At 43.1% G+C, this 72089-nt stretch overlaps 1 protein-coding gene across 1 annotated transcript; it reads right to left on the bottom strand.

The window, feature by feature from the left end:
* Positions 1-33040: 33040 nt before the first annotated feature.
* Positions 33041-68626, bottom strand: LOC134577278 (immunoglobulin superfamily member 1-like). The gene is made up of 6 exons (XM_063435971.1): positions 68549-68626; positions 48390-48422; positions 48007-48294; positions 38603-38890; positions 34140-34412; positions 33041-33591 (listed from the first exon to the last, which is right to left on the bottom strand). Exons 1-6 carry the CDS (start codon positions 68583-68585, stop codon positions 33377-33379), a joined length of 1134 nt encoding a protein of 377 aa, XP_063292041.1. The 5' UTR covers positions 68586-68626; the 3' UTR covers positions 33041-33376.
* Between the last annotated feature and the right edge of the window lie 3463 nt (positions 68627-72089).

Below are 72089 nucleotides of genomic sequence, written 5' to 3'. Positions count from 1 at the left end.
ATTATCCGCCTTATTTATTTTTACCTGGCACCAGAGTTTTTATTGTTCCAATATCTTGAGGAATACTTTCCCTGACAAGATTGTGATTGACTTCCTATACAAGGTTTTATTTGCTGTATTTTTTTTGCTGTATTTTTGCTGTATTTATCAGGCATAGACTCTTTTGGACTTACTTTTTGGACTCTTGATTATTATTCATTATCCATATTTTGAACTCTTTTTGTTTTTTTTATCTTGTAGGTATTTTTTCTTATATTAGTGTCTTGTATAGATTAAGGAAATGGCACGTTAGTGCAAGTGTTCCCAGTGGGTGGGAACTAGAGTGTGTCTGCAGACCCAGGAGGGCATAACCCTTGTATGTGTACAAAATAGAGAAAACGTGAACCCAAGCTGTGGGGCAGCTTCAGGAGCACAGGAGTTGGGTGCTGCAGGGATGATTCTAACCAATATGGCAGACTTAAAAATTCTTTTATCCACTTGAGAAAGTCCTAAGGGGAAAAATGCATTGTGGTATTTTGGTACTTGAGAAAGCCCTAAGGGGAGAAATGCGTTGTGGTATTTTAATTGCTGTATTTTGGCCACTTTCAACTTGTGAGTCAGCCATTTTACTCTTATTTATTTTTGGAAAACAGAAAATCTACAATACAATAATAACAGAGAAAAACATGCAATAATGTTGCAACAATTATAAAATGGAGAATAAATGCAATAATCACACTCACAAACCAAAATTGATTGTGGGCGTATCATAAACCTCAGGACTTGTGGAGCATCATGGCCAATATAGAGGAAAAGAAAAATAATAATAGTGCAGAGTATCTTAGTCAAAATAGACACTTTAATAAAAAGACACACTTACAAGATTGAAGTGAAAAACAGGCACATCATATAAAATAGGTTCAATCACAGGATCCCAGCAAACAGGAACACCAACAGTATCCAAAATGATAAATAAATGAAAATAAATAAAAACAAAAACAAGTGATAAAATAAAAAACTCTGCACTAAGTTAAATAGCCCTACGCGTTTCGTTCAATAGCTTGAACTTCCTCAGGGGGAAGTAAAACTCCTTGTAGGCATAACCGTCCATCAAGTCCCAATCTTCTTTTAAACTCCTCTAATTGTGGCGCGCAATGTATCCGAGCCTATCAGCAGCATGCTTCCGGGTTCGTCGCTCCCAATACTTCCGGGTCCATCCGTGTGATGTCACCGGAAATGCGGTTCTAGCCTCGCTTTCAGGCTAAAACCGAACATGGTGATGTGTAAGCTTGCATTCCATTCAGCAACTTGCTTTCCACCGCTCATCATAAGAGCGAAAAGAGGCCATAATACATAGAAACATAAAATAACATATCCAGTATCAGTACAATATCCCAAATATTGGGTAATCACCACAGTATTAATCACAAACCTTCATGTATATATTATAATAAACCTTTAAATCAAAATAACAGAAAATATCCTAAAAGTGAAATGAAATAAAATAAATCAACACTATTAAATAAAAAAACAGCAGCAAAAGATATATAACATAATAAAATATTTTAAAGAAAACAAACTAAATCAAAATCCACATTAAGTCCCCTTGGTTGCATAGTTTGTAAAGTATGTATCCAATAACCCTCTCTTTTCCTCAGCAATAACCCAAGGTCACCACCTCTCTCATCCAGAGCTACCTATTCGATAATTATACATTGGAGTGTCTGGAGGGTGTCTGGAGGGAGTGTCTGCAGTAACACAGAGTGTCCACAGAGTGTCTGGGGGGAGTATCTGCAGTAACACAGGGTGTCTGGAGGGAGTATCTGCAGTAATACAGAGTTTCTGGGGGGAGTATCTGCTTGTAACATTTATATGCACAAAAAAAAAAAATGGTTGCAGCTTCAGAATTAATCTAAAATGGATGCTGTCCAGTAGGTGGGAGGGTCTGCTAGGGAGGGTGTGCTGCTGATTGGCTGTAATGTGTCTGCTGACTGTGAGGTACAGGGTCAAAGTTTACTCAATGATGATGAATAGGGGGGCGGACCGAACACCGCATGTGTTCGCCCGCGGTGGCGGACGCGAACATGCTATGTTCGCCGGGAACTATTCGCTTTTAATTTTAAACTTCTTTTTAGTTTGTGTGCTGCTGAAGCTTGAAACAACTTTATATTGATGGTTAAAGCTAATACAGTTCCCATATGTTTGGAAACCTTCTTTATTTTTAACTTTTTTATTTTCTAATCAAAAGGTACTGGGTGCAAGAATTTGCTTGAAATTCACTCCCTTCCTAAAGATAATTTTCGGAACTTGGGGAATCTGTGTATTTAAATAGTCGTCTTCAATAAGTAACCCCCAATGCTTTCTAATAATGCTCTGTATGTCAAAAGCTCTAGAGCTATATTGTGTATTGAAAGAGAAGTCGAACATAGGATTTCTAATATCCATCTTTTTTGTTTGTTTATTAGAAGGTCATTTCTATTTATGTTTCCAACTCTTTCAATCTCAGCATCCAAAAGTTTCGGACAATACCCCTTTTCCAGAAAACGATTCTTCAAGACGTCCGCTTGTGAATAGAACAAGTCTAAATCACTACAGTCTCTACGCATCCTAATGAACTGGCTCTTAGGAACCCCCTTGAGCCAGTTCGGATGGTGTCCACTTGCAGTATCAATAAAACTGTTGGAGTCGGTAGCCTTGAAAAAGGTTTTAGTCTTAATGACTCCATTTTCAATGAAAATGGATAAGTCAAGAAAATCTATATTTGAGATGCCTACCTTGGGTGTAAAAATTAAGGATAAGGAATTATTGTTGACATACATAAAGAACCTTTCAAGTTCATCCAAAGGGCCACGCCAAATAACCAGGACATCGTCGATGTAACGCCTCCAGAGCACCAAGTTTGCACCATAGGGGTTATTGGACCAAATTGACGATCTCTCCCAATAGTCCATAAACACGTTAGCATAGCTTGGTGCAAACTTGGTGCCCATCGCCGTGCCCTTTATCTGAAGGAAACTAAAAAAATTATGGGTTAAAATAAAACGGATGGCATCTTCCAAAAAAGATCGGAAGGCAGGTACAAGGTTGACATCTCTTTCTAAATTGTTCCTGACTGACTCCACACTGAGATCGTGAACAATCACGTTGTAGAGGGAAGTCACATCTAGAGTAGCCCAAACATAATTATCCGCCTTATTTATTTTTACCTGGCACCAGAGTTTTTATTGTTCCAATATCTTGAGGAATACTTTCCCTGACAAGATTGTGATTGACTTCCTATACAAGGTTTTATTTGCTGTATTTTTTTTGCTGTATTTTTGCTGTATTTATCAGGCATAGACTCTTTTGGACTTACTTTTTGGACTCTTGATTATTATTCATTATCCATATTTTGAACTCTTTTTGTTTTTTTTATCTTGTAGGTATTTTTTCTTATATTAGTGTCTTGTATAGATTAAGGAAATGGCACGTTAGTGCAAGTGTTCCCAGTGGGTGGGAACTAGAGTGTGTCTGCAGACCCAGGAGGGCATAACCCTTGTATGTGTACAAAATAGAGAAAACGTGAACCCAAGCTGTGGGGCAGCTTCAGGAGCACAGGAGTTGGGTGCTGCAGGGATGATTCTAACCAATATGGCAGACTTAAAAATTCAACTTTATTATGGGCACCATAACAACTGTATGGTCCCAGACAAATATATACATATAGAGAAAGGAAACTTAATATCCCACAACCGCTATGAACCAAACGGGGAAAGCAAAAATATATAATAGGTTGTACCTACGAAATGGCTATAGGAACCTGTGGAAGCTAGCCCTGCTGTATACTGCTTATGAGTGGAGAAAGACTGAGAATGTATACGCAGAGGCTAGGTAACAGGTATTGCACAGTGCAGACTAATGCTCTTAGTGGCAGCTGACCTCTACGACAGGGATAAGTGAGTGAAGACAGCTCTAGAATGACAGGAACAGGTTGAACCACACGGTTCAGCCCAAATGATGGATTACTGTGAGTCAATAATAGAGCACACTCAATCCTGTCTATAAAGGAATCGGATGTTGCCTTGGAAAGAGGCTATACTCCGTACTGGGAATACTCAAAAACACTTACACCGCTGGTGATGGCACAATCTACCAAACAGGGAGAGTGCCTAGCGGTGACAGACTGTGAGGAGGTAGAGGGAGTTGTAACTCACTTAGTAACAAGGCTTCTAATCGGTGCCAATAGTTAAGGAGCCCCCCCAGAAAAACAGTCTGGCTATAAAGCTTGCCGGTATAACAGCTGGACGGAACAGGCTCTCCTATGTGTGGAGAGGAATCAATATGGGTAGGGAGACACAAATGTGTCCACACTTGGAACGTAAAGACGCTACCATTAGGTGCAGTAAACCTGTCTCCCAGTAACCCGCTTGCTGTCTTTGCTTTGTGTCAGCTGCTTGCCAGTGTAACAGCTGGACGAGACAGACTCTCCTATTCGGAGATAGCCCGATGTGGGTAGGGAGACACAGATGTGTCCACACTATTAAACGTAAGTATGCTACAGGTAAGTGTAGTAACGCCGTCTCCCCACTAACCCACTGGTTGTCTTCGCTTGATGTCAACAGCTGGAGAAGCCTCTCTCACACTAGTGGAGAGGAGCTAAAGTAATTCACCTGTAAGGAGTAAAAAAGATTCTGCACTGAAGTGAATAGAGTAGCTAAAGAGCTACTTGCTAGCTCAGTAGGTGCTAAAGTTGTTTCCCCTGGTGATCACATCAAATCGTGTAGTTTAAAATAAAGAAATTGGTGACCTAACGCACGTTTCGGCGCTGCTACAGCGCCTTTGTCAAAGTCTGCCATATTGGTTAGAATCATCCCTGCAGCACCCAACTCCTGTGCTCCTGAAGCTGCCCCACAGCTTGGGTTCACGTTTTCTTGTATAGATTATAATCAGGTTTTTTTCGCCTGTGGCGCTGCCTTCCTCTTCACCTTTTTTTGTTTTGTCTACTCTATAGGGCCTGTGAGGGAGTGCTGCCCTTTATTTATCTCTGTAAGGTCTAGTATATTAGCGCTCTGTAAATGTTGTCATTATTATTAGTATTATTTGAATTTATATTGCGCCAACTTATTCTGCAGTGCTTAAATAACTAACGTTAACTTAAATAACTACTACTACTCACCTTATTGCCCACCGGCCTGCAGTTCTCACTGAGGTTCTGCCCCTGAATTATTTCTGATGATCTGAGCCAATACACTTCTGCTCCAAAGAGAAGCATTGGGATGCTACTAAGCATGTACTGCAATTGCTGCACTGCACCAATCTCAATTGTGCAGTGCAGCAATTGCAGCACTTTATGAGGAGCATTCAGCATCTTCATGCAGAATTAAAATTAAGGAATTTACTTTGATGATGGCATGATGTGGTTCTAGAATCTAGCCAAAGCTTAGTCAGTTGTATGTTGGGTAGGGTTGTGTAATGGTCTGACACAAAAATTAGTTAGAATTACGAATTTAGAGAACAGAATTGCAGAGTATTTTTACTTTTCATAAAGCAAGTAGAAGGTCTAATGGCAAGTACAGATGGAGCAAATCATAGATGGAAGGCACATGAAAAGTTATCCCCACTAGATGTGATATGATGATCAAATGCACAGATATGAGCAGCAGGGTGGCATATAATGAGGAAAAGCCAGGAGGTGATTAACAATCCGAAAGCGGTTTAGTAGAATCAGTGAGACAAATACATAATCTGAGTGAGGGGAAGGAGAGCAGCGTTGTCATGGAGAAATCAAAGGTTCAGCAACAAAGTATCAAGCGGATCCAATTACAAAGTGTTGGGAGGATAACAACAAAATAATTGAGCAGCTGTTCTACAAGTAGCTTGAAGGAGTAACAAGCTGACTTCCTTGGAAAAAAAGACGCTGCCCAATCTGAACAACAGGAAGAGAATCAATTGCTTCTGTAGATTGTTACAGGTTGGTCCAAATCAGGCTTGTTTGTAATTGTCACTCCTAACCCTAATGATTCACTGGTGAAAAGTAGACGTGCATAAATTTGTTCTGTCTGGCCTGGTCAAATGAAATGCCCCACACTAAACTTTATTAACTTGGGAAAAGTGGCACAAGAGGTAAGGGTAGGATGTGTTTCATGTATGGCAAAAAGTAGGGTTTTAGAATAGTTTACAATGAAGGGTTAGTTTTTTGGATGACACAGTTGCAGGAAAGAAAGCATAGTGGTTTACCAAGGTGTAAGGAGGGACAGCTATTAACAGTTTAATTGATAAGCTCAAGAAGTAATTTTTTTATTGATCTTTTGAAGGAACTGAAATTTGGTATAATGGAGCAGGGAAGGGGGTTTCACAGGAATGGTGCAGCCCCAGAGAAGATTTAAAGGTGGGCATCAGAAGTGCGAATATGAACAGCGGATAGGCACAGATCTTCAACAGAGCCTATGGGCCTCGACAGGACATACTTGTGTATCAGTGGAGTAGGTAGGAGCAACGTTATGTAGAGATTTGTTAGCAAGCAAGAATTCTAAATAGTGCCATTGACTTGGAGGGAGACAGACACAGCAGCAACACTCAAGAGAGGAAAAACAAGAAGTTCTGTTTTGGAAAGGTTATGTCTAAGAAAATGAGCAGCCAACCAGAGTATCAATATGGATGGCGAGAGATTAGGAGAGGATAGATAAATTTGTGTGTCGTCCGCATAGAAGTGATATTGTAAGCCAAAAGAACTGATGAGTTTACTAAGTGATCAAGAATTGTAGGGGACCAAGGATAGAAACTTGGGAAACACTGACATAGAGGGGTTGCAGAGAAGATCAACAGCCAGTAAAATAAATACTGAAAGAGTGCTAGCAGAGGTAGGAGGTGAACCAGAAAAGAACATAGTCTTGTAGACTTAGACTACTTTTCTTTTCTTTCTTCAGCCCCAAAAAAGGACAAATAAAAATGCGCGCCGCAACTGTTAAAAAAAAAAAAGCGCAAAAAAATAAGAATAATCCATCTTCACCCATGGAGGGCTCTGTGCAGACTGAGCTCTGCAGGGTGGGGGAAGGCTTATAGAGCCTTGCCCCGCCCTGCAATTAAGCTCAGAGCACTGTGATTGGCCGGTTTAAACCAACCAATCACAGTGCTCTGACAGGTAAATGAAGAGACTGACAGTTAGGTCTCTCCATTTACATATCACAGCACTCTGATTGGTGCTCTGTGTCATTTTACACAGTGTGGGAAAGTTCTTTGGAATTTCCCCACGCTGTAAAAAGTGGCTAGCACTCTGATTGGTTAGTTTAAGTCATGGGTGGGGACCGGGGGGGACATTAGGTGCCCCCCACCATTATTAAATTAGGGTCCCCATCCGCCGCTCATGGGTAGGGACCGGGGGGGACAATAGGTCCCTGCCACAATCATTAAATTAGGGTCCCCACCTAATGTCCCCCCCCATCCCCATCCACCGCTCATGGGTGGGGACTGGGGGGGACATTCGTTCCCCCCCTCATTATTATTTATGGTCAACCTGTGCCAGCCCCCCCCCCCCATTTATTGCACTAGTGACTGGTGACTGGGCAGCAATAGCCCAGTTTAAATTTGTTTAGGTGATATGCCCCTACTATAGGGATGATTTAATCTCCTTGTTATCAATATGGGGATCAGAGTGACCCCCATATGGATTTATAATTAGTGTGTAATGACAGTGAGCAGCCACGGCAATGCCGCGAGTAGGGGCATTCAGGAGTATTTAACCTCCCATTTATTAATATTGGGGTCATAGTGACCCCCATGGATTTTAATGCGGGGGGGGGGGGGTAGTAATAATTTTTTTACAAGGAGGGAGCTGGTAGAGATGCCGGCTCCCTCCTTGCTTTTTTTTTTTTGTACATGCGCAGTGCTGTTTTCGTCCTAATGGATGAAAACGAACACATTTTTAACGATTTTTGTTCGAAAACGAATGGTTTTAAGACGAAATTCGGGATTGACGAATGAAATTTTTATTTAAAACTAAATCTTTCGTAGAAAACGAAAATTTCATTGGTGCATATGTCTAGTCTCTATCATCCTGTTAACCCCCATCTGTGTCTTTCTCATCCAGTTAACCCCATATGTGTCTTTCTCATACTGTTAACCCCCATCTGTGTCTCTATCATCCTGTTAACCCCAATCTGTGTCTTTCTCATGCTCTTAACCCCATCTGTGTCTCTCTCATGCTCTTAACCCCCATCTGTGTCTCTATCATCCTGTTAACCCCAATCTGTGCCTCCTTGCAGCCTGCCCCATCCCTAACTTAACATATATATTATTTAATGTTATATGTCAATGCTGTTTACAATCAACACCCACTATATAACAGCGGCACTGAATAATAAAATCATTTATTGTATCAGTAATGCTATAAAATATCACTTTCTGTAGAATAGACTAGGCACTACAAGCAAGCCTGGGTCCCATCCTGCTGTGTGATCTCATGCACCTTTAACTGCTTTCAAGGTAAGGGATACTACTATTGTGTGTTATTGCTTAGACTGTTTAGGAGACTTGTGAATGTAAATCATGGGAATAAATAATTAATTGATAATTTAGTCTGAATGGTGGATCGCCCTTTGGGACTCATGCCAAATGGAATCATTATTGCAGTATTAATTTGAGCAGTTTAATTCAGCCCAGGATACGTCTTGGTGAAGGTGTATATTGAATTAGATAAAAAATGTGCTGTAATATTTCACTAAATGTGTCAAATACCCATCCTATATATAAATATACTTTTTCCTCTGCTAATAAATATTTACTGCATTTTAACCCCTTATTTACCAAACCGTTTTTCTTACCGTTAAGGACCAGGGCTGTTTCCCCAATATGTGTTCAGCGACATCTCCTGAGTACAACAGTGCCCCCGATGTACAGGTTTTATTGTTGTTTGCAAGCTTACAGGGGGTCAAATGTAGGGCTTTTGCATGTTTGCACACTGAAATTTGCCAGATTGGTTTGCTGGGCCTATATTGCCTTTAGACCATTTTTTAGTAGCCACTTAGTCACAAATTCTGGCCAAAATTAGCATTTATATTTGTTTTTTTGCATTTTTCACACACACACTGCCATTTTACCTATGATATTATCATTATAATACATTTTACTGCTCTAAAACACTCATATCTGCGTAGAGTAATGTCTCACGAGTACAACAGGACCCCTCAAGTACAGGTTTTATGGTGATTTGGAAAGTTACAGGGTCAAACATAAGATTTGCAAATTTCTGATGGTGTGGCATAGATGATGCTAGTGAAGTGAAGACGTGCACACGCATCGAGAGGCAGGGCTTGCTGAGCTGACGGACCGGCGGCTGTATGCTGTATGTAACCGCGTGGTAGCCGCGTCCATGGGAGACGAGACGGCGACGAAAACTGATAGCAAGCTGAAAAAAAAAATATAGCATCAACAGAGATCCCATAAGATGAAATGGCTTAGTTGATGGGGAAACGTGTAAAGCAAAGTGCCACAGATTTCCAGCTAAACGGCTTCTAGTAAAACGGCTGTTACGATCCAGCGGAAAAAGTAAACAGAACGACAATGACAGTATGGTAATGTACTAATAAGGAGACACTAAGCCTCATTTATTATGGTGAACTGTACATATACCCAGTGAAATATTGGCTAAACAATTGAAAATGTCCTATATTGTGCTTTAACGGGAAGCTTAACTAAATATAAATAAAATAAATAGGGCTGAAGAAAAACATAGATATTTTAGTTCAACATGGTCTCCTCCGGCCTACTCCTAATATGTGGTTCAATCACCAAGTATACTAGACAAAAGGCAAAGTGAACAAATATCCTGAAGGTGGTGGAGATTATCTGTGAGCAAAAAGAAGGAAAAAGAAAAAGATAATTGATCAAAACAGTGATTATTAATATAATTATTGTGTAAGATTTTGGTGGCTTGGCTGACGAAATTTCGGAATAGAAAAAAGGGAAGCAAGAGAAAAAGGGAAGAAAAAGAAGAAATAAAATATCTTTGATTATTCTATAAAGTTTTCTATATGGTTTTCAATTAGCTTCATTATACTTTCTAACAGATAAAAAGGATAAAGTGAACCAACTATTCAACAACAACTTAATGAATATTGGAAGATGGTGGAGATTATCAGTGATTTAAAAAAAGAAAGGTAAAATAAATTGAATTAAGAAATAAGTGATAATATGGCTACTGCTAAAATGCAGAAGAAAAAAGATATAAAAAAAAGGACAACAAACAACAGAAAGGTGTGTCAGCATTTTTTTTCCCTCAATCAAACAAATCTGGTTTAGACTATGGAAGAGTCAATAATGGAAGATAGGAGAAACTCTATGTCTGACTTACAAGAATTCATTAAAATCAATCTAGAAAGTCAAACGGAAGTTTTTAAAAAAGAGATTCAAAAAATCTCAAACCAACTAAAACAACAAGTAAAAGAATTAGTGATGAAATTAACCAAGATTGAAGAAAAATATGATCAGATGGAATTTCAGTACAAGATGGTCTCAGAAGCGCAAGAAAAAATGGAAATGAAAAAGAGAGCACTAGAACAGAAAATAAATTTAAGGGAAGACAGACACAGAATGAAGAATATTCAAATAAGAAATTTTCCAGAGACTGTCACTCATGAGGCAATTTCTATTGGATTTTTTCACTGCCTTAGACATCAACCTGGGAAATCAAGATATGGTGATTGACAACATGTACAGAGTGAAGAAACCACAAAATATGCCCGAATCTATACCGAGACATACGTGGTATGTTTTTTTTTTTTCCTATGAACTAAAACAACAGATCTTACAAGCATGCAAAATAAAGCAAATTGAAGAAGAAAGATTCAAAACTATTCACATATACCAAGATTTATCACCTTATATAAGACTGTGGAGAAAGACGTTTTCTACAGTGCTAACCCCACTTAAACAACACAATATAAGATACCATTGGGTACCTTCAAAATCAATATTAGTGTTCTGGAAAGACATAAAAAAAAAGTTCGACCTATCCAAAAGACTTGGGAGAATGGATAAAAGAAAAGAATATATGACAAAGCGGATTTATCAAGTATTTAGCTGTAAAGGGTGAAAGGACGGAGAAAGGAGGAAAAAAGAAGATATATGAACACTATTGGGACACAGAAAGGAGAAGGAAAGAGGAAGGAAAGTTTTAAAGGAGAATAAGGTAAGAGGAAGAGAAAGGGAAAAAAATGTATATTTGTTTTTTTTATACACAGAAGGTATAGGTTATGAATTTTGTAAATATAGAAGAGGAGGGGGGTTAGATATGTATATAACACAAATTTGAGAAATGTATATATCATAACACAAAGATACGTAGTTAAATAAGAAAAGGTTAATATCACTGAGAGATGTTAACAAAATACGTAAAATACGTCACAGTTAGATTAAGAATGAGATTGATAATTTGTAGGTAAGGGGACAGGAGAGACCATGGGGTGGGGGGGGGGAGGAAGGAGAGGAGAGACCACTAGGGGGGGGAGGAGAGACCACTACTGAGGGGAGAGGAGAGACCACTAGTGGACGGGGGGGGGGCATGAGAGACCACTGGGGTGGAGAAGAGAGACCAGTAGGGGAGGTGGGGGGGGAGAGGAGACACCACCAAGGGGGGAGAGGGAAGAGGAGAGACCACTAATGGGGTGGGCGAGAGGAGAGACCACTAAGGGACAGGGGAGGAGAGGAGAGACCATTAAGGGGTAGGGGAGAGCTCTAAGTGACGAGGGGAGCACCAAGGGATGGGGGGTAGGAGAGAGCACTAAGGGACAGGAGGGGAGCACCAAGGGACAAGGGTTAGGAAAGAGCACTATGGGACAGGAGGGGAGCACCAAGGGACGGGGTGTAGGAGAGAGCACTAAGAGACAGGAGGGGAGAGTTCTAAGGAATAGGAGGGGAGAGCAGTAAGGGACAAGAGGGTAGAGCTCTAATGGACAGAGAGAGGAGAGGAGACCACCAAGGGACGGGTGGGAGCAAAGGAGATTATTAAGGGACAGGGGAGTGGAAGACACACAGAGAGGCTAAGGAAGGGGGAAAGAGAAGTACGAAAGGGCTGGTAGGGGAGAAAGAAACACACAGAGGGGCTCAGGTGGAAGACACACAAAGGGGCTGGGGGGATGTAGGAGACATACAAAGAGGAGGATAAGAGACAAACAAGGGGCTTGCAAGAGATACACTAAAGGGGGATGTAAGATGCAAAACAAAAAAATATATATTTTTCTGCTCCCCTCTCAGCCCCTATCCTAACCCACAAACTCTCTCTTTCAGAAAACACACACACACACACACACAATGCATCCCTATACATACACAGAAACACACAATGCATCCGTACACACACACAGAAACACACCATGCTTCCCTTACACACAGAGAAACACACAATGCATCCATTACACATAGAATGCATCCCTTACCCACAAAGACAATGCATCCCTTGCACACATACACAGAAACACACAATGCATCCATTATACACACAATGCATCCCTTACACACAGAAACACACAATGCATCCCTTACACACACACAAACACACACTGCTTCTCTTACACACACTCGATTCACCCCTTAGAGACAAACAATGCACCCCTTACAGACACACACACACTGCATCTCTTACATACACATAAACACACCTTGCATCTGTTACACATACAAACACAGATTCACACAATGCAGTCCTTACACACAACACACACACTGCTTTCTATCCTTTACACAAAAACACACTGCATCCACAACACACACACACTGTATCTCCTACACAAACTGGTATCCCTATACTCCACATTCCATACACATTAGATCCTCTATGGAGGAGCCTTATGGGCATACTCACCATCAGGCCGTGGGGGCCCAGACCTTGAGCTGTGTATAGGGCCCCAAAAAATGGAGCTGCTTCTCGTTCCCCCAGAACATTGATTTTTGTGATCCCAGTTACAAACAACCTCCAGAGAGCCTGTTCTACCCCAGACCACTGGAGCCAGACTGCAGCCAGAGCCCATCGGCATCCTCATCTGGCTGTAAGTAGGCAATATAGTATATTATTAGTGACACTCGTTTCTAATTTACCTCACATTAAAGGGACACTGTAGTCCCCAGAACCACTGCAGCTTAATGTAGTGGTTCTGGTGTCTATAGCCTGTTCCTGCAGACATTTTAATGTAAACGTACACTGTGTGCAGCACTTGCGTTGGTTCATATGGCAGATCATATGGGTGGGGCATTGTGTACATGTACACATCCCAAAGATCTGCAGTGTGATCCATCTAGAGGAGATATTTATAGCTCACAAAATGGACCACAGAGCAATATAAAGCTCCAGGCAGCCTTAAGTGCTCATATTGGCCCCTCATATTGGCCTTAAGTGCTCATATTGGCTTTATCTCAATGATATCACTGGATGTATGAACTGAGTGATAACTATACTAAACTGAGACATACTTGAAAACCCAGGACATACTTGAAAACAAGAGAACTCTCAATGTATCCTTCCTGGTAAAATATTTTATAAATAAAATATTTTATAAAAAAATTAATATAACTAGGAATAAATTAGATGTGATCACACAAATGAGGGGAACGTGTGTTAAATGAGAGAAGCCTCACATATATGAGTTAGTTACCATAAATTGTAAAGCATGAATGACGGACAACTAGCATTACATTCCGTGAGATCGAATGAAGTAAAACAAAAGAGGTATAGCAATAGTGTTTGTTAAAGTATCTTATTGAGTTTGCAGAAAATAGAATAATACTGCCAGTATATCAATTGTTCTTCTGCTCTTTAGATGATAATTCTGAAATAATACACTGAATGTATAAAGGCGTAATATATATATATAAATGATACGTTCAGGGATTTATTCAGTAAACGGGTAATAGTGGTGGAATAAAACCTGGATTTAAAACATTTAACCCTAAATGATAAAGTTAAAATGTAGGCAAGATGGAAAATGTTTCCAACTTGACAGCCTACATTTTGAAAAAGACAAAGTTGTCCCTAATTCGTCATATGCCATCTTTGGATTGTGATGGAATTTTAGTGAAATTCCAATGCAGTCAACATGAGTATTTCATAAAGGTTATACAGTGACAAAGTTGTTTTAATATCACATAGGCCTTTTTATAGGGTGAGACTTAATTCCTCTTTTTTGTCAATATTCCAAATCCTTCCTTAAAAGTGTTCTCAGAAATAGAAAATTATGAAACAAACAATGCAATAGTGTAATACCAGAGACAAGCAAGACATCAAATTCAAATAACCATAAATCAAGGAAGCTCTCAAAATCTATCAAGATACATAAATTAACATTTTACTACAACAAATACATAGAAAAACCCCACAGAAATGAGATAAGGGATTAAAATAGCTATAAAATAAAGACACACGAAAATGTAATAAACTTAAAGATGACAATGTAGAAAGCACTCCATAATAAGTCCTTCACCGGATTAAGATTCCATCAGCAAACAGTCCACAAAATCTTGTTACTGGAGCCAGGAGTAGATCCTCCTTGGAAGATTATGTGCCAGATTGAATTTCTCATATAAAGTCCGGGTATATTGTTAAAACTCCTGGGAATTCAAGTGAATCACAGGTCCCAGCAACAATATGTATTACTGATGCTAGTAAACAAGTAGTCAAGTATTACAATAGCAGAACTGTGGGAGAAAATGTCTCTAAATATTCCTGTCCTGAGAGATTTGCTGCCGCAGATCTGCTATTTTATAACATTGGATTTATAACATTGTTACATTTGAACTCACAGTACTATACCCCAAACATACGAATTTGGAATCGAACTAGCTATGTTAATTTGTACGTATAAACGAACAAACTGTCAACGAGACACCACCCAAACCAGTCGTGTGCTGCCAATTGACTCATTGACTCTGTGCCAAACTGCAACTTCAACGTTCTAAGTGGTTCACTGGGTGGCCGTCGATTCGTATGCATGAACACTTATGTGAATGGTTGTTCTGTATTTTTTAAACATACGAAAGGAACCGGCCGCACCAGCTGAATGCATGGAACTATTTTGGGCAGGAGCCTCGTGTGCGGCTGGGCAGAAATGGGACTTCAATCTATCGCATGAACCCCTGAACCGATTCATATCATGTTTTAATATGTTGGTCCCCTAATGATGCCCTATCGGAATATATAGGTTTTATGGGGATTGGATGTGTGTTTATGATATTTCTGAAAATGTGTAAAAAGTTAACTCAATTATCTCCCAAGCAGAGGGGAGGAAATTCATGTAATGAATGGGAGTGATTGTACACCATTGGCTGTTAAATGTATTTTTCGGTGCCCCACAATGTCCACCTGGGTGGTAACCTTGTGGGAAAATTTGCATAAAAGGCCAGCCTGGCACATTAAACTCTAAGATCTGCTTAACCCTCAATACGTAGCCTCGTCTGGTGTTTGTAGGGAACCTGCTTCCAGCTAATCACTAGCTCTTGTAAGAGCTCTGCTGTTCTTTCTCTACTGGTTCGGCTGATGGGACATCTGGAGAATACTGCAGCACAGCCTCTCGCAAGGGAAAAGGACATCTCCAACGTCATACACCCCTCTGATACACAGGGTGGCCGTTACATACCCGTAAGTTATTTAGGAGACTCAATCTAGCATATACCATTCCAAGGATAATCTACTACTGGTGCCGGTAATAGGATTTGGTGCATTGCTTAATCTGGTGAAGGGATTGAAACATTCTGCTCATTATAGAGTGCTTTCTACTTTGTCATTTTTATGTGTTTATTCAGTTTTACTGTGCACATATTTCACGGCAGTGTTAATCCCAGTGTTTTTTGTGTATTTGTTGTAATAAAATGTTGACATCTCCCCTGGAAAACCTGATTGGAAGAAGGATTATAAGAAATCTTCTTCTTCGATGACGTGAACAATACTCACCAACATAAGGCAATATTTATGAAATATATGTCAGGTTTGCCCAATATGCAGTAAAAAGCTGAACAGAAACTGAAGAGAAGTATTAATATAGATACGAAGTGCACCCCACCACACATAGTCAGGAATAGCCAATGTTCAGGACAGACAGCACAGGTTCACAGGCGATAAACAGGCAAATTCCAGAGAGACAATATAATGCAAGGAAGATCTGTTTACCCTGAGAGCACAGTACAACTAAGCACAGGAGACAGTCATTTGCAGTTTTATATAGGGAAGAGGGGCACACTCCTCCCACTTCCTTGGTACCCAAAACCTCATCTCTTAAAGTAACCCTGCCTCCTGCACCTTTAAGATGCCATTTGTTTGGTGTGAGCACTCCTAAGGAATTGAAGATTATAAAAGCTTTAGTGTACATATAATCTTAATTGTAATATTGATAGGAGGCGAATATTTGCATTAATTTTCTTTACTATCTCCACAGCAGCAAAGAAAAAAACCAAGAGAAATAAAGAACCAATCAGAAACAGTCAGAGTGTATATAATGGAACACATATGCGAAGCACTTCCTCTTGACAACTGCGACATCGCAAGTCTATAGTAAAACAAGAAACGTAGTATAACAGTCCAACTTCAGGATTGAAATCGATAGGGCCAACAAATTCCTCCCATAACCTACGACAAGCCAATAAACTGTATTCGATCTTGAGTTCCAGAAACTTTTCAAACTGAAAATAGGAAGAGTGTGATAGGTTGTTAGTCCAACAGTAGGGAACTTCTGAAGCATGTAACCTGGCTGATCTATGCTAGATAATTATAAATAGAATCAAAATGATAACCAATGAGAAAAAACCCCCCTATTGTAACTAACTAAGTACAAAAGTAAATCAGAACCCCACCATACTGCAATATTAGCGAAAACAGTGGAGATCGATTAACCCTGTCCCTGAGAAGAAGGGTGGGAAATATTTGCCATCTGTCATTATTAAAATTAAGATTATTGGTACACTAAAGCTAACATAATCTTCAATTTTATAACATGACAGGAGGCTTCATATTTGCAATTTCAACGCTGAGAGAGAAGAGAAAAGGCTGCGTTCGATGACTAAAGTGGACTCGCGCGTCCAATCTGCAGCTCGCAGAATGTCAGCCAAAGAAGCACCCACCAAGAAGGCAGAGGAGGCCGCCTTCCTGCATACAGAGTGTGCTCTGATCCCAGGGTCAATCCCAGCTAACGACAGGAGCCAGCAAACCCACCTGGCTAGTAGTAGTGACCAAGGCTGGGCCATGAGGGCGAACATGAGAGATGATTCAGCGTTGAAATTGCAAAAGAGGTGCTCGACCATGCTACATTCAGGGATTGACAGGAGGGAGCGCTGTGTGCTTCCTTCCTGCCGATCCCTCATATCTTGCGCCCCGGACCGGTGCGCCCTAATGGACGCGCTGGTGCCTGGCAGTGCTGCAGCCGCCTGAGCTGCAGCATGAGAGGGGCTGGCGATGAGGTAGCAGGGCGCCCCCTCCTAAGTGACGCCCTAGGCGGCTGCCTAGGTCGCCTTACAGGAAGCGCCGGCCCTGGGTCTGGGAGCCAACTGTAAAACTCTAGTAGCTGGTGGTTGTTGCCAGAGGCAAACAAGTCGAGATGGAGTGGACCTTTCCGGTACTCCAGCGATGCGAAGATCTGAGGGTCCAATTGCCAGTCGCTCCCTCCAATGTCGTGAAAACCAATCTGCAGTGAGATTGGATTCTCCTGGTAGGTGTTCGGCCGTCAGGGCGATGTTGCGAGGGAGGCAGTATTCGAAGATCAGTGTCTGTGAGCGGGTGCCCCCGAGGTGATTGATATAGCGCACCTCAGAGAAGTTGTCCATCCGAAGCAGAATGCAACAATTCAATCTGTCTTTCGTTAGTCTGTGGAATGCGAATGATCCCACCAGGAGTTCCAGGCAGTTAATGTGCATGGAAAGCACTTGTGGAGTCCAAACGCCTCCTGTGGACTCCACTCCGTTGGTGGCTCCCCAGCCACAGCGTCTGGCGTCTGATTCCAAAACGAAATCCGGGCGAGTGCCGAATATAGCTCGGGCGTTCTAGGCCTGCATGAAGTTCAGCCACCATTGGAGTTCGGAGCGGACTTAGTCCGATACCGGAACCAGTTGAGCGTATGTTGGTTTCCTGCGGAGAGCATGAGCCTAAAGGTGTTGCGTGGCTCGATAGTGCAGAGGTCCCGGAAATATTGACTGTATGGAAGAGGACAAGAGGCGCACTATCCATGTGAGGAGGCGGAGATGGATGGACGGTTGCTGTAGTACCTTGTGGATCTCCCTACGGATGGCCGCAATCTTTGAAGTGGAGAGACGTAGGGTACAAGTTCTGGAGTTGATCTCAAACCCCAAGAATTGAACCATCTGAGCAGGATCCAATGCGGACTTGGGTCTGTTGATCACGAATCCCTGCGATTCCAGCACTCGAACAGTGTAGGTGGAATGATCTTGTAAAGTTCCCTTGTCTCTGCTCGGGCACATCCTCTGCTACCTCTTCCACAGTCCGAACCACTGGGATAGTTGAATAACAAGAAAAAGGAAACTCAAAAGGCTGGAAAGTGGGGGGGGGGGGAGGAAAAGACACTCCCGTATCCCACTGCCGAGCCTCCAGAGTATAGAGGTCACCTGGACTGGTTAAAAGGGGGTAACCCTGGAAATTGTAGAAAAAAGGAAGAAAAAAAACCCAAAAAGGGATGTCTTATATAAAGACCGCCCAGAGGGTAAATACCCAGTCCAATCTCAACAGTAGTGTAGTTGCCAAAAAAATAAAAAAGCCTTTATTGAAATCTATTAAAAACCTGGGTTATCAGTGATGGACAGAATAATATAGGGAGAAATATGTATGGTAGGAACAGGGCTAGTCAGGAGCCTAATAGCCAAAAGGAACCCTCACAAAAAACGGAGAGGGGATAGAAGGCAATATGTACCCCCATACATAACTCAGGTAACAAAGCAGTAGGAGAGAACAGGGAAAGGGAGAAACACACACTCCCAACCAAACAGTAGTGCTATGCTAATACCCTATCTCCTATAAAACACCTTCGTGGGTGTTCTAATCTAAATGCTGTCATAACATCTGAATCCCCAGGTTACACACACATGCTAGAAAAACATAAATGAAAAAGGTGCTCAGAGCAAAGTGCTCAAAGAGTATTAAAAACACAGAAGAACCCGACGTACGTTTCGGCGTGACCACACGCCGTCCTCAGGGGTATCAGCAATGAGCAGAAACTGTCCGGGTGGTAAATTTATACCTTAAGCTCATAAGCTTTATTGTAATCACCTGTGATTGTGTCTAAGCTGCTCTGGTCCTCCTGCGAATGGGGCTGTGGGGGTGTGGTGTAACACACCATAGTGTCAGCCCACATTTCTATGTCAGAGGTGGCCAGAACAGAAAGCTGAACATAATCAGGTGGAAGGGAATTAACCCTTTGAGTGCCCCGCCCGGAACAGATATAAATGGATACTTACTATGTCTAAAGGGCAGTATCCATAGCTTAACAATTAACCCTTGGAATGTCCAAATTGTGTCATATAGGTCAAGTATGTGGATTGATTCTTATGGCTGTATTGTGTAGCTTTAGTACAATTAAAGAAACAACTTATAACCGTTGTAAACCAGTAAGGGATAAGTACAATGGCTATATGGGCAATCATACACAGAAGCCGACAATTATTTTTGTTTTTGCCACTGTAAATAGTAACCCATTAGTTTTGCAAACACAAAACAGACCCCTAAACTCTTAGACCTATAATACAAGTAAAGTGAATGGACATATGAACACCGAATATTAATAGAAATAAATAAAGAATATATACATATATACAGGCATAACTTAAGATACCATTTATTATCAGAATTATTGCAGTACTTTAAATAAACGGGGAATATGAAAACCCTTCATTTAACCCCAGGGGGGATAGCGTTTTGAGATGGTAAATCCAAAACGCCTCTCTTTGTCTTAGTTTTAGGTCCCAGTTTCCTTTCCTAGGAGGCTGTGGTACATGTTCAAGACCCATGAACCGGATGCTTGCCGAGGAGTGATAGTGATGTAGATGTAAATGCCTTGAGACGGGTGTTTCCAAACGTCTCTTGACAGAATTTACATGTTCACGTATCCTTAGCCTAAAGTGGCGAAAAGTCTTGCCTACATATTTTAGGCCACAGGAGCAAGACAGTAGGTAAACTACTCCTGTTGTGTTACAATTAAAGAAGGAACGTGGTTTGAAATTCATTAAGCCCTTGCTGTCAGAGGCCCTCTTGGTAATAAACGGGCATGCACTGCAGTGACCACATTGGAAAGAACCCATTGGTAGGTATTTTTGAAAATAACCTGACGGGGACGTAGTTGAGAGGTGACTAGGTGCTAGGATATCTCTCAAGTTTTTGCCCCTCCGTGCTGTAATTGAAGGGAGTGATGGCAGAATTTCCTTCAGATGCTTATCTGATTGGAGGATAGGCCAAAATTTTTGAAAGACATTCAGCATAGTGTCCCATCCTGCATCATATGTACCGATGCAGCATATTTTATTTTCCTCAGTCTTACGACCCCCATCTGTAATTAGGGTTTCCCGTTCAGTGTGGATTGCCCTCAGATAGGCTCTTTTCAGAACCCTATTTGGGTAACCTTTGGCCTTAAACATGTGACGCAGCTCATTTGCTTTTAATTTGAACTCCTCCATCGTGGAGCAGTTTCGTCGAAGTCTCAAATATTGGCCTATTGGGATACCGGATTTGAGTGATATGGGGTGATGACTAGACCAGCATAGCAGGTTATTTGAGGCTGTCTTCTTTCTGTACAAGGTTGTTTCAATTTTGCCTTCTTTAGATACCTGTAGTGCTAGATCTAGAAAGCAAAGGTTTTGACCCCCTACTTCACTAGTGAATCGTAAGTTAAAATCGTTGCTGTTCAGCAGACATACAAATTCTTTGAATCTCTCTGATGTATCAAGCCAAATCAAAAACACATCATCGATGTATCTTTTCCAATAGAAGATCTGATTAGTGTATGATTTCAGCTTGGGATCTGCCCTAATACACCTCTCCCACCAGCCTAGATGGAGCATATGAGGGCGCACAAGACGTCCCCATAGCTGTACCAGTGGTCTGGTGGAAGATTTTGCCATTGAACAGAAAGATATTACGAGTCAAAATGAATTCAAGTAATTCCATCACAAAATTCACATAATGTTCAGGTAGGTCAGTTTCAAGATTTAATAGTTCACGGGTATGTTTAATACCTAGGTTATGAGGAATTGAGCTGTAAAGGGCCTCCACGTCAAGGCTGCACAGGATAGCGTTTGGGGGTAAAATAAGGTTGGTCAATAAATGCAACATTTGTTTAGTATCTCTAAGGAAAGATGGTAGCTTCTGTACTACTGGGGACAGAATTTTATCCACATAAATGCTTACATTCTGAGTTAGGTTATCACAACCAGAAACTATCGGCCTACCGGTCGGATCGGTTAGTGATTTGTGCACTTTAGGCAAACAATAAAAAGTAGATAGACATGGTTGTTTGGTGCACATAAATTCAAACTCATCCTGATTAATGAGTTGATGATTCACAGCCTTAGTAAGCATAGTTTTTAACTCTAAGCTTTTGTAGGATCTTTTGCTAGTATACGGTAAGTATTTTTATCGGATAGAAGTCTTTCAGCTATACGAATGTAGTGGTCTCTGTCAAGTATCACCACATTGCCCCCTTTATCAGAGGGTTTGAAAATCAAATTTGTATAGCTCTGTAGTTTTTTCAGGGCTATTAGTTCCTGAGTATTAAGGTTGCCATTAGGGGATAGATCAAAGTCATCCATTTTTATCTTATCTATTTCCCTGGTAACCATTTCCAAAAATACCTCCAAATTTTTATAATCCTGAAAATGAGGGGTAAACTTACTCTTGGGTTTCAAATTAGTATGTGGTATATCAGATTGTATAGTACCATCCCCAGAGTTAAAGGACCACTCTAGGCACCCAGACCACTTCAGCTTAATGAAGTGGTCTGGGTGCCAGGTCCAGCTAGGGTTAACTAATTGTTTTATAAACATAGCAGTTTCAGAGAAACTGCTATGTTTATCAATTAGTTAAGCCTTCCCCTATTTCCTCTAGTGGCTGTCTCACTGACAGCCGCTAGATGCGCTTGCGTGATTCTCACTGTGAAAATCACAGTGAGAGCACGCAAGCGTCCATAGGAAAGCATTATGAATGCTTTCCTATGTGACCGGCTGAATGCGCGCGCAGCTCGTGCCGCGCGTGCGCATTCAGCCGACGGGGAGGAACGGAGGCGGAGAGGAGGAGGAGAGCTCCCCGCCCAGCGCTGGAAAAAGGTAAGTTTTTACCCCTTTCCCCTTTCCAGAGCCGGCGGGAGTGGGTCCCTGAGGGTGGGGGCACCCTCAGGGCACTCTAGTGCCAGGAAAACGAGTATGCTTTCCTGGCACTAGAGTGGTCCTTTAAGTAATTCCACCAGAGTGTCTAAGCACTCCAAGTCGTTTGGTGATAGACCCAAGCTTTGGGCCTTAGTTTCTTTACGTACTGCATGGTATTTATACAAGGCAAGCTTTCTCAGAAAAAGGTTTACATCCTTAGTCCAGTTGAACTTGCTGAATGTTGGAATGGGTACGAATGAAAGACCCTTCTCCAATACGCTAAGTTCGGTCTGACCAAGGATGGTATCAGAGAGATTAATGATACGCAGAGAGGATGCTCTCATTCCCTGCGTCGTCTCTGACTTCTGCCCCTGTATCTGGTGTGCGGACCCTGAGTTAGATCCGCTTGTCTTAATCCTAAAAAAACCACCCCCTTTTTAAGAATACTTTTAGTTGGATTCTTAGGAGTAGGGGTTTGAGGTTTTTCAGTTTCAGTATCGGTTGATTCGTATTCAGATGTACTGAATTGGTCAGAGTCTACTTTGGACCTCTTTTTAAAAGAACGGTAAATTCTACCTTGTTCAAAGTCCTTTGTATCTCTCATATACTTCTGGTGTTTCCTCACTTTTATAATGTGAGAGAATATTTTTTTGGCAACTACACTACTGTTGAGATTGGACTGGGTATTTACCCTCTGGGCGGTCTTTATATAAGACATCCCTTTTTGGGTTTTTTTTTCTTCCTTTTTTCCACTGGGATAGTTGAACCTTTGACGATTCCCTGTTTGCAGGAAGAAGGCTTGCGGTTGCTTGTAACAGGGGCCTGATGGCCAGAAGCGGCTGGTGGCATGGCGTTGTTGCCGACCAGCCCTGTGAAAAACACAAATCATTGAATTCATGAAGCACCAATATCCAAAAAGTAATAATCAATACCCAATAAGGTTTATAGCGATATTGGTGGACACACAACCCAGTTCGGATAGAGTACATTGAGTTATAGGAAAGAGAAATCACACAAAGACCAAGTTGAATATACGAATTCACACTACACTTTATTATCCACAAAGGGATCTAAGCAAAGTAAGTTTTACTCTCATTTAAGTAGTTGCATGCATTTACTTCAAACAGCATAGTATCTAGATATATCAGCTTAAGTATACATCACCATTAGAGAAGCTTGGTTGTCTCCTTGCCACACATGGCTGGGGAGAACTCAGGCATTCACTCGGAGAGACCCTCTCTTCTGGGAACAGCAGAAACCAGTAACACGCGTCCGCATTACAGGTGGGTACTTCTCCAAGTGAGCGCAAGATTCCCTTAGTCTTATATACCTGTCTTCAAGGACAGACAGTAGTTTCTTATCAGTGCAGCCCAGCAAAAGACCTTGATACAAGCAGCTGGATGGACCTGGCAGTTGGCCAGACTGTTCAGGACCACCAGAACTTATGCCAAGTCTTGTGCGGTTAATTATCGCTTATCTACAAGCTTTCTTTGTACAATTCTAGAGATGGCAACATGAGTTTTTGATGGCAACAGAAGTTTCTCAAACTGTTGAAGTGCTGTGTCAGCTTATAGTGCTGTGTCAGCGTAGTAAACAGCTGTAGTGCTGTGTCAGCTCTTAATAGCTGTGGCATAAGGCCTTCAAGCCTGCATCTAGTAATTGTGGCCTTCAAGCCTGCATCTAGTAATATGTGCTATGTGTGCGTATATGCTTACCAGTGCCATCTTAACTATCTATAAATGTTTGAGTTGCTCAATAGTGATCAATCAATCATACTTAATTAATATGGAAAATTATTATCACAGTCTGGGAACCGAGTTCCTTGGCCCCCAAAACCACCAACTTAGCGTCAATTTGGAAAAGTGCTGCTTGGCGCCTCTCCGAAGAGAGGACCATGTTGGTGTTTCCAATAAAACAAAAGCACCGGTGTGCCTACTCTATGATATTGCGCGCCCATTGGCGCACCATGTCCAAATTGAACTCCTCTGCTCTGGCATAAGCACCGTCTGCTAGCACATGACTCCCAATGGAATACAGGAGTTTATCCTGTTCTCCCTTGAATCCCCGTTCGACTCCTTTGCGAGGATCACAGCCTTCGCGAACAATAAATGCCTGCATCAGCTGGTCAAATTCAGGTACTGAATGCCTGCAGCAACTTTGTCGGCTAAGGTGGGGCGAGGGCATTCTGACCTTATGGGATTACGCACGTCTTTGTGGAGAGATTTTCTCAAACAAAAATGCATATAATTTGCCAGATGTTCTGGGGGTGACCAGTCCCTGGAACGAGGGTGACATATGTACAGAGGGTGAAACATCAGATTCCAAACACCTTGCCATTCATCCAAGATGAACAGTTTGTGAAAGAGGACATGTTCCTCATCCGAGAAGACAAAAGTGAAAAGACATGCCCCCAAAATAGAGTTCAGGAGTTAGAGGGAACCACACTAGATGCAATCGCGAATAAGAGTACCGTTCGGGAGCCGAATGTGCGAACATGGGAACATTCGGTACGCGGAACCGCTGAATGCCCTTAAGTTAAATTAACGGACGGAAAATGCGCGTGTTTAGAGACCACAAAATGCTGTAAAGCTCCCTAATTACCCCCATCGAAACCTCCAGGTCCTAACAATAGGGTTAAGGATGCCCCAACAATAATTAATAAAATAATTAATGGACTCAGTAAAATAATTCATGGACTCAGTAGAGATAATTTAAATAAGCTTTATTGCCATTTATTGAATGAAAGACATGGTGATAGTTACCAATATCCAAAAACTGTCTGCATTCTTTGGGTTATACTCTAAATTAGAAATTGCGGAGAATTTCACATTCTTGGCCAATTCATTTTGGCCAACAAATTCATTTTAAAAAAGCAGTTTCCCATTATCGTGTTAATTCTTCACAATTTCCACGTTAGTCAATAACCCAATTTATATTTCAACGTTTGTATTTTTCCAAAGCTTGATACTGAAAGAAAAGCATTCTATATGTTATATATAGTGATGTCCCGAACAGTTCGCCAGGAACCGTTCGCTGGCGAACATAGCGTGTTCGCGGTCGCGAACACGCGCGATGTTCGGTCCGCCCCTATTCGTCATGGAGGTGGGAGGGTCTGGGAGGGAGGGTCTGCTGCTGATTGGCTGGAATGTGTCTGCTGACTGTGAGGTACAGGGTCAAAGTTTACTCAATGATGACGAATAGGGGGCGGACCGAACATCGCTCGTGTTCGCGACCGTGAACACGCTATGTTCGCCAGCGAATGGTTCCTGGCGAATAGTATTATTTGTGTGAAGATTTAACTATGTAACTCATTTATCATCTCTGTCGGATTTTATCAGCAGTTGCTTTTTTTGCATCTTCCACCATTAACCATTTAATATATGAAATTTTTTGGCCTGAGTTTTTCAACACTGTAAATTTGGCAGTCTATTAAAACGGAAATTTCTGTGAAAACTGGCAAAATTTACATGAAACCACCATTTTATAGATCATAAATATAATTAATATAATGGCAGAATTTAATGAAGGCTACACTATTATAGGCTAAATTAAATCCTTACAATATATTTCTTGAGTGACAGCATTCAAATTGGGGTACTTATCCTGCAATTTCTAAACGAATAAATCAATTTGGCTAGAAGTATTAATTTCTCTATAACAAGGCTCAAAATAAATGTGACATTTATAAGCTCCTGATATTAAAGAAGTAAAAAAGTAGGTGTTTGTAAACCCCCGAAGTACACGAGCTTTGGTAAGATAAGTGCCATTTGGATATTCTTATATTAGCTATTTCAGGAAAAAAAATTAAAAATAAGATCATTCATTTTCAGTAATACTGCAAATTGCATTGCTGTAATATTAAGCACTTGTAGAAATTCAATGCAAAAATGCTATTTTTCCGTTCACCCAAACTCTCTCTGATACTAAAATCGATACACATAAGCTAAAAATGTTACATTGGCGGGGTCCTCAGGACTCTACATAATTAGAAGTTACTCACATCTACTTTCCTCAAGAAACAAAGTTATTAGCAGAGTTCTTTAGAACAACGTTGTAAACAGAAATTATCTGACTGTCCCTGGCCGAAAAATGGATCCCTAAAACATAGGTTATTTTGAAGGGCTCGGCTTACTTTTTTTCACTCATAAGCAGTGCGGAATAAGAGTAATTATATACAGGTGGGATCCCTATACTCTTTCTCCATCCACTGAGGGAGATATATATATATATATATATATATATATATATATATATATATATATAATATACAGAAAGAAGGCTTGCACTCACGGTCTGTCTCATGGTAAAAAATTCCTCTTTATTACAGTATTCTTAAAACACGATTCAATACATCAACGTTTCAGCCATCCGTTGTGGCTTTCATCAGGATCAGTTTAGGTGCTAAAGTGTACCATCCTCTGCACTGTCTGCTTGTTTGTTTTTCTTTTCCCTCTCTCCCCCCTCACTCTGCTCTTCAGTAAGATATTTATGACCCTCTACAAAGATGGTGTCTATTTTCTACCAAACCTGTGTCTTATCTACACTCATGTTGCTTTAACCCCTATATCACAACTCAACTTTGAATTCTATGTGTTGTCTTGCTCAGAAATGCTTCAGACTTGAGAAAGGGAGGTTATCCCGAAAGCTTGTCACTAAAAAATTCTGTTAGTCCAATAAAAAAGGTATTACAAGATACGAATTGTATCTGTTTTTTACATATATATATATATATATATAGTATATATGTATATATATATATATATATATATATATATATACAGTGAGTGCAGAATTATTAGGCAAATGAGTATTTTGACCACATCATCATCTTTATGCATGTTGTCTTACTCCAAGCTGTATAGGCTCGAAAGCCTACTACCAATTAAGCATATTAGGTGATGTGCATCTCTGTAATGAGAAGGGGTATGGTCTAATGACATCAACACCCTATATCAGGTGTGCATAATTATTAGGCAACTTCCTTTCCTTTGGCAAAATTGGTCAAAAGAAGGACTTGACAGGCTCAGAAAAGTCAAAAATAGTGAGATATCTTGCAGAGGGATGCAGCACTCTTAAAATTGCAAAGCTTCTGAAGCGTGATCATCGAACAATCAAGCGTTTCATTCAAAATAGTCAACAGGGTTGCAAGAAGCGTGTGGAGAAACCAAGGCGCAAAATAACTGCCCATGAACTGAGAAAAGTCAAGTGTGCAGCTGCCAAGATGCCACTTGCCACCAGTTTGGCCATATTTCAGAGCTGCAACATCACTGGAGTGCCCAAAAGCACAAGGTGTGCAATACTCAGAGACATGGCCAAGGTAAGAAAGGCAAGACACACAAGCTGAAACGTCAAGACTGGGCCAAGAAATATCTCAAGACTGATTTTTCTAAGGTTTTATGGACTGATGAAATGAGAGTGAGTCTTGATGGGCCAGATGGATGGATTGGTAAAGGGCAGAGAGCTCCAGTCCGACTCAGACGCCAGCAAGGTGGAGGTGGAGTACTGGTTTGGGCTGGTATCATCAAAGATGAGCTTGTGGGGCCTTTTCGGGTTGAGGATGGAGTCAAGCTCAACTCCCAGTCATACTGCCAGTTTCTGGAAGACACCTTCTTCAAGCAGTGGTACAGGAAGAAGTCTGCATCCTTCAAGAAAAACATGATTTTCATGCAGGACAATGCTCCATCACACGCGTCCAAGTACTCCACAGCGTGGCTGGCAAGAAAGGGTATAAAAGAAGAAAATCTAATGACATGGCCTCCTTGTTCACCTGATCTGAACCCCATTGAGAACCTGTGGTCCATCATCAAATGTGAGATTTACAAGGAGGGAAAACAGTACACCTCTCTGAACAGTGTCTGGGAGGCTGTGGTTGCTGCTGCACCCAATGTTGATGGTGAACAGATCAAAACACTGACAGAATCCATGGATGGCAGGCTTTTGAGTGTCCTTGCAAAGAAAGGTGGCTATATTGGTCACTGATTTGTTTTTGTTATGTTTTTGAATGTCAGAAATGTATATTTGTGAATGTTGAGATGTTATATTGGTTTCACTGGTAAAAATAAATAATTGAAATGGGTATATATTTGTTTTTTGTTAAGTTGCCTAATAATTATGCACAGTAATAGTCACCTGCACACACAGATATCCCCCTAAAATAGCTATAACTAAAAACAAACTAAAAACTACTTCCAAAAATATTCAGCTTTGATATTAATACATTTTGGGGTTCATTGAGAACATGGTTGTTGTTCAATAATAAAATTAATCCTCAAAAATACAACTTGCCTAATAATTCTGCACTCCCTGTATCTTCTATGAATTAACATCTCCTACTCCTTCCAAATCATTTTAATTCTAATATTTTATTACAAAGGGTGTTAAATAAAACATACATATTAAAAACATTTTAAAAATAAATACTTACAATATACAGGCCTTGATGTCCTTACCTATTACCAGGGCCGGATTAAGAGCACACTGGGCCTGGTGCTGACAATTATGAGGGGCCTAATTACGGAATCTTATCGACCAAAAACACTAAAACAGTCATACCTCCCAAGCGTCATGTATCTGATGGAGATGGTGCTGGAGGGAAATGCATAGGGTTCATCTATAAGAAAACACATACTCTATGCTAATCTCTCTCTAATTTATGCTTTCATTTTTCAAGTAAATCCATACCCCCTAACAGCAGTGTCCAGTGAAGCAGGAAGTCAATGGGCTGGGTAAAAGGGTGGGCCACTGGTGCGAATCACGTAACCAGAACTGCCAAAAGGGGAGAACATGCCCAAAAAGGGGGCATGTCTGTCCAAAGAATTTGAAGGACAGCCTGGCATGAATGCATGTCAGGCTGCCCGCCAATAATGCAGGCTGTCCAATTAAGGGCATACTATGCAGGCAACACCCTGAGCTTACATAAATGTGTCTAATGATGCGCTCACTCCATGCTTTCTAAGGACTGTCCCCTAGCACTCACTGGTCCACTTGTCTCCTTACCTTCTTACTAGCAGGCAGAAGTTCCTGGTATATAGTCTGGGACAGAGAAAAGGTGTATGTAGTAAGTGTAAAAGAAAGGGGACATGCCACAGTGTTAGAGAGACCAACGTCTGCATTACCTAAACTAATTTCATTGTCAGCCAGTCCACACAAGTTTTGTTCCCATACATCCCTCTTAAGCTTCCAAACTTAAAGGGACACTATAGTCACCAGAACAACTACCACTTATTGTATTTGTTCTGGTAAGTAGAATCATTCCATTCAGGCCCTTTGCAATATACACTGTCTTTTCAGAGAAAATAACTCCACTGGCCACTCCTTAGATGGCTGCTAGAGGTGCTTCCTGTGGCAGTACTGCCTAGTGTACAGCACTGCCATTCAGTGTCTCCACCCTCTGCATGCAGACACTGAACTTCCCTCATAGAGATGCATTGATTCAATGCATCTCTATGAGGAGATGCTGATTGGCCAGGGCTATGTTGGACTTGTGCTGGCTTGCCCCTGATCTGCCTAGTTGACAGTATCAGCCAATCCTATGGGGAAGTATTGTAATTTGCTCAGACCACCACTTCCGATGATGTCAGCAGACAGTCAGTTCAGAGGCAGATCCAGCAGCATATTTTACTATATTTAGGGAGTCAAGAAGGGGCCAGGGTGGTTGTTTTAACATAATAGGGTCAGAAATACATGATTGTGTTCCTGACCCTATAGTGCTCCTTTAAGCAAGAGTATGTGAAGAGTAGTTAGGGTTGCCACCTTTTTTGAAAATAAATACCAGCCTTAATCATTTGTATAATCACGAGGAGTGACATCAGAGAAAATTCTGTAAAATCACCAACAAACTACTCACAGTTTGATTCTGCTGTATAGATGGATTGCTCCCAGTGTCTCAGTCTCGCAAGTCACCAAGTGTCTCAGTGTCCCTATGTATCACAGTGTCAGTGTCCCCATGTCACCCAGACCCCTAGTCTCCCAGTGTCCCCATGTCTCAGTGTGTCCCCATGCCACTAGGATACTGGGGACACAGTGAGACATGGGGACACAGTGAGACATGGGGACACAGTGAGACATGGGGACACTGAGAGACCCAGGGACACTAAGAGACATGGGGACACTGAAAGACCCGGGGACACAAAGACATGGGGACACTGAGACATTTAGGGAAATGGGGACACTGAGACACTAGGGACACTGAGACACTAGGGACACTGAGACACTAGGGACACAGAGACATGGGAACACAGACAATGGGAGACTAGGGGACACTGGGAGATTAGTGGACACTGGGGACACTGGCTGGGAGACAGACACTTGGGGATACTGGGAGACATGGGGACAGTTGTGGACATAGACATGGGGACACTGGGACATATAGGGACACTGGGAGACATGGGGACACTAGGCACACTGAGACACTAAGAACACAGACACTGGGAGACATGGGGACACTGAAACATTTGGGGACACTAAGACACTAGGGACACAGACATGGAAACACAAACACTGGGAGACTAGGGGACACTGGCTGGGATACAGACACTTGGGGACACTGGGAGACATGGGGACACCAAGACACTAGCGACACTGGATGGGGGACATGGGGACACTGGGAGAAATGGGGACATAGTGTCTCCGTGTCCCTATGTCTCACAGCGTCCCCATGTGTCTGTGTCCCTATGTTTTCCAGTGTCCCCAAGTGTCTCAGTGTTTCCAGGTCTCCCAGTGTCCCCAAGTGTCTCAGTGTTTCCAGGTCTCCCAGTGTCTGTGTCCCCATGTGTCCTAGTGTCTCAGTGTGTCCTAGTGTCTGTGTCCCCTAGTGTCTCAGTGTCCCCATATGTCCCCTAGTGTCTCAGTGTCCCCCTAGTGTCTCAGTGTCCCCATGTGTCTCAGTGTCCCCATGTGTCCCTGCTGCCTTTCCCCCCATCCCTCACTTACCTGAGCTGTAGAGCTGCTGTCTGGACTCTGTGCTGTGTAGCTGCTCCCCCACGGATCAGTAAGTAGTAGAGAAAGGCAGGGATATGCTGTAACTTCCTATCCCTGCCTCTCTCCACACACAGTGACCCCTACTGGCCGGTGCTGGTATTGTAGAGTAATCTCCATTTATTCTGAGAAAAATACCTGCATTTGTATTGTAGGTATTACTGCAATATTGGCATGGCTAGGCAGCCTCAAATACCGGCTGTGCCAGTAAAATACCAGTGAGGTGGCAAAGTAAGTAATGTGTAAAAAAAAAAGTGTTTTTTTTTTTTAAATGGGCCTATTCCATGGGCCTGGGCCTGGAGCTGCAGCTCCATCAGCCCCTATGTTAATCCGGCCCTGCCTATTACCAGTGGAAGTAGGCATATAACATGAATTATTAATGGCTAAATGGTCTAAATTAAAAGCTGATCTTATATGTCCCTAAAATCCCAAGCCGTGTTTACTGGCATTACAATGAAATGGCTTTATACATAGCAAATCCCAATGTATCAATGAGTACACCTTGTTCTTGGGAGGCTCGGTGACAGCGGCAAAGACATCTCCATTGATTTTCTATAACACCAGTCACAACGCCAGGAAAGAGTCAGTAGCATTTTAATCAGATTTAAGGCTTTATTTTCCCCTTGTGATTTTTTTTTTCTTTGTGATGGGGTGGGGGTGTGGAGGGGGGTCATATTTTCAGTTCAGCATCCAGGATTTATTTTCTTTACTTAATTTTTGGAGCCTAGATCTACAGACAGAAGAACGATGTAAGCTTGTTTGAGCAGGGTCCTCTTCAACCTATTGTTCCCGTAAGTTTTTTTTGTAATTGTCCTATTTATAGTTACATCCCCCTCTCATAATATTGTAAAGCGCTACTGAATCTGTTGGCGCTCTATAAAGAGCCATACTAATAATAATAATAATAATAATAATGAATATTAATGTCTATAGTGATTATAGGGCATATTGGAAATAAAAACTTTTTATTTTTTGTTTTGTTTTCTTTTTATTACGGTTATAAAAAAAACACACATATACACCTAGAAATTGTTAAAGTTAATGGTAGAAAGAAGTATTTTGTATGTCCAATTATATTGGATATACGCTGGACCGGTGGAGTTATTGAAGTCTAAGGGAATAGGAGTTTCGCCACGGATTGTTCAGGCTATCATTTTTCAGTAATTCTTTTAATTGTTTAATCCCTTTTGTAGTTGGTATGACTGTCCTTTTTTTTATAATGAGAATCCATTGAATATTTAGCATGCATTTAATGCATATGAAATGAAATAAAATAGTAGCCAACAGCAAAAAAAGTTAAAGGTAATTTTAACGAGGAGCCTTAACACCCTCAGCAGATCATATTGCATTCATTACTAAAATAGTGCAAACTTAATAATATAGCGGGTTACATGTATTGAGTGAATGTTTAAAGGGACACTATATCCACCCAGACCACTTCAGCTCAGAGAAACTGCTATGTTTACATTTGGGGTTAATCTAGCCTCTAGTGACTGTCTTCCGGACAGCCGCTAGAGGCGCATCTGCGACGCTGGATGCAAATTTTGCATTCATCGCGCAGAGCGTTCCTAAGGAAAGCATTGAGAAATGCTTTCCTATGGACACTTTGAAAGTGTGCGCGGCACTTGCCGCGCATGTGCATTCGGCTCCACTGACGCCGGACAGGGGAGCTGACGTCGGACGGGGAGGAGAGGTCACCAGCGCCAAGGGAGCCTGGCTCTGGATTAAAGTAAGTAAGTGAAGGGGATTTAACCCCTTCAGCGCCACAGGAGGGGGAACCTGAGGGCACTATAGTGTCAGGAAAACCGCTTTGTTTTCCTGACACTATAGTGATCCTTTAAGGATGTACTTTTAAATCTTAATTTTCCCTTTGAAGGATTAATTTACGGGTTACTTTGAACAGCTAGTTAAATGCCAGGTTCACAGACTAGAAAAGTAATATTTTGTTCTTAATTTTGAAACAGTTGTTTCTCTGCTCATCAAAGTTCACAGTTTTGTGAGCCAAACCTAAGGTAGAAAAAAGTTCATTTTATATCTTAGACTTTACCCATACTTGCATGTTAACACTATCATGACACAGAGAGCAGTTGTGAGTATCACACTCAAGATATTACAACATACTCTCATTCAGAAGGCCACTTTGGCAAATAACATCTGTAGCTTTAGATATTCTAGTACTTTTCCCCCTTGCAGATGGCAGTTTAGGGAGATCTTCCTGTGATGTCTTGAAATTATTTGATTCCTTCCAGAGAATTCCACCAAGCAGAATAAGAACCAAAGCTGCGATAAGAAGCCGGATGACATTAATTGTGGTATAGTCAATCCCTGGAATTAAAATAAAAACAAATGAAAGCAAATAATAACAATAAACACAATTTCTAGTCATATATATTAAGAAATTACTTAAGAACAAACTGATGTAACTACTGTTTTTGGAGAAGTTCTCTAAAGGTCTCCGGAGGTGACAGTACTGTTTTAATACAGGATGGTGCCGTTTATAAATATGGGTTTATATTATACTCTGAATTCACTCAAAATGTCATACTGTGATTTAAAAATCATGTTAGGGATTAGGGTAGGACATTAGATGTGGTATATGGCAGGTTTTTGTGAGGGGCAATATATTAAGCAGGAGTCATAAAATGTACCTTTTAGCTTTAGCATACCCTGCCAGTATATATGCACCAGTATATTTTTGCCCATTCTTTTGTAGAGTATTTTTTTTTTTTTGTATTTTTAAATTCTTAACAATTCTTAATTTTATGGAAAAGCTTTTTACCCAAGGTTGAAGTATCACAAGAGTAGAATAGGAAATTGAAATGATCAGAGCAGTCACTGATTATTAATTTGTAACTGGTTTGAGGTACACTTACCTTTTATGATTTTTCCATCACTCCTTCTCGAATACGCCATGTCAAAATCCATTGTTATATAATATTTGCAAAAATACTGAGTAGTGTGTTTGGGCCTGTCAATGATGAATGTTGCATTTTTAGCATTCGTTGCTCTAATTTGACTTTCAATTCCTTTGCGTTCACTTAGTAGCTGAAAACTTAGCATTTGCTCCATGCTGGGAGCTATGCAGTAAAATCTTATCTTGTTTCTGCTGTTATCATCTTCATCAGTTATTGTAGGTTTAGGTAGATCTGAAATATTTAAGTAAAGGAGATTTTGTTATGAGTAATTTGATAAACTGACCAAAACAAATGATTTCAGTATAAGCCTGTGTGACGAAACCAACCTCGCCACTGGGCATTGGAGAAGCCTGTTTGCCCGCCTCCTACTTGCTGACTATGGCCCCTTGAAAATTGGTACGTTTAGAGAACTATATTTGGGCATATTGTATTTTATTGTGCGACTGCTGGCACTTTAAGCACAGTGAATGGTATTTTATTGTACTGCTGCTGGCCCTTTAAGAACTGTCTGGGGACATATTGAGACTTTGGGTAACAATACCCTTTAAGACTATGGCCCCTGAAAAGTATGAACTTTTATTGTGTGTGTATGGCCCTTTAAGAACCGTCTGGGGACATCTTGTAACTTTGGTGAACAATGTCCCTTTAAGACTATGTCCCCAGACCTGTAAAATAACTTGCCCCTGGCTTTCCCACACTTGGTTCAGTAAATAGGGCTTACTGAACCAAGTACCACACAGGCGGACCACCCAGAAGCTAAAGTGTGCAGGCAATTTACCTCCCAGGCTGTGAGGTTACTGCCGGTTAATTGCACGTGGCGGCGGCCATCTTTGTTCAGTCGAACGCGGTCAGCGGTATATGCTAAAGATTCTGTGGAACTAAAATCGGCTACACATTTTGCCGAACACCGCTGACCCTTACCTTCTCCCATACGGAACTTGCAGCTCCAGAGACTAAGTCCCGTTCGAAATGGGACTTAGTCGTTTTTTCGCATGAAATTGACCGGCCGCACAGCCCAAATCTATGGAACTGTTTTGGGCAGGAAATTGTGCTTGCGGTCGGTCATAAAGGACTTCCAGCTAACTTTTGATCCACGGGGGGGATTTGGCTGATTTTTGGAAGGGTGTATGTTTAAAGTGTGCTGATTCCAAATATGTGGTTTTTGGGAAGATTGGATGTACGGTTTTAAAGTTATAGCACATGTATAAAAACTGTATTTTCCCTGGCTGTAATAATTATGTTAACTGGTTATCTGAGGGGAGGGAACTTGTGGGTTGTAACCGTTATGCTATTGGCTGTTTTACCCCGCCCCTGTGGGCGGGCTTTTATGTGTAAGATGGAAATAAAAGCAGACTGGGTGTGCTAGCACCTCAGATCATCTTGTACCTTCATGAAGTTTCGGCTCATGTTTGGGGGATTGGAGAACTACACTCTGGGGATTGCTATAATCACTATACTCCCCAGGGTATTATCGCTGAGCTCTGCTAAGAGCTGTTCCTGTGCCTGCGCTCTGGAATTCGGAGAGAACCATCTACAGGAAGCTGGACCCTGGTCTTGGGTCCAGAGTGGGTAGCGTGGCGAGACCCCAACCAAGCTGCGGCGGTTCGTGGGAGTCTACAGTGGTTATGGTGTCTGGTGGAGTGCTTAGAGACCTCGGAAAGCACTAGGAGCATCCGTCAGCGGAGGGTACCCGGTCGGGGTGCCAGCGGTTCCGTTACAGCCTGGCTCCCCTGATTTAGTTGTATAACTCATATCCCCTATTCCATCACCTGTGTTCCTCTTGCCATGATGTTGCACCCCCACGTGTGTCTCTCTCTCTGTATATTTTACTGAGCAGAGGTTCAGCATTTTGTCTTTCGACACACACATTTATATCTGAAATAGCATGGCATTAGAAAGGAACACTCCAAACACATAAAGCATTTCAGGTTGCCAAAATGCCTTATGGGCAGGGGCAATTGAGCACTCAGGCAAAACTGGCATGGGACAAGGTTATGAGGCTCTTTGGGGTCTGTCCGTGACGTAGAGTGAACTAATGGCTCAGCTGGGGAGTTCAAAGAGCTCCTCAAGCAGCCTGCACACAGGCCGGCCCGTGATCATAAGCCCCTCCCCTTTGCTACAGTAGCTGTCCCTGCAGTCATACTCCAGTGACTGACTACAGGCTTTTGGCTGTTTGGAGGGGCAGGGTTGCGATGTGGCTATGGGGAGGGATGGGGATAGATTGGTAAATAGGGTAGTAGTGACCATTGGAAGTGATGTGGATACATTGGTAAACGGGCTAGCAGGGGACCATTGGGAGTGATGGTGATACATTGGTAAATGGGCTAGTAGTGGCTATGGGAGAGATGGGGATACTTTGTGGTGCTACAGGCTGTAGGGGGGCATCATGGAAAATAGTTCTCGCAATAGGGAGGGGAAAGAGAGAATGAGCTACTACTGTCTATGGAAGGAGAATTACAATTGCCCAATTACTTCTAATATCTGAAAACGATATTTAATTTAAATTGTATAGGCATGTTTAACCCCTTAAGGACACATGACATGTGTGACATGTCAGGATTCCCTTTTATTCCAGAAGTTTGGCCCTTAAGGGGTTAAATAAATTAAACAGGTGGTGTGTGTATGGAAGGGTGTTGGAAAGAGACACTACAATAAGGAAGCAAAAACAGTGGGAATGCAGAGTGCACACCACATTTAAGCCGTATGCACACACGTAAACTGTCACATGACATAATACACCCCCCCCCATACAAACACCCCACTTCATCCAAAAACAGTGCCACATTGCTAAATACACCCCCTCCCATACAAATATACTGCCACACTTTACAAATACACTCTCCTCAGGCAAACACATTTCTATGCTACACAAATGCACCCTCTCATACAAACACATTAGCATGATTCACAAGTAACCCCTTATACATACAGCCATGCTACACAAATAAACCAATATGTCAAGCAATTCTAAGTACTTATACCAGCTCTTGGAACATAATAAAACAGAATTTGTAAAAAATGAATTTAAAACACATAGTGTAGCATATAGAGATTCAGACTTACACAAGGGCTCACATTGGCTATATGCAAACATACATACATTCATATTACATACACATGCAATTAAATACATGGTACATGTACCACAGCCTGGACTTTGCCTTTTATAGCATGTATACTGGCCTGCATGGAGCCGAAGCCTAATTTGACCAGGGGGACCAGGCCACTGTCATTCCATCCCTGTTTATGTGTGGATAGCTGCCTTTTTCAGTAAAACGTGACCCTTTTATCAATGAGCCCTGTTACTTTCTGGTAGTAACAGGGCTCATTTAGTAATTGCCCAGAGTACCTACCTTTCACACTTATCCAAGAGCTGTAATGCAGAAAGGCTGTGCTAGGGAGGAAGGGGATGGCTTGTAGTAACAGAAACATAACACACTGGAGATAAACTTAACAAAATACAAAAACTAGTAAAGGGATAAAGGTCTAAATTAACATTTCAGACTCCCCCACAACCTAATTTCTAAAGGACCCTATAGGCACCCAGACCACTTCAGTTTATTGACGTGGTCTGGGTGCACTGTCCCTATTGCCCTTAACCCTGCAATAGTAATTATCGTAGTTATTGATTTATTGCAATAATTACCTTTCAGGGTTAGCTCCTCCTCTAGTGGCTGTCCTCATGTCCTGCATGAGGACATCCTGCATCATCTAAAATCCCATTGGAAAGCATTGAGCAGTGCTTTCCTGTGGGGCCGTCATAATGCAAACGCAGCACTTGCCGCGCATGCGCATTAGGTCCCCCCCCGATGGCTGATGTTAGTGGAGGAGCGGAGGCGGCGTCTGACCCAGCACAGAGGGACATCAGCACTGGAATCAAGCAAGTGACAGAGGGGTTTTTAACCCTTCCAGTGCCATAGGGGGAGGGAGAGGAGATCATGATTGAGGGGAGCATTAGACGTTTTGTATTGCAGTACAGTGTGCAAATGGAATGGACTGCATGGCTAGTACTGTTGGGGAGGGGTCGGTTTTGGTGTTTTGTGTCTGCTCTCCTGGTTAATTTTGACTTTGTCATTCCTGAAAATTATTTTGTATACTACTGGAGTAATTGATTTTGATGGATTTTTTTTTTCTGATGTGCATTTGCATATTCATTGAATTTGTGCTACATATGTTTATTAATAATTTGTGGGGTTTTAATGACATTGTATAATAAAGATTAGTTGTATTCATTTGATGTGCTGTGTGTAGTATACTCAGTTTGTAACAGATTGACCATCCTATTATGAACTACAAATATTCATACAAAAAATATTTTCAACCAGGATTTAACCAAAAAATGCTGGGTCAGCATCATACGGGATAAAGCTTGTGTTGACTACAGATCACAATATTTGCAGGACCAGTTGTAGCAATGTTACCTTTAACTCTTAATAATGTGGGATTACTCATTGATGAGACCAATGTTTGTGAGTCGTCTAATGTTCTTTGAAATATACAGTTGTATTCGCCGTTATCAGATGTAGTTGCTTTATCTATGTGATATGAAACCGTTTTTTGTCCACTGGGGTAATTCATTATTTTCACTTTATCTTTATAAAGGGAAAAAGTAATGTTTGAAAAATGGGTACTGCATGTGATGATGGCACTTTCATCTGGCAGGAGAATTTTCCTTGGTGATACAGAGATTTTTGGCTGTGGATATTCATCTGTAAAATGTAGAAAAAAAAAAGAGACTATGTTAATAGTTAATCAAAGGGTGTTGTGGTTCTACCACATCTGGGGATCTACCTTTTGGGCACCCCTGGTCTACACCAGCAGTAGGCAACCTTCAGCACTCACATGTTGTGCACTACATTTCCCCCGAGGCTTTGCCAGCATTATGGCTGTAAGAGAATTATGGGAGATGTAGTCCACATTGTCTAAAAGGTTGCCTACCCCTGCCTACACTAAGATTAAATATATAGTACAAACATATTAAATAAATGGACAGTGCACGGAACTGTCATGGTAAATAGAGAACATACTACCGTATATACTCGAGTATAAGCCGAGTTTTTCAGCAAATTTTTTGTGCTGAAAAACCCCAACTCGGCTTATACTCGAGTCAGAGTCTGTATTATGTCAATTTGCATTGCCATAATACAGACTGGGGGGAGAGGGGTGCTGGCAGAGCTGTACTTACCTTTCCTGCAGCTCCTGTCAGCTCTCTCCTCCTCCGCGCCGTCCGTTCAGCACCTCGGTCAGCTCCCAGTGTAAGGGCTCTCGCGAGACTTACACTGGGAGCTGACAGAGGGAGCTGCACAGACCGCGCGGAGGAGGAGAGAGCTGACAGGAGCTGCAGGAAAGGTAAGTACAGCTCTGCCAGCACCCCTCTCCCCCCACTGAACTACCAATGACACTGGACCACCAGGGAAGGAGCCCCCCTCCCTGGCCAGCTAGCAAGCAGGGAGGGGGGACGAAAAAAAAAGATAATTAAAAAAATAAATAATAATAATTAAATAATAAATAATAATAATAATAATAAAATAATAATATAATAAAAAAATATAATTAATAATATATCAAATGCCCACCCCCACCCCCACCAACACATACACAAACACACTGCATCACACACTGCATCACACACTCACACTTCATTCATATACACACACTGCACTCACACACACTGCACTCGCACACACACACTGCACTCATACACACACTGCACTCATACACACACTGCACTCATACACACACACTGCACTCATACACACACACTGCACTCATACACACTGCACTCATACACACTGCACTCATACACACTGCACTCATACACACTGCACTCATACACACACTGATTCATTATATACACACACTGGAAATAAATATTCAATTAATATATACGCACACACACTGCACTCACACACACACACACTGCACTCACACACACACACTGCACTCATGCACACACACACACTGCACTCATACACACACTGCACTCATACACACACTGCACTCATACGCACACTGCACTCATACACACACACTGCATTCATTATATACACACACTGAAAATAAATATTCAATTAATATATACGCACACACACTGCACTCATACACACACACACTGCACTCATACACACACACTGCACTCACACGCTGCATTCATACGCACACACTGCATTCATTATATACACACACTGTAAATAAATATTCAATTAATATAATTTTTTGAGGATCTAATTTTATTTAGAAATTTACCAGTAGCTGCTGCATTTCCCACCCTAGTCTTATACTCGAGTCAATACGTTTTCCCAGTTTTTTGGGGTAAAATTAGGGGCCTCGGCTTATACTCGGGTCGGCTTATACTCGAGTATATACGGTATAATGCCTCGTTTTATATATTATATCCTCTTCTAACTATATATGTGTCACGTGCATTAGCCAACAAAAGAATTTAAGTACATTTTTGAATTTAATGTAAAGCTAAAATACAAAAGTGGAAATGTCAGAATTTAGAGCTATTTCTGCTTATAAGGATCTATAAACTGTTAACTAGCATACTTTAATAAATATAATCTCTCCGAAAAATACTACAAATCTGCAGACTCCTTGTCTTTTATAATAATTTTTTCTTCTGTCAGGAAATGACTTAGTGCTATCAGTCCATCCATGTCCTTTTATACGTTTCAGTTAGAGAGTCGAATGTATTCAATAAACCCCTTAGGAAAGCAAGTGCGCACATTTACAGGTGATACTCGAAATATTTGAATATCGTGCAAAAGTTCATTTATTTCCGTAACGCAATGTAAAAGGGGAAACTAAAATATGAGATAGACGCATTACACGCAAAGCAAGATAGTTCAAGACGTGATTTGTCATAAGTGCGATGATTATGGCTTAAAGGCCATTCACGATATTCTAATTTTTCGAGTATCACCGGTACATATAAAGATATTCACAGCTTAAAAATATTATAATTTTTCTACTGTTAATGTATGCACTTGTATTTATTGAAATGATATACTGCTGAGCAGGGCACGAATATTAGGCGTATAGATTTGCACTTATCAAATCATGTCCATGCATCATAGTTAGACATAAAGGGTAAGTGATGTCTGTATTTGTTTTCTGTAAAATGCATCAGGTGTTATTTCATATGGGTATGCACATGGGGATTTGTTATTTCTGTTATTTGCACACAGTAATTATTTTCCTTTGTTATTTTTATATAAGGTGGCAGTGCTAGAACTATATGTGATGTGTATATTATGGCTATGTCTGACTGACTGTGTGTGTGTGTGTGTGTGTGTGTGTGTGTGTGCATGAGGTGACAGTGCATGTGTGTTTGTGTGTGAGGGTGACTGTTTTTTATATAGGGTGTTGCAGCTGTGAGTGAAGTGTGTGTGAGTAATAATGAGGGATGCATTTCTGTTCGTAGGTAGCTGAGACTGATGTGTGCTGGTCTGTCAGTAGCTGTGAGTTATGTGTGTGGGAATGTGTGGATAGCTGTGGTTGACGTGTGTTGCTGTGTGTAGTGTGTATATAGCTGTGAGTGGCGTATGGTTGTGTGTGGGTAGCTGACTGATGTGCAGTTTTGTGTATTGGTAGCTGTGAGCAATATGTGTGGTTGTTGGTGGGTAGCTGTGAGTGATGAGTGTTGTTGTGTTTGTGTGGGTAGATGAGTGTTTAGGCACAGATGTATAATGTCTTTACATGGCTGTTTTTGATGCCTGTTCAAGTTAGTGTGGGCTATATTTACTAATAGTGATGTCGCGAACACAACATTTTCGGTTCGCGAACGGCGGATGCAAACTTCCGCAAACGTTCGCGAACCGGCGAACCGGGCGAACCGCCATAGACTTCAATGGGCAGGCAAATTTTAAAACCCACAAGGACTCTTTCTGGCCAAAATAGTGATGGAAAAGTTGTTTCAAGGGGACTAATACCTGGACTGTGGCATGCCGGATGGGGATCCATGGCAAAACTCCCATGGAAAATTACACAGTTGATGCAGAGTCTGGTTTTAATCCATAAAGGGCATAAATCACCTAACATTCCTAAATCACAATGGATAGGGATTGACACCTGACATATGACATATTGACACCATGACATATGGATTGACACCTGTCCTCAGAGACCCTGATACAAACTGACACAGAGCAGGAAAGGGACTGTTCCCCCTACATAGGGTCACTTGGCAGATATGGATTGACACCTATCCTAATGATCCCTGATACACACTGACACAGAGCAGAATAGGGACTGTCCCCCCTACATAGGGTCACTTGGCAAATATGGATTGACACCTATCCTAATGATCCTTGATACACACTGACACAGAGCAGAATAGGGACTGTTCCCCCTACATAGGGTCACTTGGCAGATATGGATTGACACATGTCCTCAGAGACCCTGATACACACTGACACAGAGCAGAATAGGGACTGTTCCCCCTACATAGGGTCACTTGGCAGATATGGATTGACACCTGTCCTCAGGGACCCTGATACACACTGACACAGAGCAGAATAGGGACTGTTCCCCCTACATAGGGTCACTTGGCAGATATGGATTGACACCTATCCTAATGATCCCTGATACACACTGACACAGAGCAGAATAGGGACTGTTTCCCCTACATAGGGTCACTTGGCAGATATGGATTGACACTTATCCTAATGATCCCTGATACACACTGACACAGAGCAGAATAGGGACTGTTCCCCCTACATAGGGTCACCATTTGTAGCCCAAGGCAGCTCATCTCATCAGGCCTTTTTAGTCGAATGTATCGCCCACTGTCAGTCCCTTCGGGATCCATCCCTCATTCATCTTAATAAAGGTGAGGTAATCTAGACTTTTTTGACCTAGGCGACTTCTCTTCTCAGTGACAATACCTGCTGCTGCACTGAAGGTCCTTTGAAGCGGGGCAGGACACTTGAAGCAGGGCAGGCCAGAAGTTCTATCGCAAATTGGGATAGCTCAGGCCACAGGTCAAGCCAGCACACACAGTAGTCAAGGGGTTCATCGCTCCTCAGAGTGTCGATATCTGCAGTTAAGGCGAGGTAGTATGCTACCTGTCGGTCGAGTCATTCTCTGAGGGTGGATCCTGAAGGGCTGTGGCGATGCATGTCCTCCATCAACAACACGTCTTTAAAGCGTCCTGTCCTTGCCGGCGTGGTCGTGGGAGGAGGAGGATGACTTTCACCTCTTCCCCTGTTAGATTCCCGCTGTGTAAAGCATACTTTTTAATTTATTTTGCAAATGCTGCATCCTTTCCGACTTGTTGTAATTTGGTAACATTTCAGCCACTTTCTGCTTATACCGGGGGTCTAGTAGCGTGGACACCCAGTACAGGTCGTTCTCCTTCAGCCTTTTTATACGAGGGTCCCTCAACAGGCACGACAGCATGAAAGACCCCATATGCACAAGGTTGGATGCCGAGCTACTCATTTCCCGTTCCTCCTCCTCAGTGATCTCAATGAAGGTATGTTCTTCCCCCCAGCCACGTACAACACCACGGGTACCAGATAGGTGACAACGAGCACCCTGGGATGCCTGTTGTGGTTGGTGTTCCTCCTCCTCCTCAAAGCCACATTCCTCCTCTGACTCCTCTTCCTCACAATCCTCTTCCAGTGTTGCCACAGGTCCAGCAAGCGATGCTGATAAGGCTGTTTCTGGTGGTGATGGTGACCACAACTCTTCCTCTTCCTCTTCACGCTCAACTACGGCCTGATCCAGCACTCTTCGTAGGGCACGCTTCAGGAAGAAAACAAATGGTATGATGTCGCTGATGGTACCTTCGGTGCGACTGACTAGGTTTGTCACCTCCTCAAAAGGACGCATGAGCCTACAGGCATTGCGCATGAGCGTCCAGTAACGTGGCAAAAAAATTTCCAGCTCCCCAGAGGCTGTCCTAGCACCCCGGTCATACAAATATTCATTAACGGCTTTTTCTTGTTGGAGCAGGCGGTCGAACATTAGGAGTGTTGAATTCCAACGTGTCGGGCTGTCGCAAATCAAGCGCCTCACTGGCATGTTGTTTCACCGCTGGATATCTGTAAAGTGTGCCATGGTCGTGTAGGAACGCCTGAAATGGCCACACACCTTCCTGGCCTGCTTCAGAACGTCCTGTAAGCCTGTGTACTTATGCACAAAGCGTTGTACGATCAGATTACACACATGTGCCATGCACGGCACATGTGTCAACTTGCCCAACTTCAATGCCGCCAACAAATTTGTTCCGTTGTCACAAACCACTTTGCCGATATCCAGTTGCTGCGGAGTCAGCCACTTTTCCACCTGTGCATTCAGGGCGGACAGGAGTGCTTGTCCGGTGTGACTCTCTGCTTTCAAGCAAGTCAAATCCAAGACGGCGTGACACTGCCGTATCCGGGATGTGGAATAGTACCTGGGGAGCTGGGGGAGTGCCGTTGATGTGGAGCAAGACGCAGCAGCAGAAGAGGACTCAGCTGAGGAGGTTATGGAAGAGGATGGAGTAGGAGGAGTAGAGGAGGTGGCAGCAGGCCTGCCTGCAAGTCGTGGCGGTGTATCCAACTCCTCTGCAGAGCCACGCATTCCATGCTTGGCAGCCGTCAGCAGGTTTACCCAATGCGCAGTGTAGGTGATATACCTGCCCTGACCATGCTTTGCAGACCTGGTATCAGTGGTTAGATGGACCCTTGCCCCAACACTGTGTGCCAGACATGCCATTACTTCCTTTTGCACAATCGAGTACAGGTTGGGGATTTCCTTTTGTGCAAAGAAATTTCGTCCGGGTACCTTCCACTGCGGTATCCCAATGGCCACAAATTTTTTGAATGCCTCAGACTCCACCAGCTTGTATGGTAAAAGCTGGCGGGCTAATAGTTCGGACAAGCCAGCTGTCAGATGCTGGGCAAGGGGGTGACTTTCTGACATTGGCTTCTTACGCTCAAACATGTCCTTGACAGACACCTGACTGTGGGCAGATGAGCGGGAACTGCTCAAGGTGAGAGACGGAGTGGCGGATGGTTGAGAGGGGGCAAGGAGGACAGCAGTGGTTGACGTGGCTGAAGATGCTGGACCAGGAGGAGGATGGCGGCTTTGAGTTTGTGTGCTGCTTGTACTCATGTGTTGATCCCATAGGCGTTTGTGATGTGCGATCATGTGCCTACGCAATGCAGTTGTACCTAGGTGGGTGTTGGACTTCCCACGACTCAGTTTCTTTTGGCACAGGTTGCAAATAGCATCGCTGTTGTCATAGGCAGACACACAAAAAATATGCCACACTGCTGAGCTCTGCAATGACGGCATTCTGGTGGTGGACACAGCATGCATTGATTGGCGTGCTGTTGGGCTGACCCAGGGTGCCGATGCATGCTGTCTGACTGTGCCACTAGCTCCTTGCGACGACCTCCCCCTGCTTCCAACTCGTCTCCTCCTCCTCCTCTCTGTCTGCCCATCTGAACTTTTACCCTGTTCTTCTTCTTGCCGAGCGGGCACCCACGTGACATCCATGGACGCATCGTCATCATCAACCGCTTCACTTGTATCTGACAACTCAGCCAAGGAAGCAGCAGCGGGTACAACATCATCATCATCACACCGTACGTCCATGTGTGTAATGCTGCCTGACTGAGACATATCCCTGTTATCTACATCCTCTGGCATTAATGGTTGCGCATCACTCATTTCTTCAAACGGATGTGTAAATAACTCCTCTGACATACCAAGTGAAGCGGCTGTGGTGCTAGTGTTGGTGGTGTCGGCAGGCGGGTGAGTGGTAAGCTGGAGGAGGATGGTGCGTCAAGGTTCCGAGTGGAAGCTGTAGAAGATTGGGTGTCCTGTGTTAGCCAGTCAACTATGTCCTCAGAACTTTTCAAGTTCAGGGTACGTGGCCTCTGAAAACTGGGCATTATTCTAGGGCAAAAGGGAATCACAGCACCACAACCACAATAGCCCATGCGGGGTGGCCTGCCTCGGCCTGTCATTTTTTTTTTGGATTAGTGGTACTATTCGTGCAAGCTACTGTGAAACCAGATATGAGTGGCAATGTGCACTGGCAGAGGTTGGCAGAGTACACGCTGTAGGCCTGACACCCGCTTTAAGGACACTGACTGCTATTAGCTTACAGTGAAAAATCTTTTTTTCTTTTTAAAGGCACGCTATAGTGACACCAGATATGAGTGGCAAAGTGTACTTGCAGAGGTTGGCAGAGTACACGCTGAAGGCCTGACACCCGCTTTAAGGACACTGACAGCTATTAGCTTACAGTGAAAAATCTTTTTTCTTTTTAAAGGCACGCTATAGTGACACCAGATATGAGTGGCAAAGTGCACTTGCAGAGGTTGGCAGAGTACACGCTGAAGGCCTGACACCCGCTTTAAGGACACTGACTGCTATTAGCTTACAGTGAAAAACTTTTTTTCTTTTTAAAGGCACGCTATAGAGACACCAGATATGAGTGGCAAAGTGCACTTGCAGAGGTTGGCAGAGTACACGCTGAAGGCCTGACACCCGCTTTAAGGACACTGACTACTATTAGCTTACAGTGAAAAACTTTTTTCTTTTTAAAGGCACGCTATAGTGACACCAGATATGAGTGGCAAAGTGCACTTGCAGAGGTTGGCAGAGTACACGCTGAAGGCCTGACACCCGCTTTAAGGACACTGACTGCTATTAGCTTACAGTGAAAAACCTTTTTTTCTTTTTAAAGGCACGCTATAGAGACACCAGATATGAGTGGCAAAGTGCACTTGCAGAGGTTGGCAGAGTACACGCTGAAGGCCTGACACCCGCTTTAAGGACACTGACTGCTATTAGCTTACAGTGATTTTTTTTTCTTTTTAAAGGCACGCTATAGTGACACCAGATATGAGTGGCAAAGTGCGCTTGCAGAGGTTGGCAGAGTACATGCTGAAGGCCTGATACCCGCTTTAAGGACACTGACTGCTATTAGCTTACATTGAAAAACCTTTTTCTTTTTAAAGGCACGCTATAGTGACACCAAATATGAGTGGCAAAGTGCACTTGCAGAGGTTAGCAGAGTACACGCTGAAGGCCTGACACCCAGACGCTTGCAGACAACTAACTGCTATTCAATCTATTACAGTGAAAAAAAATGTTTTGTTTTTAAATGCAAGCTTAAGCTATTGTGACACCAGATATGAGTGGTTGCACTGGGCAAGTGGGCACAGTATCCACTGTGAGCCTGACACAGAAGCTGGCAGGCAGGCAACTGCAATTACATTACACACAAAAAAAAAAAAGCAGACTGATTTTCTAGCCCTAAAAAGGGCTTTTTGGGGTGCTGTCCTTACAGCAGAGATCAGATGAATCCTTCAGGACTGTAGTGGACACTGTATACCCTAGCCTAGCTATCAATTTCCCTATCAAATGAGCAGCAGCTACACTTTCCCTCCTCTATCTAAGAATGTAGCTTCAGAATGAATCTAAAATGGATGCTGTACAGGAGGAGGGAGGGTCTGGAAGGGAGGGTCTGCTGCTAATTTGCTGGAATGTGTCTGCTGACCGTGAGGCACAGGGTCAAAGTTTACTCAATGATGAGGAATAGGGGGCAGATCGAACCGCGCATGTGTTCGCCCACCGTGGCGAACGCGAACACGCTATGTTCGCCAGGAACTATATGCTGGCGAACAGTTCGGTACATCACTATTCACTAAATGTAGAATTTGAATGGCTTAAAAACACATTGCAAAAATTAGGCTATACTGTAGTTTTTTATGAATAGGTGCAAATTAAATTCACTGCATTTTGTTGTTTCAAAAATAAACACCTACTGTATTAGTACAATTCAATAACATGAAGTAATCCAGGTTTTATCATCTCTTACCTCGAACATAAATATAGACACGATCACTGGGTTCTGAGCATGTTGACTGGTTGCAGTATAAACAGATATAGTTACCACTTTGATCTTTCTTGATGTTGGCAAATGTAAATGTAGGATCTGCGGTCTGATTTACCCATGTGGTCACCATGCCTTTTGTATATCTTAGATAGAACGTAACAGCTTTTGGTGAGGCCGTTTCACATTTTGCAATAACTGTATCGCCCACCATAATCTCATTCCTTGAGCTGTCATCTTTCACATACTTTGTAAACAAAGGTTTAGGAAGATCTTGTGGATTATAAAAATAAAGAAAATAGACACATGGTAAATATTAATGATGAAACGGAATTAACTAATTCAGTGTTTTACTTCTAGATACTCACTGCCTGATACTTGTTTAAAGAGCAGGACAAAACCTAAAATACAAAGAGACTAATATGTTAGTTATGGCAATGAAGAATGAAGACAATTGAAAAATTCAAAATGTTTTTTAAACTTTATGTGTAGTAGGTGTGATTTGTACATGACATGCGCACAGTCGATTATTCGGCAGGTGCGCTGTTAACCCCAACCCCCCAATAACTTACAGACACCATATTTCTGTTGGAATAAAAAAAGTCCACAGCTTTATTTATTATTATAAACAAGGTAACAAATTGGGGTCATTGCCACAAAAGTAAATATACCTCCACCCCCCACCGTACATAAATTACCCCCGGCAATGACCCCGCCAATAACAATAAATAACATTATAAATAACAAATAACACATAACACATGGCCTACCAAAGAGGCCCCATATCCATAACTTTTTAAACTGTAGGGGTGTACCGAGACCCCCCTACACCACCTGGTTCGGAGCCACCGATGAGCTCGAACCCACAAACCATTTCACACTCCAGTTTAATCCAGCCTAACCAATTTATACTCCTCCTACCTTCCAATTACCCAAGCCCTATCCCGCCATAGCAAGAGACTTGAACCCTTAATGTCTCGAGCGACCCCCACCACACATAAATAGGGCTTTGGAAATACCCTCCTGGAAACCTAAATTTAATAGATCGCACCCCACATCAGACAGGTGCACACCATCCCGCCTAAAATAACCGGGCAACCCGCCCTCCAATTCAAAGTGCCTCACTGGGACCCCCCCTATTCTCCTAATGAAGACAGACATGGCCTTATTTACTTTACCACGGCAACGTGCCACAGCCGCCGGGTCCCTGGCATGCCTCCAGTTCAACCGCGGCACCATTTCAGACCACACTATGGTAACTCCTGGGACCAGAGCCCTCACCCTATCCAGGTCCCTCTTCATTCTCCTGACCAACACCTTCTGGGGGACCAAACCTAAGTCATTGCCCCCACCGTGAATCAACAGTATATCTGGGGCAAACCCCCTGGACAACATCCCAAAAATTTCACCACTTATACTCTGCCAGCTGAAACCCCGAAAACCAAACCACCGAAGGTCCACTGTGTCCAGAAGAAAACCCAGTTGTGTGCCTTGTCTCCGAACTGCGGCCCTCTTCTCCGCCCAGTAGACAAACGAGTGACCCACCAGCCAAGCGACCAAGCCTGAAAGGAAACAAATTCAGTTAACCGGCAGAGCACCCTTTTCCCACATCCACAACATTCCATTCACACCAACCTTTCCGGCCTTACATATGCACGGAACCTGATGGATTCCCATCTCCCAATCTGCTTTATCCGCTCCTCCCCCAGCCCGAGACGCGCCGCCTCAGTCGCAGCCCCGATACGGAAGGAGTGCGTACCAAATTGTCCGGGCTGCAAGCCCAATCTCGTCAACCCCATGCGGAAGACTCGCAAGAACTGAAAGCGCGACAGCGCCTTCCCATCCTCGTGAATCAGGAAGCAACCACCAACCTTCGGGCGAACCCGTAAAAACACGTCCCCACACGCTACCGGGCACACCGGGGACCCTGGTAGCGAGGACAGGACAACATTCTTACCCTTTCCGAAGACGTCCGTCTTCGAGCGCCGGAGCCAAATCACGACCTTGTCCTGTTCGATAGCCACATCCTCATACCGGAGGCCCGATGCCCCCGACCTATTGGCGCTCACCAATTCGCCAATACGAAAAGCCCCAAAGAAAGCCCACACGAAAGCCACAGAGAACAAAGTTACCTCAAATGCCGAATTACACACTTCGGTCAACAACCCCACCAACCCTTGAAGGGTGGCAAAGGACACAGGCCTCCTCGTATCCACAGACCTCCTGCCCTTCTTAAAACCCTTTAAAGTTTGCTTCACCAAGAAATGTTTCGTCAAGTCTTCCCACCCGTTAAACTTGAACAGGAAGGCTAACGCAGACATGTAGCGCTCCACCCTAGAAGGGGACGACCCACCTGCCACCAACCTGCAAAGAAGCCACAACAGCGTGTCCAACCTACCGGCTGCAGAATCGCCTGCTCCCGCCTGGGACAACATTTCCTCCCATTCACCCCAAACCTTAGTATAAGCGGTCCAAGTCCCCGGCGCCAGTGAGCTCCTTATGTATCGCCCAAGCACAACGTCCCGAGCCGCCACATCTCCTCCGGGCACGCCTGCCCTGTCGCTTGCGCGTCCGGCGCTGCTTCCCGGAACCGCACCCACTGTGAACGAGACAGAGCGTCAGCGACCACATTCAGCAGGCCCGGCACGTGCCGTGCCCGGAAGACAATGTTCCAAGACATACACAAGAGCACTAGCTGCCGCAACAACCTAACCACTGGCAGGGACGAAGCCGATAGACTGTTAATCACCTGTACCACTGCCATATTATCAGAGTGGAAGATAACTTTCTTGTCCCTGAGCTCCTCGCCCCATAGTGATACCGCTACCACAACTGGAAAAAGCTCCAAAAAGGCGAGGTTCCGAATCAAGGGGCTCTCGGACCAAGCCGCAGGCCAAACCTCGGCGCACCACTTGCCCCCAAGGTAAGCCCCAAAGCCAACGCTCCCCGAGGCGTCCGTAAACAGCCCGGCGTCGCCAGATGCCTTCATCGCATCCCTGAAAAACACCCGTCCATTAAACTTGGTGAGGAAGCGGTCCCATATGTCCAAGTCCTCTCTCATGCCTACCGACACCCTGATGTAATGACTCGGCAGACGAACACCACAGGTAGCCCTGGCCAGCAGCCTACAAAAAAACTCTACCCATAGGGATCACCTTACAGGCGAAATTAAGGCTGCCGAGCAAGGACTGCAGTCCCCGAAGCGTAACTTTCCTAGCGCCCTTTATCTCGTTCACCTGCTGGCGGAGCACCCTCAACTTCTCCTCCGGCAGCCTACATTCCCCCCCGACCGAGTCGATTTCCAGCCCTAAAAAACTCAGGCACTCGGTCGGGCCCACTGTCTTGTCCTCAGCCAGAGGAATCCCAAACTGTTGAGCTATCCTCTGAAACACCCGCAGTATTTGGGCACATCTGTCGGACCCAGCCGGGCCCACACACAGAAAGTCGTCCAGGTAATGGACCACCGTACCCCCGCCCGTTTCCCTGCGCACTACCCACTCCAAGAACGTGCTAAACTTTTCGAAATACGCACATGAAATGGAGCAACCCATGGGTAGGCACAGGTCCACAAAAAACTGACCCTCGAAAAGGCACCCTAACAAATGGTGACAGTCTGGGTGGATAGGAAGGAGCCGGAATGCTGCCTCCACATCCACCTTCGCCATCAAGGCCCCTCGCCCTGCCCTCCGCACCAACTCGACAGCATGGTCGAATGATGCATACGATACGGAGCACAGGGCCTCATCGATGTCATCATTTACTGACGCCCCTTTTGGGAATGATAAATGATGAATCAACCTAAACTTACCCGCCTCCTTCTTGGGGACTACCCCTAGCGGGGATACCCTCAAGTCAGGCAACGGCGGAGCCTCGAACGGCCCAGCCATCCTACCCAGTTGCACCTCCTTCAGCAACTTGTCCCGCACAACTCCCGGGTGTTCACCCACCGACTTGAGGTTACTGCATAACCTCCCCACATCCCTACTCTGAAACGGTATTGAAAAACCCTCCGTAAAGCCTTGCAATAAGAATTCGGCGTCCTGACGGTTACCGTACTGTTTTAGCCACGGCAGCATCTCGCCTACTTTCACCGGGGTTGCCCCCCGCGGCAGTGGCGGGGGCCGACGCTCCAGTGGCTCCCACTCCTGGCGCAGACTTACCTCGCTTAAAACACCGACTGGCTCCATGTGCGCCCCCACAACCTGAGCACTCGTGCTTAAACCGGCACGACGTACCCCACTTGCATTGGCCCTCGTTAAAGAGCCAACAGAAGCCTTTCTTTTGCCCGGCCGATGCAGTTCCCACAGGGGCCGCACCGGCCGTCCCGTGAAAGGGCGCAGCCTTCTGCGCCATCATGAGCCGCATCCAGAGGGGAAGGTCCATTTGATCCCACCGCATGCTGGGATTCGCCGCTAACCTCTGGCGAAACTGTTCATCGTACCTCCACCAGGCGACTCCGCCATAAGTCCGGTACGCTTCCCCAATCCCATCTAGGTAGCAAAACAATTGGGAGCATTTATCCGGCGACTTTTCCCCTATCACGCTGGCCAGGATGCAAAAGGCCCTTAGCCAGTTCCCAAATGTTTTAGGAATCTTCCGATACCTACGCTTTTTCTCCTCCTCCTCTTTCTTCGCGTCTTTCTTGTCCTCCTCTTTCATGTCTAAGAACTCCTCCAGCGGGAGTAAGGAAAAAACCTCGACAAACTCACCCTTCCAAATTTTCTCCTTGATGTCCATTTTTAGATGACAACCTAATGGGCCCGAGAAAGACACGTGCACGTTTTGCCGCGCAGCGTCGGTAATTTCGCCCCCAATACCAACCTTCTCCCCCGACTCCTTACTAGTTTCGGACCCAGATAACCCCACTTCGCTATCTTGCGTTGGGCCCACGGCCCTACCTTGTAACCCTTGGCCCTTCTCACACGTCCACACTCTCCCAAACTGAGGTGAAGCCATTTCCCCACCCGCCCATGAATCTAAGAAAGATTTTAAACAAGTCAATAGTGTTCCTGCGTGTGGTGTAACATGTGACTCACCGCCTGAGCCCGAAGCCGCAGAAGGCCGTGGGTTCGTTTCCCTTCCGTCCGCCATGCTTGGCTCCGGAGCATCCAATTGGCGCCGACTCCTGTCAGCCTGGCCCTGCCTCAGGACCGCGGGTGTATTGCTGCGAGACCTGCAAGGAGAACGACACCTGGGTAGTGTGTCCACATGATCACATACCCGCCCAACCTCCTTATGCTCCTGCCTGTAGTTCCGCACCATATCCCGTTTCCCTGCCTGGCCCTCCCGGCCGTAATCGCTGTGCCGCTGACCTGGCGAGCTCCTGCCTGATGACCCAGACGCACTGCGCCGCTGCCTCCACCTCCGCTCCCCTGAGGCCGATCTCCTCCTGCTAAGCCTACTTGCTGACCTGCTCCTCTCTCTACCCCTCCACCCGTCAGCCTGCCTCCTGTCATGCCTGGCACTGACGCCGCGCTGCTCCCTGCTGCGATGCGGCCTAGGGCTCCGCGAGAGACCCCTCGGTCCCCGGGAGCCGCCCTTGCGGCCCTCCCGCTCTCTCCCAGCCCGTCCTGTCTCCATGCCCTGGGCTGATTCCTGGGAGCTATCCCGACCCGCTGAACCTGGCCCCTTTTGGGCCGCCTTGCGAACTGGGGATTCCGCCTGACTGTCCTGGCGCCTCCGGTCCGCTAAAGCCGCGGGCCCTGCCGGCCCCAATGTACCTGGCTGAGCGGACCCGCCGTCTGAGTCCCTTGTGCTGCACCTGGCCCCACTAGAGGCCGCCCCCGATGTGTCCCCTTGTACAGGGGCTCCCCCTGCCATCAGGGGGACCGCCTGATCACTAGAGGCCTCCGCTCTGCCCCCCGCCCGCTGCCCAGCCCCAGCGCCATTCCCAGACTCACCGGGCCGCATCCGTTCACTGCTTCCGCCATCCGATCTGCTCTGGGTCCTGGCTCCAGCCGCAACCGTCCCGCCTGCCGCCTCCCGGCGGGGCGCACACCGCGTGGTAGGCCTCGGCCTAGCTGCTGCCCGCGCCCGGCCAGCACCGCGACGGACCGACGGTGCCGGCCGCGGTACATCCACTCCGCTGGGGCCCGCCACCTCATCCAGGGCCCCAACAGACTCCGCTGACGGGCTCCTCCGTCTGCCGACTTCGGGCTCCATGCCCGGGCTCAGCCGCTGGGGCGGTCTCGCCCTCCTCATGGAACGCCGTGCAGCCGCCGCAGGGGTTGTAGTGGGGGGACCCTGAGCCCCCAGTTGCTCGTGAAGCCAGGCCAGTCCTCTATCCCGCACAGCAGCTCTCACTCCCTCCAGGATTTCTTCCATTGATGCCATGATCTGCAAGACAAAAGAAAAAACCAACACAGACCTGCCAAAAACAATTACCAGGTAAGTGTCAGTTTAGTTAAAATGTCCCTTAGTCATAAAATGGCCGCTTAATATACTCCTATAGTCCAACCCCCATTTACCAATAACCACACCCCTTTAACTGGTTACTCCCCTGCCTACTCCTGGCTCTGTCAAGGCCCACTCCCCTGACTGCGCTGTTCCATGGGCTACAATAAGTTAATTTTACTTCATACTATGCTATTGGAAAAGGAAATCAGAAAAGCATGGTTATAATGTTCTATGTACTGTATATGTTTCCACCGAATTTTACCACATGACAGGAGGCTTCATATTTGCATATCTTTCTTTACTGAAAACTCCAGCAGCATAGAAACAGTAACAACCAATCAGAGAAAAGATATGGTGCCCATAAAAGGCCCTGTCTATGACATCACTTCCTCTTTCTTTGCTGCTCCAGCCATCAACAGGTCAGAGTAATTTTACCTCTCTGGTTTATGTACTTATATTGTCTTTTTATTGTATTATTCCTGTTTTTATTATATTTATTATTGTATTATTATTACTGTTATATTTACTATTGTATTATTACTGTTTTTCCTTATTCACCCCTATCTACCTATACCTGTCCCCCTCCTGTTTTTCACTTCTCAGTCGCCCTGTTGGTTTCTGGTGCCTCTGTTACTTTGTTTTTTTCGGACTGCCGGTCCGCGGGCGTCACGGCTGTCCGTGCTGCGTTCGCCGCGCGGACCTGCCCTTACTGACACAGGGGGCTGGGTGGGGACGGGTGGAGGGTAGCGGGGGTTAAAAATTTTCAGTTTGCCGCCCTTTTATTCCCTTCCCGCTCGCAGCCGCGAGCGGGTAGCTCTCTCTCTTACTCACGCGGCTGGCGGCCATCTTGGTTCTCGCGGCAAAATCGCGAGACCCGCGACGGCTGCCTCTCCTCACTCGGCGGTCGGGGAATCACCCGATCGCCGCAACGGAGTTGGGGGACCCCCCCCTCAGGGACCCCCCCCCACCTCTTCTCAGTCTCAGGAAACCGGACAGCTGGGATGGCTTATGTGACTTGCTGTTTTCCTGCAAAGCAAACAGACAGCTATTCCAACTATATGAAACTTATAGTTATGAAACTCATAGTGTATATAACTTGAAACCACAATGGTTCTATTTAGACTGTTTACATAGGATTAGTGAAACTTTTCTTCTATATATATATATACCTAGCAGGTATGGTGGCTCAGGAGATAAGCTGTCTGCCTGTATAAGCAAGCAGACAGTCGGGCCAACAAAACACAAGTTCGAACCCCAGCATGGGTACCCATGGTAACTTGAATTTTTCCTGTTCCCAAAACCAACAATATATAAGGACCATTTACCAAATATTGGTAGATAACACTCTTTATCTATGTTAAATGTTATCAATTAGTTTAACCCCTTAAGGACACATGACATGTGTGACATGTCATGATTCCCGTTTATTCCAGAAGTTTGGTCCTTAAGAGGTTAATAAGTGTCCTATTTTACCTATGTACCAGTTTATAGGGTACAAATTGAAGTTTGTGGCAGGCTTTACTCTCCACCCTGTGCAAGGTCAGTAGGTATGATCACATTCTGATGGCGGTCCTGTTTTTTATTGTTCGGTACAAGATAGTCAATGCAGGCACAATTGAGCTCTCTTTGGTATGAAGGCTGTACTATATACGATATACATACCTTAACCGGCATACTGCCTCGCTGGTCCCTGCAGGGACAGATGCAACATTATTTCCCCTCAGGGGATCATATTCTGCTATACCCTTCAAAGGGAATATTATACTGATTACCCGGCACAGGGTTATATTACATTACTGTACCCAAGGGTGCAACATTTATGTGGGTGTCCTCTGGGTATTTTTTCATGGCACACCACCTGGGGTGACCCCCAAATATGCATGCAAGGGCGCTGACGGCCCATTTCAAATGATGTGGGTGTCCTCTGATTGCCACGGCACACCACCCGGGGTGAACCCCGATGATATGCACAAGGGCCTGTATTGTCAAGAGATAAACGAATACAGCCCTGATTTCACTGACTACGTGCATATACAGCCCTCTCAATGCCTGTCAGTTTACTTTAAAGCAACAGTACCATGCTGGATACGGTGGACGGCAGGGCCACTAAGGAAACTGAGTGTACTGCGTAGTACCCTTCACAGGGATACATATATATATATATATATTTATGGTGCCTAGTGTACATATTGAACGTGGGTGTCCTCTGGGTTGTTTTTACATGGCACACCACCTGGGATGACCCCCAGATATGCATGCAATACTCGCAAGGTACCAATAATTATAATGTGGGTGTCCTCTGGGTACGTTTTTCATGGCACACCACCTGGGGTGACCCCCCAGATATGCATGCAAGGTCACTGACAGACCATTACCTTTGATGTGGGTGTCCTCTGGGTTTCCATGGCACGCCACCTGGGATGTACCCAACCTAACAGTCGTGGGTCCTGCGGTTGCAGACCTTTTGGAGACAGGCCCCACGCGCCTCTATAATCAGCCTGTATAATTTAATACCGTACATACAGCTCTGGTGTACATTTGTGGTGGCCCGGCTAACCTGACCAAACACCACTACCAGTCGGTCGCGCCTGCACCGCGGCCCTCAGTAGCCAGATTTAACTAATAGAGGTGACCCTTCTACACTTGGCACAGGTATTCATACTCTCAAACAAACTAAACAGGCAATTCAAACCATTTTACCCGGGTGATCCACAGTTCTACCTGGAGTCTAACACCCCTACATGTTGACCCTCAAACATTACTCCCACTGACTACCACTGTCTCCAAACAGGACGGGAATGAGTCATGGTGGACACTCTCAACCTTCCCAAGATTTCTAGGCGGGGACAAACGCCGCTGTAGCGGCCTCAGTAGAGAAGTTTCTGTTATGGGCTCTGCCCCACACCGCTTGATGGAGGACACTTCCTCGAAGTACGTTAGGGACACCTGACTCTGTGACAGCGGCCGAGGCAGGGATAGCAATAACGGCACTAAACCAGAGTGACCGAAGACGGACCGTTCCTGGATGAACACTATTGGCTGCGCAACCCTCTGGGGATGAAAGTATGCGCACGCCTCAAGGCCAAATACCCCAGACCACTGCTTCCAGACAAAGTGGTAGTTGCACCCGAGCTCAATAGATGACGTACTATGCGCCGACAGACGCAATCCTGTCAACAACACATTATGGGACTTAGGAGCGACAAGAATTCGGCCCAAAAGCACAAGGCCTACTATTTGACGTAGTGTTCATGGCAGAACTCAAGGTGCACGTCAATCTATTCATGTCTCCCCTTCGGGGAAAGATGTATTTGGGAGGACTGATCGGTAGCGGAACGAGCCGCCGGCCGCTTCTGGGCGATAGTTTCCAGATCGTATACACAGTCCTCATATAGTTTCTTACTCGTTTCTCTACTAGTGAGTCGACCTACATAGCTAACTGTTTCCAATTTTACGACCGGCAGCCTCTCTCTGTATTACGGAATGGGGAGACGATCACCAAAGTCACCGGGGTTCTCCAGACATATGCGATAACTACTGGTTTACACATTGGGTAGTACACAAACATAGATCGCTTCTCCATCTGAGTTGGGCCAATTCCTCGGTTTCGACATCGGCTTGGAGAACCACGTTCCGCGTCGGTCTAGGGCAAAGATCGCCTCTATAATAATAGAGGTCAGACTCACTCCAGGGTTGGATACGATTCCTCTCGGGATACTCGCCGGATTGAGGGATTCCTCTCCTCCCTCATACAAGCGATATTCCCTGGCCCACTACACTACAGGCCATGCAACAGCTGATGGCGAGATACGTACGCACCGGCCACTCTTACGACCACTGGATCTCACTGTCAGCAGAAATGAGGATGGAATTTCCATGGTGATTATTTCACATACAAACTTGAATTGGCTGAACGGCCCTTGACTCTTCCTCCGGATACGAAGCGGTGGATGTACCCTACAAACGTGTCCCAGCCGTTCTCCACAATAGCAAGGGTGCTTCGATACACACGTACCCACAAGATACCGTTCCTGCTCATGACACCCCTCGGGCAGATCAACCGCGGTTCCCGGATCGCCTGGGGATGTCTCGCGAAGACCATCTACTACTCCCTGACTTTCCTCTTCTTCCGACGGGACCGCAAGGGGAAGCTCACTCCCTTGTCAGGGAAGGACAACTGGCACTAATGGCCTGGACGGTTTTCAGGGGCTCCTGGTCAGTCCACGACCTATTGCATCATCTGAATCCTATGGGGCTCGTAGGCTCCCGACTCCAGGAAATGCTATATTTCTGCCTGGTCGGCCTGGAGTGATTGGTGGGTGGAAAGGGATTCCGACCCCCTTTACCGCACCTGTCACGCTGATCCTTACTATCTGTCACTCCTGGTCTCGTGGGGCGGTCATATCGATCCCTCAACGTGATCGGATCCGCCATATCGGTGGCGCACGTTCCGGTACAGGGCGGACCAGTAGGTCAAGATCCACGGGGTTGTCGACTACTACGGGGTGCCGAATTATCGAGACTCTGCACCCAAGTATTCACACCTCTGGCAGGTGGATGTGATGCTGTGATTCCTTGAGGGAATAGCAGGACAATCCTTGTTTGTCACGGAAACAACTTTCAGCCAAACTAGCCCTCTTGTTATGCCTCGTCTTATTTAGACGGGTGATGGACGTTAGGACTTTCGATATGAATGGTTTTTTCTCTATTACGCCAGATGGGATTACTTTTTCCATATCGAGATGAACTAAGTCCAGTGCATCTTCGGTGTCATACCCATACTTTGTGTCAGACACCAAACTAGGTGTGGTCGGAACGCTAATACAGTATACCGAAATCATTTCCCCTTCGTATTCATGCGACGGGTCTACTCCTGACTTCTTACGTGGACCCTCATGGAGAGGTGCCTACTGCTACACTGGCCAGATGGAGCCGATAGCTTTTGCATCTGGCGGGCGTCGAACCTTGTTTCGGAGCCCACTCGGTCGAGGGAGCGCTGGCCCCACAAGTCTTTTTCGGACGTCGCCTCCCTAACCGACACTACGCGATGCGCAATTTGAGCGCGAGAGGGTACGTTTAGAACGCTCTATTTCGGCAAACATCTCGTACTTCCTTCACACTGGTCAATTCTAAGCTTTAAAAATGCAAATATGAAGCCTCCTGTCATGTGGTAAAATTGAAGATTATACTAGCTTTAGTGTACTAATAATCTTAATTTTAGTAATGACAGGAGGCGAATATTTCCCACCCTATAGGATCCCTCCCATGTTTTTTTTCTCGTGTTGAACTGAATATGCCCTCTATGTTCAGGAAGGTAAGTACGTTATGGTTGTTTGTTTGCTACTTAGATATGTGGCTTGAGAGACTATAGGTTGAATAATTAGACATGTACCTTGAATTACGTTGTGTTTACAGATTCTTAATTGTCAGTGCTTTAGAATTAATATAATTAATAGAATTGATATATATTGATATGTTACTCATTCTAGTATCCATTGGTATATCAGATTCTTAATGTTTATTGTATGCGGACAAGTTATCACGCCAGAGTCCTTTCACCTTTTTCTTTTTCTTACAGCGTGAACGTCTTCTCCTCAAGACAAAGACTCACCTCCCGTAACTCTACATCACAGAACTACTGGAGTTGATTATTCTAATATGTTGTGGAACTGTTGACGTAATATGATTATGTTTATTGTTGCTATTTATTGTTTCGCTTCAAAGAAAGAGGAAGTGATGTCATAGACAGGGCCTTTTATGGGCACCATATCTTTTCTCTGATTGGTTGTTACTGTTTCTATGCTGCTGGAGTTTTCAGTAAAGAAAGATATGCAAATATTCGCCTCCTGTCATTACTAAAATTAAGATTATTAGTACACTAAAGCTAGTATAATCTTCAATTTCAGTGTGATAGGCATTGCTCTATATACAGAGTTATATACTAAAATGAGAATTCAAAGTGAATTTCAAATTTAAGCCAAATTGAGTTTCAAACTGAACCGGACTTGGAAAATTATTCGGTTCAGCTAGTTTGAATTTGAATTCACTTGGGATTCTCACTTTAGCAAATAACCATGATTGATTAACAAAGCATTACAATCTGCATATACCTATTTCCCCATGACGCTGATGTTGGCAGACTGCATTGTGTTAAGAGTAGTAGCATTATTATTGAGGTTAATGTAATCATCGCATATGCAACATTAGGGGCAGGAGAACATTTGTCGATTTGAAATTATATGTGGCTCCTACCATCATTATTTGAAAATGGTGGAATATGTCAATGAAGACAAATTTTGATTATAGCAAGGAACTTTGCTGGTAATGAAGTTTTAGAGTGATAACGCTACGGAATCTGTTGGCGCTATATAAATGGCAATAATAAATAAATAAATAAATAATATTCTGGGGGAGGGGGGGAGGAGGGTTCTGGAGACAGGACTGAACTAAGGAGTTTTTTAGAAATCTGCACTACCCTAAGGTTATTTTGGAATTCATATGTAGTGTCAGTTTTGAAGGGCCACTCTGCAGCTCCTGGGACCAGTTGTAAGAACAAAAGATCTCAATCACTACAGTATGGGATTGTGTGGTTTGCATCTACAGCAGATGCAGATCACAGTCAGTGCTCCTTTTTTGTCCCATGCTTCTAGACTGCTACCAGGTTCCCAACCGAACATTCTAAGTCCTTTAGATGCATTGAATCAAAAAAATGTTTAAAGTGGTCTGCTTATGATGTTAGAGCAGACCACAAGATCCCCCCCTCCAGACCAAGTGGGACATTAGTCTTCCCTGCCCAAAGGTAAACAGCACGGGGTAAAAATGCATATATTCTTCTTTCACATAATGAACTGTAAGGAGAGCCTGGGGTCACAGCCCACACAGCATTCCCACATAATTATAAAATATGTATACATGTTACGATATTATATATTTAGAAAATACATCTGAAACTCTAAGTAGGAACTAAAAGCAAGGACTGCATTGCTCAAATTTTTCTCAGGAAGTCAAAAGATCTATATTTAAATGCACGTGTTTGAACAAAACAGCTTGTCAAAAAACCATAAAATTGACAACTAGTTTCTAAAGGCACCAAATCATGTATATGTAAATGAAATGCTATTCAATAATGATTAAATTGACTCTTATTGGAAAGGCTTGAGTACCATCATTTCGGTACTTTGCATTTTACGAGGATAATTTTTACGTGTTCAAAGAAACTAACTATTTTTTTATCAACAGTTGAATTGTAAATGAATTGCCCAAAACAATGATGTATAGAACTGAAATGGCAAAAGCGTAAGTACATGTTAAATTTAATACATAAATGGGAGTCATTCACGAAAAACAGCATTTATTTGTAAAATGCCTGGAAACAAAGATTCCAATGAAGGAACCTGAAATAGACAGCATTTTAATCAGCTTTTTATTCATCTGTATGCACCAAACATGTCATCAGCTCTGTATTTCGTGTGAGACTGACAAGGCATTTTGCACAACTTTTGGGGGAGGAGGGAGGAAAAAAGTCAGACTCAAATGCCCTGGCAGATACCTTGTCAGCTTCTTGTCTTGGGGGGCCCAACATCTGGGAGGCTGGCCACCTTGGGCCCCACAAGAGGCTGACATCTGCTCATGTTGGAGGCGGTCACTATGGCCGGTATCAGTAAGAGGCCCGCTAAGGAGTCTGCCAGGGAGAATGGGTGGATTGAAATTAAAATAAAACAAATGTGAGTGTGTTACTGTGTGTTTGTCTGTTAGTTAGAGTCTGTGTCTGTTAGTAAGTGCGTATGTGTGTCTGTCACTGAGTGCATATGTGTTTGTCAGTGACTGTGTATGTGTGTCTATTAGTGTGTGTGTCTTTCAGTGTATGTATGCATGTCTGTCACTCAGAGTGTATTTCTGTCAGTAAGTGTGTGTCTGTCAGTGAATATGTATGTTTGACACTGAGTGGGGGTGTGTCTGACACTGAGTGGGTGAGGGTCTGACACTAAGTGTATATGAGTCTTTCAATGAATGTGCATGTGTGTTTGACAGTTTGTATATGTAAGTGAGTATATGTGTGTCTCAGTGTGAGCGTGTTGCTGACACTGAATGAGTGTGCGTCTGTCAGTGAGTGTGTATGCATTTCTGTCAGTAAATGGGTATGTGTGTCTGTCAGTGTGTGTTTGTCTGTCAGTGAGTGTGCATGTGCGACTGTCAGTGAGTGTCTGTGTCTGTCAGTGAATGTGTGTTTTTCAGTGAATGTTAGTGTGTGTGTCTGTCAGTGAATGCGTGTGTGTAACTGTAAATGAGTGTAACTGTGAATGAGTGAGTTTGTATGTCTGGGAATGTGTATGTTTCAGTGAAAGTGTGTGTTGCTTAAACAGTCTGTGTGACAATTACTGTGTATCTGTCAGTGAGTGTATGTCAGTGTAGGCATCAGTTAGGGTGTGTATATGTCAGGCAAAGAGAAATTTGGAAGTGAGGTGCCCGAGTTTTGTCATGCCTAAGGCAGCATAAAACCAGAGTACACCACTGCATATCATTACAAAAAGCTGATGAGAACGCTGTTCAAGACCGATGGACAAGTCGGAAGTCCTATCTGATGGAGCTACAAGTTACAGATATCCCCACTGCTAGTCTTTAAAATATATTGTCAACAATAGTAGCTGGTCATGGAGGAAGGTCATTTGAGGGGTTGGGTGGCTCAAGCCCCTGAATGTGAGGTTTATAGCCCTTTTGTCTTTTACTTGCTTTGTTCTCGCTGCCTGTTACCGATCTCCTGAGTCTAGGAGTCGGCCCGGGAGAAGCATATATTATAGAATGTCATATTCCCTGTGTGTCCCTGTGCAAATCTGTGCAAATCACTGGAGACCAGTGCAGGCAGGGAGAGCAGAACATCCTTGCAGCAGAGGAGAAAGGGGCAACCAACAAAGTGCAGGACTTCCAGCATGCTGCCTGAGGACTCTCTCTATAGAAGGCTTACAGCCGACCGCTCTGCTGAAACAGAGACTGAATTCCTGCTTTTCCTAAAATCAAGTTCCAAGGCACAGAGACATCTTTTTTATTTTGTATAGGTACGCATGTGTGTTCCTGTCTGTGTTTACCCATGCGTACCAGCTTGTTCTTGTGTTTACTTGTGTGTGTGTGTCTGTCTGTCCCTGTGTGTATTTATCTGTGTCTATGCATAACTGTCTTTTGTACCTGTCTGTGTCTGCCTGTGACTATGTATGCCTGTGTGTAACTGTGTTTGTGTGCCCGTCTTTCTTGCCTGTTTGTGCTATGTGTACCTTTTCAATATTTAGGACATGAGTGTCAGGGTCCCGCGGGCGGCTGTGAGGGGAGGCTGCCAGCCGCTCGCAGCACTCACCCTTGGTTCTTCGCCGCCCGCAGTCTCCCCTTCCTATGACTGTTGGCGAGCGGCATCCTCACAGCCTCGGACGCCGCTCGCATCCTCCTTCTCGTCTCCCGGCGGCAGCGTGTATAACGCTGCACGCTGGGACACCGTGCATTTATGCAAACGCCGGGGTCAGCCACGTGACCCGGCGTTAAAGTTACAGTATGACAATCACAGTTGGAGGTATAGATATCTCCCACGTGTGATTGTTAATTCTGATTGGAAGTTATCCAATCAGAATTAACCACAGGATTTAAATACTTACCTTTCCTGTCCCTCAGTGCCCTGTTGTGGTCTTTGGTTACCTGTATTGCTGTTTGCTTGAGTTTCTCTCTGGTTACCGATTATTTGGCTTGTTCCTCCGACTCTCCTGTATTCTCCATCCCTTTGACCTCGGCTTGTTTTACGTTCTCATGTTTTCTGGCTCCCCTTACTCTGCTTGTCTCCTGACTATTCTTGGTGTGCTTAACCCAGCCATTCTAAGGACCGCTACTGCACCTTTTCCTCTCTGTGACCTGTAAGCGTGTTAGGTTCCCCGAATCGTGACAATGAGATGTTAAACTCCATATATCAAATTTGGCTTTTCCCCTTAACTATATAGTCCTAACCTCACTTTTAATTGGTAGAAAAAAGAAATTAGAAAGTGAAAAAGAATGAATGTAAGAGAAACTTTGGGAGTGAAAGAGCAGACGAGAAAGACCAAGGATGCAAGAATCGAAAGAAAGTGAAAGTAGAGAGAGAATGAGTTTCACAGTAATGCAAGCAGAGGAATAGTGAGAGAAAGGGATAGTGAAATAGAAAGGGGAAGTGTGAGAGGTAGAGATAGTTAAAGGACCACTATAGGCACCCAGACCACTTTAGCTTAAACTGCTATGTTTACACTGCAGGGTTAATCCAGCCTCTAGTGGCTGTCTACCTGACAGCCACTAGAGGCACTACCACGATTTACACAGAGTAAATCACAGTTATTTGACCCTGGATGTCCTCCCAGACCTCCAGCGTCAAAAAAAGATACCCATTGGAAAGCATTCGGCTCCACTTGGGAGCTGACATCGATAGAGAACAGGCCACTAGTGCCGAGGGAGTCCGGCGCTGCATTAAAGTAAGCAAATAAATGGTTAATTAAACATTTATTCACTGTGGAACAGGGCCATAGCCATCGTTTAGGTGACTAGGGCTATATAGCATTAGGAATACATATATGTATTCCTAACGCTATAGTGTTCCTTTAAGGAAAGAGAGAGAAGGTTGTGGGGATAAAGGAATGTGAAAGAGAGAGAATAAAAATGTTTATTCTTTAAACAATTTCCTTGGCCTCAATCGGTGACCAGTAATAGGCTGAGATCATCAGCTGATGCTCTCAAACTATCACCGACTCCCAAGGCAGCAATTCCTTATCAGTGTGGCAGTTCAGAAAAGGAAGAACGGAAGAAGGGTCCTCCTTTGGTGTTAAACCATCCAATAAGGTAACATGTCACTCACGTACTCCAGCTCCCAAAACAACCTCACTGATATGACTTTTTTTTGTAGTGGAAAGTCTCTTTAACCCCTTAAGGACCAAACTTCTGGATTAAAAGGGAATCATGACATGTCACACATGTCATGTGTCCTTAAGGGGTTAAGCTTGTCAATAGGAAAAAAAGTTTTTTGAATGTCCAAAACTCTTGATATGCTTAATTAGCTCTATGCAGTTTCTTATAAAGAGGAGTGGCAGGGGAAGTGATATAAACAGCAGTTCATTAACACGTTAATGCCGCTAGGGTATGCTATGTCACCTTGCAAAAGGAGGACTTTAATGTCATTAGGGTGGCATAGCATGACCTAACGATTTTAGAAATAAATAAAAAATATCCTCCTTCAAAACAGAAACAAAAGGAGACTGCTTAGAGACATGGATATATCTGGATATTTTAGAAAGCTATATACAATGTAAATCTATCTGAGGAACCAAGAATAGTGGATGATTCAGGGTGAATACTAAAGCAAATTTGCTTTACTCTGACTAAAAATTAACTCAATTGGAATCCCTATAATAAAGGCTTTATTCAAAGTGGCCAAGCTAAGGGGCATCCAAAGGGTTAATAAAATGTAATTAGCAAGGTAGAGGAAGATATTCAGTTCCTATAGTAAATGTTCACTCAGGTATGTTAACATTGTAAGAGGCTAGGCTGATAGAAATCTTAGATAGTAGACATTTGCCTTTGGGTATATACCAAGTTGTTATGTCTTGGTATGGTGATGTCTCAAAGCAGCACTTAAAAACTAGCTGAAAGAAAAAGCAGCATAGAGATAAGATAAAGCCTCTCTCCCAGTCAGAGGTTAGAAAAAGAAAGGAAAAGTTGCGTGCAATAAAATGTATTCCATGTTTAAATATACATGATGTAATACACCAAAGTGAACCTGTAAGATAAAGAAAATAGCCCGACGCGTGTTTCGGTGCACTGCGTGTGCACCTTCGTCTCAGCTTTTAATTCATAGCGTTAAAAAAATCAGATCAACATTTTAGCTGCCGTCTGGAGCTTTCATCAGGATTACAACCAAAGATAAACTGCATACCCATGCATTTTAAATTACCCGGTCATTGTTATGAAAATTAAAGTGTGAGGAGACTAGATGGTTTTTGAACCCTTTTTCTATATTGCGGCAATGTTCACCTGTTTTTATTTTTTGGGGTCTGATTTTTCTACCGAATATATTGAATATATATATTGACTATATATGAATATATTGGCCACAGGGACATTCTAATAAATAAATAACATTTCTGCTGTTGCATGTTATAGTATTGTTTTATATCATAGATTTTATTAGTATTGTTCGATTTATTCATTTTGCATGCAATTTCATCTAACAAAAATATTAATGAGACTTGATTTGTTTTTTCGTGTATATTTTTTGTTAGAGGCATTTTTAAACTAGAGGCTCCTATAAAAATCATTTTGGGGTTGTCTGGAATAATGTTTTTTTTTTTTTTTTTATCTACCTCTTTTAGTATGTGCCAATATTTTTTAATCATCTTTCTAACCTGTATTTTTTATTATATAATCCAGCACTAAAGGTAGGGCGAGATCCTTTTTATCTTTATCACTAGGATTAAATTCTTTCTGTCTAACCTTTCTGTTGAGTTTATAGTTTTCTCTACCAACTCTATACTATATTGCTTCTCTATAAATTCATTCTTCATCTTATTTGCTTGCTAATTAAAAATAGACAACTCCGAACAGTTTCATCTTGGTCGCAACATTTTACTTTTTGGTATTCTTTTGGTGAGTTTTTATATTATATAATTAATTCCCTAATAAATTATACTTCTAGATACTTCCACTTATTGCTGGCTGGCTTTCCTGGTTCCTGCACATTCCAGGTGTGGATTATACCACTAGGGCTATACCACTAAGAGCAGGATCTTTCTCTGAAAAGTGTAAGATACCTCTTTTTGCTGAGCTACACGTATAATTATATACTACACCATTAGATTTTCTCTTCTATCATTTCAATATACTGGGGGTTGCTGGACATAGTCAACTTACACCACTTAGGATCTACGTGTTTCTCGAGACGTGGATTGTACTACGCCTATGCGAAATATGGCAGATCTCTGAGTAGCTCATGTATCAATATATTAATATCAAAATACATTAACCCACAGAACCACGGCTACTTTTAAGCACCAGTAATATGACTCTGTCTCTCTCTATACCAACCTTATACCTCAATTTAATAAGCTTTCCAAATGATAAAAAAAATAGCTAGAAAAGCTTTTGAAATGATTTATCTACAACTAGTCCCATAGATTTTTAATAGTGACTTATGTTTATGAATCATTTGGAAATGTTTTGGAACAGTTAGATGTGTCCTAAGTTTTTTCGTTTTGGGTCCTGGGTACCATGACATTTCTGTACATGTTACAGTACTGCAGACCATCTCAAAGTGCCATCGTGTAGGGGTTCATCAGAATACCCCTTTCTGTCTCCTTAGAGATTTTGCCCTTTAGCTGAAAATATCAAAGTGAATTGTTAGTGTACGACTCATCTAAAAGGGTTTGCCGTCACTTGGCATGTGAGCTTACACTTTAAAGACCATTGCAGTGGAACTAAAAACCTCTCTCATTTAACCTTGTAATATGATTTTGGATAGTGTGCTGGTAACTGTTTTGATTTTCAAAATGGATAAATAAAATACATTAACATACAAATAGTGTAAGTTTATTTCCCAAGGTTAACATATAAGGCTACTGGTAAGTTATCAGATAAGAACAGCAGAAACATGTGAACTAGGTTCTCACGAAAGTGAACAATAAATTAAGAATAACTTTGCTAATTCAACTTTTGCCTAGATGTTATTCATCAAGTAATTAATCAGGTGGCATATATCAAAAATTGCTATTTAGAACAAATTATGAATCCATCTGACCTCCAACCATAGGAGACTTGCTATAATGTACTGATGGACTATTTAAACATTATTACACTCAATATTGCACATTCCATTGAGCAGACCCTTCTAATTATGACATCTCCATTGTAAGTCCATATAATGTCTGTATAGCTACTCTACTATAGATAATCTAATACAAATTCACTACAGTGATGTGACATTGGTTGTAAAACATTGATACTCTAATATGTACTTTACACATAAATATTCAAATATGCAAAAAATAAAACATTATATAAAATTAGATCTATTAAATTAACCTATCTTACTGTCACCATGGTTAATAATTATTTTTCAATGTAGCAGTAACAGAATACTCACAAGTAATTGTACCAAGATATGAGGCAAAATAACGCATGGTGATTCCCGCAAACCTCTCAGTCTGTTATGACTCTACAGATGTTGTGTTGGTAATGAGGAACCTTTGCAATATCCACTCATATCGAAACTGATGTTCATGTTATCAATTTGTTAATACATCATTTGTTTCTCTTCTCAGGAATCTCTTGAGCCATTTATGCAAAACCACATTTCTATTTTGTAAGTTAAAAAAAAAAAATTGTTGGTGACCAGCAGACTATAACTTGTATTCAATGAAAAATTGTGTCTGCTAACCAGTTTCTGTTTGGTTCTCTTCAGTGGTATGGCAGGAAAAGGATACAAAAGAAAGCCAGTCTTTACAAAAGGTGCTTTCATGTAAAATTGAAAAATTAGTTGCGTGTGTAAGTATGTATGTAAGAGTGTAAATAGAGGTCCAATGCACCCGAGGAGCCCAGTCTAGGCGAAATGCATAGTGAAAGATTTTATGCAAATGGTATAGGAACAGATGTGACACATGCTGTGATAGGAAATTAGTGTTCATTTTATCCATTTGTTAATCAATTTGGTTTTTCTCTCTGTAACCTCTAATGTCTGAATGGTCCTGGACTGGACAGCAAGCAGGACAAATGGGTAAAAACCATAATTACGTGGCTGCTGGCCAGTGCTTGCTAACCAGATTAAAACAGTTAAAATATATATATATATATATATATATATATATATATATATATATATATATATATATATATATATATATATTATAATAATAAATAAAATAAAAATCCTATGAGGCTCAATAAGACTCATATTACAAAACTGGGGGTAATGTATTTTCATATGCCCATCTGGTAAACAATTAAACTGGAAACTTGGCTTTGCTGTTCAGTCACTAGAAAAGGTCTATATAGATAGTGGAAGTGCACTCAACCCTTCGTCATGGAATCCAGGGTGCTCCAATGGACAAGTCCCAGTACCAAAAAAGGACCAAATATGAAATTTTAAATGTAGAAAATAATCCAGGCACTCCAACGAATTCCAAAGCAAAGGCAATTTTATTAGTACCAGGAACCAAAAGGCAACATTTCGACCCCTTAGGGCCTTAGAGGTGTGACAAAACACTAGATTGTAAAGATATTTAGATAGATAAACACATGCACACTTTTTTTAAGAGATAAAGCCATTTGACAGCCACTAGAGATGTCCTTAGAAGCAAATGTAAACTCTGCCTTTTCTTATGAAATGCAATATTTACATCTGTCAGACTGCAGGGACAAGCACTTTTCACCAAAACCACTCCATTACGTTATAGTTATGTTATATATTTAACATGTGTTTTTTTGTTTGTTTGTTTTTGAGAAAAATAAGAACAAATTTGTGGTTTTGTAAAGTATATTTTATTAACATTTATTCAACAAAACAAAAATTATAAAACAGAACAAAAATAAATAATGAATTCAAGTGCATGTAAACTGCAGTAACTATTACTCAAACTGCGTGACGTAGTGCAACTAGTATCAAGGTGCTTTAAAATTAACATAATTACTATAAATAACTTTTATACAATGAATAAAACTGTACGCTTTAGGTTTCTGCAAGTGCAAATTCACCTAAAGTGCAAAGTGCTTAAACAGATATTGCACACAAACAAAGTGAGAATGGTAGCCTACAAAAACTTAACCCTTCTTGCTTTCGCATTTACAAAATCATGAAGCAGAGTTTTAAAGTCAATCTCTTTTGCAATCTGATTTTCAATGGAAATCATTGCAAGTCCCACCAATCTCTCTTGAGACATAGAGGACCGCAGATAATTCTTTATTAACTTCAGCTTTGAAAAGCTTCGCTCCCCAGAGGCAACAGATATTGGCAATGTCAACAATATGCGAAGTGCAATAGACACATTGGGAGCAAAGCCATTTTTAAGTGCATAGGCTAGAATCTGACTGGGTGTCATTGTAGGCCTCAAGATAGGAGCCAATATTGTAAGTTCCTCACAAAGTTGTGCTCCATCCAGATCATCATCTCCTGATTTATCATCAGTCAAAATATTCTGCAAGTCTGTGCAGTACTCCATAACTTCTTCCCTTGGTACATCCTTAAGTTTTTGTATAGTATAAAGAAGCTGGAAGTGCTTACTGTGGTGCTTAATGTGCTCAAATCTCTCATCAAGAGAATTAATACATACATCCAAAATTCTGTAAAAGCACTCAATTTTAAATTTTTTTGCAGGATCACAAATCGGATCAGCCGGTGCTTCATAACAAAACATCCTCTTTTTCTTAATTTGTCGCACAAAAGGAGGAAACACAGGATCTATTTCCATTTCTAATGATAGGTCTTTTGCCTCTACCAGTAAATCTTCAAACCCTTTATCAGACCGATAATTCTTCAAAAAAGTGGTTGTGGATTGCAGAATATCTATAACATCTGGAAGATACATACTTCTACTTTGGAGAAGTTTGCTAACAAAGTTTATTCTATTTAAGATGTTGTACCACAACACAATAAGACACAAAAATTTAAAGTTATTCAGTTCTTTTGAAACGATTCAGCATCAGACCGTGCCATTGCCGTGTGAGAGTTCGCTCTTGAAATTTCAGAGAGCGCATAAAAAATGTCTCCAACCTGGAACCTAAATGGGCAAATAGCATCTATTCTTGAAGACCATCAGGTGTCAGACAAAGGTTTAAGCGTAAGTCTGCCAATGTGCTTCTTCAAGACATTCCATCGAACTGTGGATCCTGACAAAAACACATAGATTTTCTGTACAATAGAAAAGAAGGTTGCAGCATCCCTGCATGACATGGCTGCATCATTCACAACTAGATTTAATGTATGAGCGCTGCAGGGAATATAAAAGGCACGCGAGTTTAAATCCAGGATTCTTTTCTGAACACCTTGGTGTTTGCCCTTCATATTGGATCCATTATCGTATCCTTGTCCTCTCATATCACCAACTGGGATCTTACATTTTTCAAATTCAGACAAAATTGCCTCAGTTAAACCTTCCCCAGTTGAACTTTGGATTTGGATAAAACCTAGAATTTTTTCTTCTATACAGATCTCTGGTTCAGCAGTTGGAAACTTGCCTTCCTTGATGGACACAAATCGAACAATTATAGTCATTTGTTCAATTAATGTAATGTCTGGAGTGCAATCAGGTATTATAGAATAATACTTTGCATTTTTCAACAACTGCAGAATGTGTTTTATGATTTATTTCGCTATAACGCTGATGAGTTAGTTTTGAATGTCTTTCCCCAAATAATGTTGGAAAATTTCCTTATTTTTTATTCTTTTCAAATGTTCCTGCATAACGGTGTCGAATGTGGCCAGCATTTCCACAAGTTGCAGATAATTCCCATTATTGTCACTGTATAATGTATCTCTGCTACCTTGGAAAGCCAAACACTGGCGACTAAGATATTTCACTATGCCTATAAGGCGCTTAACAACATCTTGCCAATGTTGTGTTTCAGTTGCCAACAATCTCTGGGAAGCTGCATCTATTGTTTTTCCATAACCAAATCTTCTCGAGAGTTCA

Source organism: Pelobates fuscus, chromosome 11 (assembly GCF_036172605.1).
Source record: "Pelobates fuscus isolate aPelFus1 chromosome 11, aPelFus1.pri, whole genome shotgun sequence".
In the NCBI taxonomy this organism is placed as follows: Eukaryota; Metazoa; Chordata; class Amphibia; order Anura; family Pelobatidae; genus Pelobates; species Pelobates fuscus.
The sequence above is the reverse complement of the archived record's forward strand: the minus strand, read 5'-3'. Positions and strand labels throughout refer to the sequence as shown.

Excerpts from the sequence above, each read along its gene's own strand:
- LOC134577278 (XM_063435971.1), bottom strand. The coding sequence starts at position 68,585 with ATGCGTTATTTTGCCTCATATCTTGGTACAATTACTT. Across the intron at positions 48,423-68,548 it reads ATATCTTGGTACAATTACTT|GTTTTGTCCTGCTCTTTAAA; the intron begins GTGAGTATTCTG and ends TTTGTATTTTAG. Across the intron at positions 48,295-48,389 it reads CTTTAAACAAGTATCAGGCA|ATCTTCCTAAACCTTTGTTT; the intron begins GTGAGTATCTAG and ends ATAATCCACAAG.